The sequence below is a fragment of the Primulina tabacum genome, chromosome 11 (assembly GCF_025594145.1).
Source record: "Primulina tabacum isolate GXHZ01 chromosome 11, ASM2559414v2, whole genome shotgun sequence".
Taxonomy (NCBI): domain Eukaryota; kingdom Viridiplantae; phylum Streptophyta; class Magnoliopsida; order Lamiales; family Gesneriaceae; genus Primulina; species Primulina tabacum.
In genome coordinates, this window is record NC_134560.1 from 23,405,333 (window position 1) to 23,477,421 (window position 72,089).

General features: G+C 37.3%; 2 protein-coding genes, 1 long non-coding RNA gene and 1 other non-coding gene across 4 annotated transcripts; 3 read left to right on the plus strand and 1 right to left on the minus strand.

Moving 5' to 3' along the window:
* Positions 1–25,376: 25,376 nt before the first annotated feature.
* Positions 25,377–25,482, minus strand: LOC142519974 (small nucleolar RNA R71). Its single transcript, XR_012813856.1, has one exon. It is a non-coding gene; the product is annotated as a small nucleolar RNA R71 (small nucleolar RNA).
* Positions 25,483–29,204: 3,722 nt separating this feature from the next.
* On the plus strand, positions 29,205–30,018 carry LOC142519699 (uncharacterized). Its single transcript, XM_075622730.1, has 2 exons — positions 29,205–29,237; positions 29,581–30,018. Exons 1-2 carry the CDS (start codon positions 29,205–29,207, stop codon positions 30,016–30,018), a joined length of 471 nt encoding a protein of 156 aa, XP_075478845.1.
* Positions 30,019–32,823: 2,805 nt separating this feature from the next.
* LOC142519700 (uncharacterized) lies at positions 32,824–34,542 on the plus strand. Its single transcript, XM_075622731.1, has 3 exons — positions 32,824–33,382; positions 33,566–33,966; positions 34,084–34,542. Exons 1-3 carry the CDS (start codon positions 32,824–32,826, stop codon positions 34,540–34,542), a joined length of 1,419 nt encoding a protein of 472 aa, XP_075478846.1.
* Positions 34,543–44,626: 10,084 nt separating this feature from the next.
* LOC142518860 (uncharacterized) lies at positions 44,627–46,377 on the plus strand. The gene is made up of 2 exons (XR_012813663.1): positions 44,627–45,974; positions 46,142–46,377. It is a non-coding gene; the product is annotated as an uncharacterized LOC142518860 (long non-coding RNA).
* The last annotated feature ends 25,712 nt before the right edge of the window (positions 46,378–72,089 follow it).

The window sequence follows — 72,089 nt, forward strand, 5'->3', positions numbered from 1 at the left end:
CAAACTTCTACACGTCGCACACATGGTTTTATGCATAAATAACAACGCACGCATAATATGACATGATCGATGCATCAAGAACAGAATATACGTGCCTTTTGATATATAAAAATACCGAACGACGTCACCAAAGCGGAGATAGAAGCGAGGTTGATCAGGGATGATTGTGCAACAATTTTCTTGCCACAAAATACACGAAACTCGCTGGAAAATTAATGGAGAAGGGGGCGGCAGCTTTCTTCTCCATGAACCCTAGTTTTCTTTCTTTTAAAAATCTGAAAAATAAAAGTGTGTGTGTGTTGTGTGTTTTACGTGCAGTGTGTGTGTTTGGCTAGATTAGGGGATTAAAATTTGGCTTAATTAAATAATTAACATACTAATAAAATGCTAATTTAAATGCTAGTTAAAATGTTACTCAATTAACAAATTAAATAGTATACTATATCTACACCCTTTTTAAATATAATCCCCTAATTGGAATAAAACACACTAAATTTTAAACAAACTCTTAATTTAAAATAACACACACCAAAAGGCTAATTTTAAAATTTTTAAACTCTTAAACCACTACATACGTAAATTAGGCTTTAAAATGCTAAGCTAAATAACTTTATTTAAAATGCCCATCCACAACTTTAAATAAAATACCACATTTTTAAATTGCCAGAAATCGTCACCGGGTCTTTTCCTCAATCCCGCTTCGAATGAACGCCTGAAACATGAAACTCGAAAAATATTTTAACGTGCATCACATAAACATAAATAATTTAAAATAATGCATTCAAATAAATCATGCATGGCTTAAAACTCATTTTAAAAATTAATTAAATGATTTACTAATTAAATAAATGCATGGGTTATACGTGTACTGAATTTGGGCACTACAAAAACATTTGAGAAATACCAGAATCAGCAAGAATTGTTCTAGCAGCTTCTTTAAGGGTCCGAATTCTTCTCTCAGCTACACCATTTTGCTGAGGAGTTCTGGCTGCTGAGAGCTCATGCTTAATTCCAGCATTCTCTAGAAAATTTGAAAGAGTTTGATTGATGAATTCAGTTCCTCGATCTGATCTGATTCGATCAATTCCAACTGATTTTTCATTTAAAAGTCTTTTGAAGGGCTTTATCAGTTGTGAAGCAATATGGTCTTTAGATTTGAGAAAAATAACCCAAGTAAATCTTGAAAAATCATCGACGACTACCAAGGTGTATTTCATTCCCCCTAAGCTCATGACTGGTATAGGACCAAAGAGATCCATGTGCAACAGTTATAAGCATCGGGATGAAGTTTTACAACCCTTGTTTTTAAAAGAAGATCGTACTTGTTTACCATACTGACATGCTGAGCAAAGTTTTTCTTTTGAAAAGTCTATTTTGGGCAAACCAGTTACAAGTTCATGTTTACTCAGATAGACAATGGTTTTAAAGTTTAAATGGTTTAGTCTCCTATGCCACAACAAGTTTTTAGATGATTTGGAAGCAATAAAACAAACTGGTGCATAAGTTTGATCATTCCAACTGATTTTATATGTGTTTCCATAACGTTTGCCAGTTAGTACGATTTCATCAGTTGAAATTTTGACTGAACATGAGTTTTTGTCAAAATGTACTGAGAATCCACTGTCGCATAACTGACTGATGCTGATCAAGTTATACTTCAGGTTTTCTACTAATAGAACATCTTTAAAAGTAAAGTTACCATGGATAAGCTTACCCTTACCCACAGTTCTACCTTTGGAATTGTCCCCAAAACTGATATTTGGACCACTGTATTTGATTAGTTGAGATAGCACACTTGCATCTCCTGTCATATGTCGCAAACATCCACTGTCCAAATACCATATTGAGTTCTTGTTTGTACCTATTACCTGCAGTCACACACATAATATAATTTGGTACCCATATCTATTTGGGTCCTGAACTGATTAGTCCTTTAGGAACCTGTACTTGAATTAGTCTAACAGGCTTTCCAGTAGCTGTATTCCAAATGGTTTTTCCCGGCTTTTGTGTGCTTGTGTAGTGTACGAATGATACAATATGTGTTTTAGCTTTATTCAACTGATTGTTCAGTCTATATCTCTTCTGAACTGGCTTGCAGTTATAGTAATTGGAATAGCCATTCGAATAGTTTTTGTAAAATCTCTTTGATGACTGAATTTGTGAATCAGTTGAGAATTTTTGACTATAACCAATCCCATATCTTCTAGCCTTGTTCATATTCTCAATAGGTTGCTCAATCAGTTTACTGGGCTCAATTTGTTCTTGTACCACTGCTGATTTAACAAAGTGAATGTATTTCCCTTTGTCTATTGTTAGCTTTTGTAATAGCCAAGCCTGGTGAACGGTATGGTTTAAGTTTTCGTATGTTTATGGATTATTTGGTTTAGATGTTAAGAGTTGTGATTATGGGTCATATTATTGTTGGTTATTATTGTTTTGTGGCATTGTTGATATTAGTTGATGGTAGTTGTATTGTATCAGCGTTGCGATTCGATTTTAGTTGCATAAGAGTTTGTTTTGGCCGAGACCAGACCGCACCCGCGGTAATTTGAGCAGCGCCCCCATGGTTTTATTGCAGCATTTTTGGTGGATTGCCGAACAGACACCGCACCCGCGGTGTGATAGTTACCGCACCCGCGGTAAGTTTCGTACCGCACCCGCGGTCGTCAGTTTCAGAATTTTGGTTGTATTGCCGTAGGCACACCGCACCCGCGGTGCATGTTGGAGCGCACCTGCGGTCGATGAATAGTGAAAGCGTGTTTTCTAGATTTTAATGACATAAGGCATAGATTTGTTCACTTTTCCTCATTCTTTTCCCCTCATTCTCGATTCTTCTCCTCCAGTGAAGGCTAGGGATCCATTTCCTTTCACTTCATCTCTTTGATTCTTGCATCTTGTTGGAGTTTTGTGTTGAGAGCAAGGTTTACTTGTGTTCAAGGAAGCTAATGTAAGCTTTTGGTTTAGTTTATTCTTGGTTTTGGTGTTGGGAGAAATCATGGGTTTTGTGATTGTGTTTGTTTTATGGATTTATTGGTATGGGTTTGTGATTATTAAGTTATTAATGGTGCAATATATGGTTTATTGTTGTAGGATTTCAACCAAGGGATTATATTCAAGGTTTCTATTGGTTGTAAGTGGAATTTCATTCCTTGTGCTCACATGATAATATATGTATGGTATTTCAATGGTTTTAATGTGCTATTCCCTTCATTTGATTCGTGATATGTATTGATACACTTTGTTGTATATTATGGAAGCATTTTTATGTCTCAATTGTGAAAAAGGGAATACAAGATAAAAGAGTCTTCAAAGTGTTTGATTTAATGCCAAAGAGAGAGTTTAAATGATTTATTGGATTGATAGATACAAAGTCATAGATTGCATGCAATTAGTTGATCAACGACCATAGGAATATATCCCTCAGAGTTATCGATTTATGTCGATGGGATATAGGTACAGAGATAGAGTTACTATATAGATATCAATCCAACAGAGAAAAGAGAAATACCATCGTTATTGTTATTCATACTATGATATTCATGTTTTAGAGTTGATGGTATTTAATGTTTTCAAATCCATGTTTTACAGAGTATGATATATGTATCCAATGCTATGTAAGAGTTCCACTTGCTAAGTTTTATACTCATTTCAGTTATTTCATGTGATGCAGATAAAAGCGACGGGCCGGGACGTTGATTGTGGGCCGGAGTCATATGCATATAGAGAAGGAAGGAAGAAGTTATTTTGCTAGCTTTTTGACATGATCACAAAAATGATATTTTGTATTTTGTTGTATCATTTGATTGATCATGTATATACATTTGATTATACATTGACATGTATTTTAAATCCTTCTTTCTTTTTAGAAAATTTTAAATTACGCTGCTATTTTATTAAAGTGGTTCAGAGGGTGTTACATTTAGTGGTATCAGAGCTCCGTTCTTCGGACCAATACATATGACTTCGTCTACTTTCAACAGTCCGGGTATGTCTTCTTCTACATCTATTCATTGTCATCTATTGATATGTATTGAGTGAGGACATTGTAGGAGTTATGCCTCCTAAGAGGAAAGCTGCAGAGGGTGAGGATAGTTCTTCCTCTAGAGTTATCGATGAGTTTGGCAAGTTATTGAAAGAGTAAGCTAAGGTCCACAGTGAGCAGATCCAACAGTTACTATGTTTGCAAGGTACAGGTCAAGGTAGAGGTCAAGTGAGAGGCCAAGTGGCACAAGTAGTTGGTACTGATGGGATCTTTACTGCTTTCAAGAGGATGGATCCGCCTGAATTTGCAGGAAGCACTGATCCGTTGGTGGCAGTAGAGTGGATCAAGGCACTTGAGGCTATTTTTGATCATCTCAACTATACAGACAAAGACAGAGTTGGATGTGCAGTGTTCATGTTAGTCAAGGCTGCACGCATTTGGTGGAATGCTACCAAGGTTAGTGTGGATGTTCCGGCATTGAAGTGGTCAGAGTTCACTGATCTTTTCTATGACAAGTACTTCCCAGACGCACTTCATGCTAGGAAGGTGACTGAGTTCTTGGAGCTTCGACAGGGAGGTATGAATGTTGATGAGTACATTCTGAAATTCGAGGAGTGCTGTCTGTTTGCCCCGTATATTGCTTCCAATGACAAAGACAAAGGTGCTTGGCATGGATTGGCTATCAACGTATCGTGCAGTGATTGATTGCGTTGCTAAGACGGTGAAATTTGCAGATGATGGCAATAGGGAAGGTATGCTCGCCAGTGCAGGTACTTCGCTGGTCCTTCCTTTTATTTCATGTCTTGAGGCTAAGAAGTTGTTGTTTAGAGGTTGTGATGGGTTTTTGGCTTTGATTGTGGATGTGAATAGAATTGTGAAATTGAATATTGATGATATTGATGTGGTGAGAGAGTTCCCTGATGTTTTTGAGGATGATGTGCCGGGTTTGCCGCCGGACAGAGATGTGGAGTTTGTGATTGATCTAGTTCCAGGTACGGTTCCTATTTCTAAGGCTCCGTATAGAATGGCCCCAACACAGATGAAAGAGTTGAAGACGCAGTTGCAGGATCTTTTGGATAAAGGTTTCATTCGGCCGAGTTCTTCGCCTTGGGGAGCTTCGGTTCTATTTGTCAAGAAGAAAGATGGGTCTTTGCGGCTGTGTATTGATTACAGAGAGATCAACAAAGTGACTATCAAGAATAAATATCCGTTGCCACGGATAGATGATCTTTTTGACCAACTGCAAGGGGATACCGTGTTTTCGAAGATTGATCTGCGATCTGGCTATTATCAGTTGAAAGTTAGGGAGTCTGATATCCCTAAGACGGCGTTCTGGACCAGGTATGGTCATTATGAATTTCTTGTGATGTCTTTTGGTCTGACTAATGCTCCTTCAGTCTTCATGGATCTGATGAACCGAGTGTTCAAGCCGTATTTGGATAGCTTTGTCATTGTTTTCATCGATGACATATTTTTTATTCCAAGACCAGAGAGCTTCATTTAGAGCACCTCAGAGTTGTTCTTCAAATGTTGAGAGAGAAGCGGTTGTATGCTAAGTTGAAGAAATGTGAGTTCTGGTTGGAGCAGATTTCTTTCTTTGGCCATGTTGTCTCGAAGGATGGTATAGCGGTTGATCCAGTGAAAATCGAGGCGATTCAGAAATGGCCTATCCCTACCACTGTATCAGAGGTACACAGTTTTCTTGGTTTGGCGGGTTATTATCGTCGTTTTATTTCAGATTTCTCCAAGATTGCCCTGCCGTTAACCAATCTGACGAGGAAGACTGTGAAGTTTGAGTGGTCCAATGAATGCCAAAGTGGATTTCAAGAGTTGAAAGATAGATTGACGACAGCTCCGGTACTTGCATTGCCCAGTGGTTCAGAGGACTTTGTTGTTTATACTGACGCGACGAAGAAGGGCCTCGGTGCAGTGCTGATGCAACGTGAAAAGTTTATAGCTTATGCTTCTCGCCAGTTGAAGGACTACGAGAAAAATTATCCTACGCATGATCTGGAACTGGCAGCTGTGGTTTTCGCCCTGAAAATCTGGAGACATTAATTATATGGCGAAAAGTGTGAAATTTTCACGGACCACAAGAGTTTGAAGTATTTGTTTTCTCAGAAAGAACTCAATATGCGACAAAGACGGTGGTTAGAGCTTGTCAAAGATTATGATTTGACGATTAGTTATCACCCAGGGAAGGCAAATGTTGTAGCAGATGCTTTGAGCCGTAAGTCGAGTTTTTCTTTGAATTATTTGATTCATAAGCCATTGTTGTTAGATTTTCAGCGAGAAGAGATAGCTTTGGTTGTTCCGGGGACCATTGCTCGCTTTTCAGCATTGGTCATTCGGGCTACATTGACGGACATGATCCGTAGAGAGCAGGTCAATGATTTACAGTTGACAGAGTTGAGAGCCAGAGCAGAGGAGAGAGGTAATTCAGAGTTTGGATTGAATGGAGATTGTTTGGTGACTTTCAGAGGCCGTATATGTATTCCTGTTGGTGATGATATTCGGCGAGACATCTTGACAGAGGAACATACCGCGCCATACTCAATACATCCAGGCAGCACCAAGATGTATCAGGATCTTCGTAGACTCTATTGGTGGCCAGGTATGAAGAAGGATATTGCCATGTTTATTTCTCAGTGCCTAACTTGTCAGCAGGTGAAAATCGAATATCAGAGACCTGCTGGGACATTGCTGTCATTACCGATTCCTCAATGGAAATGGCAGCATATTACGATGGACTTCGTGACTGGTCTTCCAAGGACGCAGAAAGGTTTTAACTCTATTTGGGTTATTGTTGATCGGTTGACCAAGTCAGCGCATTTTCTTCCAGTCAAGACGACGTATTCTATGAACCAGTATGCCGAAGAGTACATAGCAGAGATTGTTAGACTTCATGTTGTTCCTGTGTCGATCGTGTCTGATCGTGACCCTAGATTTACTTCAGAGTTTTGGAAGAGTTTGCACAGAGCGATGGGTACACGGTTAGCATTCAGTACAGCATATCACCCCCAGAGTGACGGTCAATCAGAAAGAGTTATTCAGATTCTAGAGGATATGCTCAGAGCTTGTACTATTGATTATCCTGGTAGCTGGGATTCCAAATTGCCTCTTGTTGAGTTCACGTACAATAATAGCTACCAAGCGACGATTGGCATGGCACCATATGAAGCACTTTATGGCAGAAAGTGTAGATCGCTATTGTATTGGGATGAGATTGGTGAGAGGAAGATGTTGGGTCCAGAGTTGGTCCAACAGACAGCTGATGTTGTTGCTGTTATTCGAGAGAGGATGAAGACAGCACAGTCGAGACAGAAGAGTTATGCTGACATGCGTCGTAGGCCGTTGCAGTTTGAGGTGGGCAACCATGTGTTCTTGAAGATAGCACCTCTTAAGGGTGTGATGCGATTTTGCAAGAAGGGAAAGTTGAGTCCGAGATTTATTGGCCCATTTGAGATCTTGGATAGAGTTGGTGATCGAGCTTACAGGTTAGCCCTACCGCCAGATCTTGACAGAGTTCATAATGCTTTTCATGTCTCCAGGCTCAGGAAATATATTGCGAATCCTTCCCATGTTCTTCGCCACGAGCCATTGGATTTGACGCCGAATTTGACGTACCAAGAGATTCCAGTCCAGATTCTGGATCGCAAAGTTAGAGTAATGAGAAGCAAAGAGATCGGCATTGTTAAAGTCCTTTGGATGAATCATTTGATTGAAGAAGCCACGTGGGAACAAGAGGATGAGATGATAGAGAAGTATCCTGAGTTGTTTGCGCAGTGACGTCAATTTCGAGGACGAAATTCCCTTAAAGAGGGGAGATTGTAATAGCCAAGCCTGGTGAACGGTATGGTTTAAGTTTTCGTATGTTTATGGATTATTTGGTTTAGATGTTAAGAGTTGTGATTATGGGTCATATTATTGTTGGTTATTATTGTTTTGTGGCATTGTTGATATTAGTTGATGGTAGTTGTATTGTATCAGCGTTGCGATTCGATTTTAGTTGCATAAGAGTTTGTTTTGGCCGAGACCAGACCGCACCCGCGGTAATTTGAGCAGCGCCCCCGTGGTTTTATTGCAGCATTTTTGGTGGATTGCCGAACAGACACCGCACCCGCGGTGTAATAGTTACCGCACCCGCGGTGGAGGCACCGCACCCGCGGTAAGATTTGTACCGCACCCGCGGTCGTCAGTTTCAGAATTTTGGTTGTATTGCCGTAGGCACACTGCACCCGGTGCATGTTGGAGCGCACCTGCGGTCGATGAATAGTGAAAGAGTGTTTTCGAGATTTTAATGATATAAGGCATAGATTTGTTCACTTTTCCTCATTCTTTTCCCCTCATTCTCGATTCTTCTCCTTAGTGAAGGCTAGGGATCCATTTCCTTTCACTTCATCTCTTTGATTCTTGCATCTTGTTGGAGTTTTGTGTTGAGAGCAAGGTTTACTTGTGTTCAAGGAAGCTAATGTAAGCTTTTGGTTTAGTTTATTCTTGGTTTTGGTGTTGGGAGAAATCATGGGTTTTGTGATTGTGTTTGTTTTATGGATTTATTGGTATGGGTTTGTGATTATTAAGTTATTAATGGTGCAATATATGGTTTATTGTTGTAGGATTTCAACCAAGGGATTATATTCAAGGTTTCTATTGGTTGTAAGTGGAATTTCATTCCTTGTGCTCACATGATAATATATGTATGGTGTTTCAATGGTTTTAATGTGCTATTCTCTTCATTTGATTCGTGATATGTATTGATACACTTTGTTGTATATTATGGAGGCATTTTTATGTCTCAATTGTGAAAAAGGGAATACAAGAGAAAAGAGTCTTCAAAGTGTTTGATTTAATGCCAAAGAGAGAGTTTAAATGATTTATTGGATTGATAGATACATAGTCATAGATTGCATGCAATTAGTTGATCAACGACCATAGGCTTATATCCCACAGAGTTATCGATTTATGTCGATGGGATATAGATACAGAGATAGAGTTACTATATAGATATCAATCCAAAAGAAAAAAGAGAAATACCATCGTTATTGTTATTCATACTATGATATTCATGTTTCAGAGTTGATGGTATTTAATTTTTTCAAAGCCATGTTTTACAGAGTATGATATATTTATCCATTGCTATGTAAGAGTTCCATTTGCTGAGTTTTATACTCATTTCAGTTATTTCATGTGATGCAGATAAAAGCGACGGACCGGGACGTTGATTGTGGGCCGGAGTCATATGCATATAGAGAAGGAAGGAAGAAGTTATTTTGCTAGCATTTTGACATGATCACAAAAATGATATTTTGTATTTTGTTGTATCATTTGATTGATCATGTATATACTTTTGATTATACATTGACATGTATTTTAAATCCTTCTCTCTTTTTGGAAAATTTTAAATTCCGCTGCTATTTTATGAAAGTGGTTCAGAGGGTGTTACAGCTTTGGTTGAGTATCATTTGGATACATTTCTCCTTGAGTGTTGAATCCTAAACCAGTTTTATCCGAAACCGATTTTTGTGAAATCTGCATTTCATTTAGTGCAGTAGATGATTGTTCCAAGACTGAATAAGCTCAGTCTGTTTTGAGTTTTCAAGCATCAACTTCTATATTAATGACTGATTTTTGTTTCTTTCTGCTACTAACTCAGCAATTTCCCTTTTTAGACTCAACCCATCGACTGATTCATCAGCTTTGGTTTTATTGTCTGTGGGATCAGTTTGCTTTACTTTGATTTCTTCAAATGATGATGCAAGCTTTTGATAGTCATTTACCATGTCATGTAGTGTTAGAATGAGTTCTTCTCGTGTGAAATCAGTTGAGCTGAAATCAAATACCTGTTGGCTAGATGATTCTTCTGCTGCATCATTAGCCATCAAGCACTTTACTTCCTCATCATCACTAGAACTGCATGAGCTTTCTGGTTCCGACTCTTCACTATCAGTTTCTGCCCATTTAGATTTGTTTTCTTCAGCTAAGAGTACCTCATGTTTCTTTCTGAAGACCTTCTTATCTTCCATGGGTCTTCTTTTGCGTTCATATGATTTCTTTCTTCTGTCAGTTGAGCCTTGACTGTCCTTCTTGGGTTTAGGACAATCAGCAATGAAGTGACCTGATTTGCTACAGTTATAGCATGCATTTGGTTCATCTTTGGAATTGTTCCTTTTGTATGGCTTCTGGAAGTTCCCTTGATTCTTTCTCATGAATCTTCCGAATTTTTTGATGAATAATGACATAGCATCATTACTCAACTGATCAGCAGATTTTTCGACTGAACTGATTTGTTCAGTTCTGACAGCAGCTAGAGCAGTTGTGGCTGCAGAGGTAGATGGTTCTCCTTCTCTGGTCTGCAGCTCAAACTCATAAGCCTTTAAATCAGCAAACAAATCATGAAGTTCAATATTATTCAGATCTTTGGACTCCCTCATTGCCATGGTCTTGACATCCCATTCCTTGGGAAGACCTCTCATTACTTTTAGTGCAATTTCTTTATTGGTATACACTTTTCCAAGTGCATTTAACTCATTGATGATACTGCTCACTCTTTCATCATACTCGTGCATTGATTCTCCTGCTTTCATTTTGATGTTATCAAACTTTTGAACAACAACAGAAAGTTTATTTTATTTGGTTTGATCATTTCCTTCACACAGCTGGATCAGCTTTTCCCAAATTTCTTTGGCTGTTTTACACATTTTTATTTTGCTGAAAGTTACTTTGTCCAGCGTTTTGTACAGAATGTCTTTAGCCACATTGTCAAGATTTGCTTTTCTTTTGTCTTCAGTTTTCCATTCATCTCTGCTTTTCTATTCTTTGTGGTGCCCCTTCTGTTATGGCAACTGCTGTATTTGCTTTTAGAATCTTCATGGGTCCAGAAGTTATGACATACCACATGTCATCATCTTGTGCAGCCAAATAAGCCTGCATTCTAATTTTCCAATCATCAAATTCTTCTCTGGAGAACATGGAAATTTTGTTGAATGAAGTCATGCTGGCAAGTTTTTAGATCAAAAGTATTCAAGAACAAGATTCAACCGCTCTGATATCACTTGATAGGATCGATTAACGCATCAAGAGTGTTTAGAAGGGGGGTTGAATAAACACTCACAATTAAAACTGATCTTTTCGAATTTTGAGTTTTGTTTGGTGACAAATTGAATCTCGGAATCTTGTTGGTCAATGACAATTAGTTAAACTAAAGTAGTTGCGGAAAATAACTGACTGAAAGATAGAATACGAAACTGAAATAAAATAGGCAAGGGTTGTTTCTGGATGTTCGGAGATTTTAATTACTCCTAAGTCACCCCTTCTATCTCAAGGAGAGGATATCCACTAAATGACTTTGATCAAATACAAGAATTGTACTGACCCACTTCAGTTTGGATTTAACACTGCCAAAAACTGAAACTCTTAGTATTACAGAATGTTCTCAGTGCGTAACTGATCTTAGCACTATCGAATTTCAACGATTATTACAACTAGCTAATGAGTTAAATTGTAGCCTTAACTGCTACGAATATATCAAGTAAGATTGAGCTGAGATTTTGACAGAGTGACAGCAAGCTTTTTGAATAGTGTTGACTCTCTCTTTTCTTCAGCTTTTCTTCTGTCATATTTATAAGATTTTTTTCTCCAACGGTAACTTGAGATGAATTTGAATCTTTGTATCCGTTGATTTCTACTTGATTATTTCTTGGACATTGTTTGCTTCATTTATTGTGATACGTCTTAATTTCTTTCGCCGAAATGCGTTTTTCTAAGCTGTATTGATTGAAGTGCGGCGTTGCAATCTTCTATGTCTCTTGATAGTTGATTGTTCTTTCCCGAGATATGTTCAGTTGAAGGGTGCTTAGCATACGGCTGAATATATCAGTTGATCAGTTTCCAACTGATCAGTCAGTTGATTTTAGTTATTAAGTCCAGTTGCTGAGTTCAGTTTACTCGATCAGTTGATTCGTATTTTCAGTTGATTCATATTTTGTCAAACGCCGGAATTTAGTTTCCAACAGGCCTTGATGTTGTTGGGCCATTGGATGGCTAACATATTTGTGAATTTTAAATGGGCCAAAATGTTTTTGGTGAAAAATGAGTTTTTTGGGCCCTTAAGTTTAAAATTACAAAAGTTGCAAATATTTTCTCATAAAATAAATAATTGAAGTTAGACTTTAATTATTTATAGTAAATTGTGATTTACAAGAAATTCGGTTATAAATAAATTAATTGGAAAGTAGACAAAGGTGTTTGTATACTTTGTTAATTTAGTTTATAATCGTGACGGTTAGTGATTGGTTCAAGATATATAATATTGGATCAATTAATTATTGTGATAATTAATTGATGGTGTATAATATGTGATATTATGCATGAAGGATGATCAAAATCCCAAGCACAATTTGCTAGGTGTATGCTAGGATATTTTGTGTTGAATGATTGTAATAATTATCAAATTTAAAATGGGCTTGGTTTATGGCCCGTTCCCACATTCATGAGATGTATCCCTATTTTCCATGAATATTTATTTGTAAATATTAGTATAGTGGATGATCAAGATTGGAAGATGGTGGCCATGATGATTATGAAGATCGAAGGCATGTAAATATTGGAAGCTAATGTAATAGTTGCATTTGCATCCCTTGCATTACCCTAGGATTGGACCTAGGCCCGTGTTTAGCTCACACGGGCCATTAGTATTGGGGCGATTGATCATCCTTGTTTGTTTACTGTTTATAATATATGCATGATATGTTATAAATAATGAGTATGTGCGTTATTATTATGATAATAACAAAGTTGCATGAATCCGGCAAACATACGATCAAACATGGCGAGCTTTTAAATAAAATTAATGATGAGACCTTTCAAAATTAAAAAACCCTCATTTTGAATAAGATTCAAAATTAATATCAAGCCCGAAAAGGGGAATTATAAATTTGTTTATAATTTTCATGTCTTCCATCGACAATGGAAGCATGATGAACGCTACCCGTACTCGGGGCTCGGCTCATATTATTGGGGGGGCCCTGGGTTCCGGAAACTTGTGACATCCATTGACATGGTGATGTGAACTACGTGGAACTTCCATGATTTCGGCTCGTATTATTGGGGAACTCATGGCGACCGTCCATTAAGGTTCAACATCGATGGGTAAGGCTTGACACGTGAAGATAAACGACGTCATATTATTGGGTCTTAATCAAACGTGAGACAAAATTTTACGTAGAGGGTTGCATTGTGATGCAATTGGAAAATACCTTTTAGGGATTATGATTGGCTGATATTATTCGGGATCATAATTCGCTAATTGGACCTTATGTACCTACTGAGGAAAGGAGTTTCCCGTTTTCACTAGAGGGTAGTGAAAATGTCAAAACAGTGGGAGCGAAAATTTATAAAGTAAAAGTCCATACTTTATATCTTACTAAATATTTTAAAATAGTCATTAACATTTATCTGTTTTACTTTTCAGTACAAAATTTGACAATATCTTCAATTCGCAATCCGCTTTCTGCCATACTCGAAAAACACGTATTAACCGGACCTAATTACATCACTTGGCTAAGAAATCTGAAAATCGTCTTGAACTCGGAAAATATTGCATATACACTGACTGAGTCGCCCCCTGCTGAGGCTCCGACTAGCTGCACTCCTGAGGAATTGCAGAACTACAAGGATTGGTGTGACCATGACTTGAAGACCAGGTGTTATATGCAGGCTTCTATGAATGATGAGTTGCAGAGGCGTTTTGAGGATGCAAAGAGTGCTGCTGACATTCATTTGCACCTCAAGGAGCTCTTTGGAGAGCAAACACGTCCTCTTAGGCATGCTACCGTCAAGGAGTTGATCACTTTGCGCATACGATATGGGGCCTCGGTCCATGAGCATGGCCTAAAGATGATTGGGCTCGTGGACAAGCTCGTTGGCATGGATTTGATATTGCCTTCGGAGTTGACCACCGACGTGTTGCTGTTATCGCTGCCTAGCTCATTTGATCCTTTTGTGGTGAACTTCAACATGAACAAGATGGAGCCGACCCTTGAGGAGTTGGTGGACATGCTTGTGATCTTTGAGTCCACCATCAAGAAAGAGAAGCCGGTTCTTTTTGTGGGCTCTTCATCTGGTACGAAGACCTGTCCACCTGGGAAGGGAAAGAAGCGTTCTTTCCAACGTCCCAAGAAGAACGTGCCCTTGAAGAAGCAGACTCCGGGTCCCGTTGTGGCAGCCACACCAGTGAAGGCTGACAAGACTGTTGACATCTGTCATCACTGCAAGAAGCCTGGACATTGGAGGCGTAATTGCAGGGAATATCTGGCCCAGAAGAGTTCTGGAAACGGTATGTTCTATATAGAAGTAAACATTTCAATTAACTCTACTTCTTGGGTATTGAATTCCGGATGTCGCTCACATCTCTGTAATGATTTGCAGGCGATGTGAAGAAGTAGAAGGCTCAGGGAAGTTGAGACCTTCTTGAGGATGGGCAATGGAGCAAGGGTTGCTGCCAAGGCCGTAGGAGATGTTTGCTTGTATTTGAACAATGATTTTAAGTTATTTTTGAGAGATGTTTTGTTTGTACCAGACTTGGTGAAGAACATTATTTCCATTTCTATGCTAGATAAAGATGGATTTTCTTGTTTATTTAGCAAAGGTGTTTGCAATATTTACAAAAATGAATGTTTAATTGGTACTGGAGAACTTGAAAATGATCTCTACACCTTAAAATTGAAAGATATTTCACTTAAAAATGTCCAAGCTATAACAACAAACAAGCGCAAACAAGATACTCTAAATTCGGCACAATTATGGCATGCTCGATAAGGACATATTTCCCTAAGAAGGATGAACAAGCTAGTGAGAGTGGGCATGTTTGATATGTCTGATATTAATGCTCTCACGACTTGTGAATCCTGTCTAAAAGGAAAGATAACCAAAATTCCCTTTAAGGGCCATGTGGAGCGAGCCAAAGTGTTATTGGATTTGATCCATACCGATGTGTGCGGTCCGCTTAGCATCACCACTAAGCATGGACATGCCTACTTCATCACCTTTACCGATGACTTTTCGAGGTATGGGTATGTGTATTTGATGAAATACAAGTCTGAAGCCTTTGAAAGGTTCAAAGAATTCAGAAGTGAAGTAGAGAAGCAATTGGGACGAAGTATCAAGACACTTCGATCGGATCGAGGTTGTTAGTACTTGAGTGCCGAGTTCCAAGAGTATCTTAGGGAGAATGGGATTCTCTCGCAGTGGACTCCGCCCGCTACACCGCAGTTGAATGGTGTTTCGGAGCGTCGTAACCGGACTTTGATGGACATGGTTCGGTCTATGATGGGGTTCACGGAGTTGCCGCCATCCTTTTGGGGATATGCGCTTGAGACAGCGGCACTGTTGTTGAATAATGTCCATTCAAAGGCAGTTGACAAGACACCATATGAGATATGGATGGGTAAGCCACCCAAATATTCTTATCTTAGAATATGGGGGTGCCCTGCTTATGTGAAGCAGGTAGTGGGAGATAAATTGGATAGTAGATCCATTTTATGTTACTTCGTGGGATATCCAAAGAATTCGGTTGGATACTACTTCTATAATCCCAAAGAAACAAAGGTGTTTGTTTCTAGGAATGCAACCTTTTTGGAAAAGGAATTTCTATTGGATAGAAAAGGTGAGATGATAGAACTCGAAGAGGTTCGAGAGACACCCACCATTATAGAACCCACACCCGAAGAGCCAAGAGAGGAGATACAAGCTCCTAGAAGATCCGAGAGAGTCTCGAGACCACCTATGAGGTATGGTCTGCTTCTTGAAGAGGACCATGATGAGCCTAACCATGGATGTGATCCAAGGACCTTCAAGGAAGCGTTATCTGATGCCGATTCATCCAAGTGGCTTGAAGCGATGGAATCTAAAATGAATTCCATGCATTCGAAACAAGTGTGGAATCTCGTGGATCCACCTGAGGGAATTGTTCCCATAGGGTGTAAATGGATTTACAAGAGGAAACTTGGAGCGGATGGGAAGGTATTGACCTTCAAGGCGCGATTGGTGGCAAAAGGATATACTCAAAGACAAGGAGTTGACTTTGAGGAAACCTTTTCTCCAGTTGCAATGTTCAAGTCCATAAGGATTTTGCTAGCCATAGCTGCATGGTATGACTATGAGATATGGCAGATGGATATTAAGACAGCCTTTCTTAATGGGGATATTATAGAAGAGATTTACATGTCTCAACCTGAAGGGTTTACATCTATCGGAAGTGAGCATATGGTATGCAAACTTCAAAGATCTATTTATGGTCTAAAACAGGCATCTAGGAGTTGGAACCTCATATTCGATAGTACAATCAAAGAGTTTGGTTTTGCTAAGAATCCTGAGGAACCCTGTGTGTATAAGAAGGTTAGTGGGAGTGCTGTGACATTCCTTGTGCTTTATGTTGATGACATTCTACTCATTGGGAATGATGTAGGGATGTTGCAATCAACTAAGATATGGTTAGCGAGTAAGTTCTCGATGCAGGACTTGGGTGAAGCATCTTTTGTATTGGGAATACAGATCTATAGAGATTGCTTGGTCTCACCAGTCCACATACATTGATACCATCGTGAAGAGGTTCTCGATGGATGAGTCCAAGAGAGGACATCTACCAATGTGTCATGGCGTGTCCCTATCCAAGTCTATGTCTCCCAAGACTGATGCAGAGATAGCGGCGATGACAAGCATTCCTTATGCATCTGCGATTGGTAGCATCATGTATGGGATGATATCTACATGTCCTGACGTGGCTTTTCCACTAAGTGTAGTGAGTAGATATCAATCCAACCCTGGTCTTCCACACTGGAAAGCTGTAAAAGACATCCTCAAGTATTTGAGAAGGACCAATAAGTTGTTCTTGGTCTATGGGGTAAAGAACTTAAATTGGAAGGCTATACCGACTCTAGCTTCCAAAGCGATATCGATGACTCGAAGTCAACCTCTGGGTTCATATTCATGCTGAATGGTGCTGCTGTCTCTTGGAAGAGTTCCAAGCAAGACAGTACTGCGGATTCCACCACTGAGGCAGAATATATTGCTGCATCAGTTGCAGCAAAGGAGGCTGTTTGGATAAGGAATTTCGTCCAAGAGTTGGGCGTCATTCCTAATGGAGTTGCTCCTGTCCCGGTGTTTTGTGACAACACGGGAGCCATTGCTCAAGCAAAGGAGCCGAGGTCTCATCAGAAGTCCAACCACGTATTGAGAAAGTACCACATCCTCAGGGAGATCGTGGAAAGAGGAGATGTCACGATTGACAAAGTCAGCTCCGCAGATAATGTTGCTGATCCACTAACTAAGCCTTTACCTGGACCATTAGAGAAGCATCGCGAATCAATGGGTTTGAAGCATATGGGTAGTTGGCTCTAGTGCAAGTGGGAGATTGTTAGAGTAGGTGCCCGTCGAGCCAAGTGTTGGCCGAGTGTTCACAATGAAACTCTATGTATGAACAGTCTTTATTTTAATAATATTTGAAATTATTATTTTGGCAAATCTTTATCTGTATACCCATGCTAGTTGCATAGATAAAGCCCTTGAATATACAAATAGTAGAAAGAATATGAGATGCTCATATGATGAGTATCATGAAACTCATATTTGGAATACTGTATATTCTAAACAGTTCCTAGTCGATTCAGCCGCCACTAAGAAGGATATAGGCCGCTCGAGTTCGAGACTAGTATCTACGATGTGAGTACCATGTTTCATTGGTAGGGGACATTGTGATGTCCGAGCATGCAGATAGGTGCTCCTGGTAGAGTGCACTGAACAACCCTCCATAAAGGACTTTCCAAGTGGTTCTCACTTATCGAGTAGAAAAGTCCTACTTTATGGTTGTACACCATTAGTCCTTGTGACCCGGGACAACATTGAGACTCTATTTGCTAGAATTACACTTTGACTTGTTTACCGACTCTCATGGGGTCATCAGGTGGCAAGGTTTGGTGTTCTGTTGAAACATATAGGAGTCGATGCATTGTAGTCGGGGATTCACCGCTTACCTTCGGGTATGGATATCCTCTGTGTTCTCATGTGTATGTAGGTTGAAATCTCTGATCAGATTATGGTGGTAATTATGAAAGGGATTTCATAGATTACACCATCGATGCAACTACGACATGACACATAGTATCGATTCATTGACAACTCTCGATAAACCAATGGTTGTCGAATCTGTCGGGATATATGAGTTGAAGGGACCGTACTGTATGCTAACCATAATTGAATGGTTCTTGCAGGCACTATCATTTGATAACTAGGGAATCATGTAAGCGATGCTGTTAGGCGTTTAACATGGTTGGTTGGATACTATCAGACTTGAGTTCCGACGTTCTTGTTATCAAGGAGTTGATAAGTAAGAATGGAGCAATTAGGGTATGCTCATATAAGGACATGTTTAGTACGAATCACATGGAGATATGAACTCACGGCTAGTTGTATCAATGAACCATTGAGTGCCACACAAGTACTAGCTTTCTAGATCCCGTTGACAAGTAAAATAGTTCAATGTGTTGAACGGCTTATAAATGAGTTTATAAGCGTAAGGAAAAAATTAGAAGTATGACTTCTATAAAAGAAATATAACTTTTAATTTGTGAAAGTGTTCCTAGATTAAAAGTAGGCCAAGTGAATAATGTATTTGAAAATTGTGATTTTCATAAACATTATTATGGACTAAATTAAATTAATTCAAGTGTTGAATTAATTAAACACTAGTGGGCCTAGTAGAGTCCAAATAATTAAATTAGTTCAAGTGAAGTAAAGTTTAATTTGACTCAAATATATTTGAGACAATTAAATTAAAGTCCATGGGCCTTGTAATTGTTACAAGCCCACTCAAAAATGCATGCATGGGAGGTGAAGAGTTGGGAGACAACTTTTTGAATAACCAAGGCATGGCATGCACATGCTTAACTCAACTTTTTCAAGGACCAAGAAAAGTCTTCCAACCTCTTTCCCTCCCTCACTTTGGCCGAAAATTCCTCTCCTAATTCTCTCCATTTTTCTCTTCATTTTGGTTGAGGAATTCTTACACTTCTCAAAGAAAAAATCCTCATATTTTTCTAGTGCAAAATATGAGGGGATTTACCTAGTTAGTAGTGGGCTTGATTTTGAAGGAAGGACTCAATGACAAGGAGAGCTTGTAGATTTGTCTTGCCTTTGAAGAGCCAAGTTGTTTACAACTTGATTGGAGCCATCATCAACCTCAAGAGGACATATTTATTTAATTTGTACAATGTATTTCTCTCTTTCTTTCTTTTTTCTCCTTTTTTTATTTGTATTTTTATGAGAGATAAATAGGTCGCAGCATATAACTTAGAAATTACATAAATCTTCAAAATCTTTCTTTTTTTTTTAACTCAGGAAATATCAATTTTTTTTTTCAAAATAAGAACACAAGATCTAAACAATAGATAGCCTCTCTGATGATCAATAAAGGCTCGCAAAATGTTTTCTCAATCCTCTCCATTCACTCACAAAATATGTGTGAGTTTAAAAAAATTTAGGCAATCTTATCAGGTATATCTTGGGCCATATAATTTAATAACTGATTTTATCACAATGGTTAATCATTCAAAAAAATTTCATAAATCCATATTTTTATAGTGATCAAAATATTAAAATTGACTTTTTTTTTCAAATAAAAATTTTAACATCCTTAGATAGATTATTACAATTTCTAATCTAAACCTTTCAAACATGTAATGTATGATATTTTTGCAAAAATTACTAAGATACAAATAATAAACATGTTTTTATTTAAAAATAATTTTACATGTTTTTATTTTAAAATAATTTTTTTTAATTATTTTTTTTAATTTTAAATTTGTTCTTCCCCCAATCAGAATATGACATTGTCCCTAATGTCAAAATAACTATTAATAAAGAGTACATAAAGAAAGAGATATCACCTGAAATTTTATTGAAGATAACAAACTGAAACAAACGCAAACCAATTCACGATTTTTGAATCAATGATCCAACTTTCTTTTCTTACTGCTTGATTGCGACCAATTGATATTTGTTATCATCGGATCAGGCTTATGAACAAAATCTTCCAAATCATCAATTAATTGGTAGGCAGTCGAAGCACAGATGAGCATCCGTCGTGAATTTTTTGAAATGAAATTCTGTTTCACAGCTTTATCAAGAAATGTCAACAAACTGTCATAATAATTATTGATATTCAACAAGCTCACAGGTTTATTATGGATATTAAGTTGTGCCCAAGAAACAATGTGAAAAATTTCTTCTAATGTACCAAAACCACCTGGTAGTGCGATAAAAGCATCAGACTTTTCAATCATTTTGGTGATTCTTTCATATATAGAAGAAACTTTTAATTCCTCCCGAATCGTAACACCTGTAATATTTCCTTCAGCTAAAGCTGTAGGAATAATACCTAAAACCTGACTACCTCCAAGATGAGCAGATGTTGAAACAGATCCCATTAACCCAATATTACCTCCCCCATATACCAAGTGAATTTTTCTCTCAGCCAATATCTTTTTAAGATTATTCGCTGCTTCTACAAATACTTCATTTTTTCCAGAACTCGACCCACAAAATACACAAATATTTTTCAATGTTTGTGCAGAAGATCCAACCATGTTTTTACTTTCTTTTTGATATGCGAAAATAGAGAACAAGATGAGAGATTTTATAGGGGTAATATATTATCATGACAAAACTATGGGTCATAGCTGTAAGCAGAATAATCAGAATAAACAGTAAAAGTAATAATGACACACATGCATATAAACAGTAGTGTGATTGTGGCTCACAATTTTCCTCTGGTTTTACGTCCAGAAACGGCTTCAACGCCTTCTATGAGTCGAAGATATGCTTCCCATCCAATTTTCTTATAAATTGGCAAACAGGGTCTTTTTTAGTCGGATTTCTAAAACTATGACGCTCATCTTGAAATTGTTTCCATAAACGGAGAAGTTCAATTTGCACATGTCCATTAGAATACGTCTCAAGAGTCAATAAGATGTTATCTAAAGACTCCTTACTCAGCCCATTCTTAATGAAACCAATTTTATCTTCTCTGTTATCGGAAACACATCCAAAAGATCTGCATCGTTTGTGACAAGTACATCTTGCACACTTATGACAAACCCCTAACCTTTTGGCCCTTCGTTTTTTCGCATAAGTGCTTTTTCCTAATCCAGACAAATACCGAATGAGCAATGATTGTGGAACTTCTCCTCCTAATCGGACCTTAACTTCTATTACAAGACGAATATCTTCTAGAATTCCTTTTTGCATTAACAATTTCAATCTTTCACACCTACCTGCATAAATTTTTCTTAGAACATTTTCAGAAACAGAAGGAAAATATTTACAAATTTTTGAGAGATTTTCATCCATTTTGAAAAGAAAAGAAATGATTTTTTTTTATTTTTGTATCAGCAATTGTGGGAAACTGATTTAACCGACTATGAGAGTCACGGAGTACCGTTATCCGCCATTTAACCGGGAAAATAAAAAGATTAAAGAAACCTGAAATAAAAACAAACAAAATTAAATGCAACATAAAAATTTAAGGATCCGAAAGGGAAATAAACTCTTCCTGAAGGATTTCATTTTCCAAAAATATTTTAAGTCTTTGTCCATTAACTTTAAAAACATCACCATTTTTAGGATTTTCAATATCCACAGCTCCATAAGGATACACATGCTTTACAACATATGGGCCTGTCCATCTTGATCGTAATTTTCCTGGGAATAAGTGAAGTCGAGAATTATAAAGCAAAACTTTTTTACCAATTGCAAAAGATTTTCTAAGAATTGTTTTATCATGAAATGATTTTATTTTTGCTTTATAAATCTTTGAATTCTCATACGCATCATTTCTGAGTTCATCAAGTTCATTAAGTTGCAATTTGCGCAATTTGTTGCAATCATCCATGCTTGAATTAAAAGTTTTGATCGTCCAATAAGCTTTATGTTCCAATTCCACAAGCAATTGGCAATGTTTTCCGTAAAGGCTTTCATTTACCGATTTTCTTCTTCAGTGATTTGTCCCCTCAAATATCTTACTTTCCCCTCAAAATCGCTAATATCAATATTTCCCATTCCTCCTAGGACATCCCTATACTTACATATTTGTCTAATTTCCTCAATCACAATTCCTTATGTAACTCTTGATTATTAATTTACTTGCTGACTACATTCAAATAGACCCTTTTAGGTTTTAGAAAATTGCAACCTAAATCCCAGAGTTCTTGGATTATTCGATTAAGCTTAAATTATTGCATTCCTATCCTCTCAAACTATCGATTTTAAAGAAAAAAAGTTCACATAGCTTTAGAAAATTGCTAAAATGACCTCATAATTTTCTTAAAATTTGCAATCAAGACCCAAAATTCTCGAGTTCTCAAATTTAGCCCTAAAATTTTCGCATTTCAGCCCTCCAAGTTTTCGGATTCTGAGCACCTATATTTTCGAATTATAGCTAAATTTCCTCCAATATTTCCAAAAACTTGCAATTAAGTCCTACAAATTATTATAATTCAGTTCCTAAGTTCATGATTCTTAAAAATTCAACCCACAAGATAAAATTCGAAATTCTCTTCCTGACAATGTAGAATTCGAAACAAGCAGTCCTAAATCACCAAGTTCAATTCACCTCAAATTAATCTTAGGTAGTGCAAAATTCGAGATACACAAAACTAAATTCTTCTCACGGCTCTCCTCTTCACCATGTCTGTGAATAACATGTCTCGGAGACATAGTTTCACACCGTCAAAACCACGAAACCAACATGCATTTAATTTTTAAAAAATGCTACCTCTAAATTTCTATATGGTAAAAGATTAAAAAAAATTTCAGCATATAAAATTCAAAGCATTAAAAACTCACAGACTTGTGGTGTGACTTCTTGAGCTCGTCATCTAATTTTTAACTTTAATATCCTACTGATTTGTTTTTGTAAAATTAGAAACTTGCAATTTAAAATGCTCAACATTTTCGAAATCCAAAAATTAATTTACCCTTTAAAATCTCAAGTGCATAAAATCCCTAAATCGTCAATTAACAAAAATCCTACTTTAACCATTAACATGATCAAAATTAAACTTCAAAATAAAGTATAAAAATATCTAAATTTCTCAAAATCTTTATTTCAAAACTTTAACTATCAAGTTAATGCGGAAAATAATTGTCTCTCAGGAGTGTACTGTCGGACTAGATCCACTCAAGCGTCAGCGCCTACCTCAATATCATACTCACCTGCAACTATACAAACCTAACTCAATGACTCAGCACGTTCTAATCATATGTAACAAATAATATATATACAGGCACATACGCAAAATCATACCTTTATTTAAAATAAGCTTGTATTAATAAATTGATATAGGTGGATTTTACTTGTTTTTCATGTCATGTGATGTCCCATTGTATTGCATTTATCGTTTAGATTGCATGCATTTTGTGTTGTTTTGGCATAATTTATGTTTTCTTGTTGCTCATAAGGCTTTTGGTTGAAAATACAGGCAATTCGTGAATAAATTGAAAATAAGTGGGCAATTTTCTAGAGCTATCCACCCGGGTGCATATTTATACTCGCTCGGGCGCCTGCAAGGTGTGAATTGAAAAGACTTGCGCAATCTATCCGTTCGGGCGCGTCAAAGAAATTTTGTAATAGAACATTTGCGCAAGACATCCGCCCGGGCGCATTTGATTTTTTGGAAAGATTTCCTGCCGATCTTTTTCCTACTTTTCTGAAGAAGGCTGATATGGAAAGGGGAGGCACGAGATTTCAAACATTATTCAGCAGCCAAGGAGTTGGGAGAAGGAGAAAAAGCTGGGAGAAAATCTTGGAGCAAAGTTTGGGAGTTGAAGATTATCGAGATTCCAAGCATCGTTTTTCGCGTTTTTTGTCAAATCTAGTATTTATAATTTAGAATTTATTGTTTAAACATTGTTTTACTCCTTTTCACAATGAATTCTCGTAGCTAAAATTTTGTTTTTGTTGGGATTTAAGGGGATCTTACCCCCAAACCGATTTAGATAATTCATATTTCGATTTATGGTTTATTCTTGATTATGCTATTGTGTTATCGTGTTGTTAGAGCTTATCTAACTTTAATAATAAATTTTATACCGCAATTGAGTTCGAGAGAATAGCTTGTAAAAGGAACGAGTAGTATAGTCCGTGGATTTACAATTTACATAGAAATATGAAGTCAGATTCACGCCGATAGTCATAGTCTTGAGGGGCGAAAGCTAGGGGATTTCATAGATCGGCATGTGATTCACCTTGATAAATAATTATTGAAATTTAATTACTTTACTTAGTAGAATTGGTTTGGCATAGCTCGAAAGAGCGTGTTCTATTGAATAGGAAATCATGTCGGATCCGTAGACCACTATCGAACGGATTAAATAAATAAAGAGGGGTAGGTGAACTGAAATTCCCAACAAATTTATTTTTCATTGAATTTTAATTAACCATTCTAGATTATATATCTCATTATTTAATTCTTATCTTTGAGTTTTTATTTAATTGTAGTAGTAGAAAACAATCATCCAAATTTCGTTGCTAAAGATTTGATAACTGAAAATAATAATTGTAAAATACAGTCTTCAGTGGAACGATACTCGTACTCTCGTACATCATACTATTACTTGACATCGTGCACTTGCGATTATTTCGAGCTTAAACATTATTAATTTTGACCAAGAATTTTACAGTGCAAGTTTAGCTCGGTCAAGTTTTTGGCGCCGTTGCCGGAGATTGTTAATTCACAATTTTATTTTTAGTTATTTTCTTTAGCATTGTTTAATTTTTCTTGAGCTAACACTCCATATTTTATTCCAGATATCTTTTCCAATGCATGCCAAAGTCACTTGATGTGGAGCTTGAGCAATTTGACCCTGAAATTGAAAGAACTTTCCGCAGAAGAAGACAGCAGTAGAGACTGAAGGAACTGATGGAGAGGCACGAGCACGAGCATGAGGAGGAACACCATGAAGATAGACACGTTGAGGTGCCACGCTGCATACCGATGCTAGAGTATGCCCAGCCTTCTTTGGATGGTGCACGCCACAGAATTGTGAGGCCTATTGTGCGGGGAAATCACTTCGAAATCATGCTAGCTATAATTCAGATGGTCCAGAATACGGTCCAGTTTGGGGGATCTACGTTAGATGACCCAAACACGATTTTTTGAAATTTGCGATACTTTTAAATTTAATGGAGTTTCTGATGATGTTGTTAGATTGCGTTTATTTCCTTTATACTTACATGACAAAGCTAAAGCCCGGTTAAATTGTTTGCCTGTAGGTTCGATCACCACATGGGAAGACATGGGGAAAGCATTTCTCATTAAATACTTTCCCTCATCTAAGACCACGAAGCTGCGGGCAGACATCACCACATTTGCTCAATTCGAGCAGGAGTCTTTATATGAGGCATGGGAGCACTTCAAAGATTTATTACAGAGATTCCCACATCACGAACTACCAATTGGTTTAGTCGTTCAAAAATTTTATTATGGCTTGCTTACTCCTAATCGTACTACGATAGATGTTGTTGCCTGTGAAAACCTATTGAGAAAAACTGCTGAGGAAGGATATGACTTATTGGAGGAGATGGCGGCTAGCAGCTATCATCCTCATTCTGAAAGGAAAACCAGCAGAGAAGTGCAGGAGTTCACCAGGTAACTGACATTTCAACTATTACTACGCAACTTGATATATTGAACAGGAAATTGGATGGCTTGAATATGGGTGGCACTGCTATGCGTCTTCAAAAGATATTCTGTGATAAGTGTGGAGGTGAACACTTTGCGAAGGACTGTCAAGATGGCAATCCTTTCTATGTGCAAAACGAAGCACCGGTGAATCAAGTAAGAGTCCAAAAACGTCCAAGGAATGATCTATGTTCAAACACATATAATCATGGATAAAGGCAACATCCCAGCTTCTCATCGGGAGGTCAAAACAGTCAGAATAGACCACAGGGAGGACAATCGTATGGAAAACAACCGATGTACATATCTGACCCTCCTAGAGAAGAAAAGTCCAATTTGGAGCAGATGATATCTAAGTTCATCTCATCCACCGAAACTAGACTCCAAAACCAAGATGCATCGATAAAGGGGCTAGAGAATCAGATTGGACAATTAGCTAAGATGATAGCAAGTAGAGAGCCGGGCACCTTGCCAAGTAACACAGAGACCAATCAAAAGGAGCAAGTGAAGGACATCGAGTTGAGGAGGGAAAATTTTAGTCCCGAAAAAAAGAAAATAGTCAATTGTCGGATGCACAGGCTGAGACATCAAAAGGTAAGTCTTCTAACTCTACACCAGCACCCAATGCACCATCCAAAATTGTTATAACTCCTCCTTTCCCAGCAGCATTGAAAAAAGCAAAACTGGATGCGCAATTCGGTTAGTTTCTTGAGGTATTTAAAAAAGTGCACATCAATATTCCTTTTGTCGATGCTTTGATGCAAATGTCTAGCAATGCAAAATTTCTGAAGGACATCTTAGCAAAAAAGAGAAAGTTGGAGGATCACATGACGGTGAATTTAACTTAAAATTGCTCTGCTTTGGTGCAAAACAAGATCCCACCGTAACTTAAGGACCCAGAGAGTTTTTCTATTCTCTGCATGATTGGTGATGTTTTTCATAAAGCATTATGTGATCTTTGTGCAGGTATTAACCTCATGCCGTTATCTGTGTTTAGGAAACTAAGGTTGGGAGAACCTAAGCCAACAAGAATGTCTTTACAGCTAACAGACAGATCTATCAAATATCCAAGAGAAGTTATTGAGGATGTGCTAGTGAAAGTGGACAAATTTAGTTTTCCGGTAGATTTTGTGGTGCTCGACATGGAGGATGACATGGAAATACCGTTGATATTAGGGAGGCCGTTCCTTGCAACTAGCAAGGCCCTAATTGATGTGCAGGAAGGGAAGTTGAGATTGAGAGTGGGGGAGGAGGAGATGACTTTTGATGTCTTTAATGCACTTAAGCACACATTGAATTTTGATAATTGTTTTAGAATTGATGCTTTTGACTCTCTTATGTGTAACTATGTGCAGGATGCTATTAAGGACCCTTTAGCAGCCACTCTCACTATTGAATTGAGAGAAGACGAATTGGATGAAGCGAAAGCTGAGCCATACCTTAATATCAATCATCCATGGAAGTGGCCAATAAGGATGATATTAGGGGACTTGGGGGATCGGAGAGACTTGACACCTCAGAAGTCAAGCATAGAGGAGCCACCAACTCTTGAGCTCAAGCCATTACCTCCACATCTGAAATACATCTATCTAGGTGGCGGATATCAAGGAGCCACCAACTCTTGAGCTCAAGCCATAATAAACTTCCTGTGATTATTTCTTCTTATTTCACGGACGTGATGGAGGACAAACTGCTGAAAGTTTTGAAAGTGCTCAAGAGTGCATTTGCGTGGAAGGTGGCAGATATCAAGGAAATCAATCCATCAGTCTGCATGCACAAGATATTGATGGAAGACGAATACTCACCTCTTGTGCAACCTCAAAGAAGATTGAATCCAAAGATGCAAGAAGTATTAAAAGCAAAACTATCATACTCCTTGATACAGGTATTATCTATCCTATATCTGATAGTGCATGGGTGAGCCCTGTTCAATGTGTGCGAAAAAAAAGGTGGGCTTTCTGTTATGACAAATGAACAAAATGAATTAATACCCACTAGGACAGTTACGAGATGTCGTGTGTGCATTGATTATAGGAAATTAAATGATGTCACCCGTAAAGATCACTTTCCACTTCCCTTCATTGATAAAATGCTTGAGAGGTTAGTGGGTCATGAGTTTTATTGCTTTTTGGATGGGTATTCAGGGTATAACCAAATCATGATTGCGCCTGAGGACCAAGAGAAAACCACTCTCACTTGTCCTTATGGCACCTTTGCTTTTGGACGGATGTCTTTTGGTTTTTGTAATGCCCCTACCACGTTTCAACGATGTATGACCGCGATATTTCATGACATGATAGAAACTTTCCTTGAATATTTATGTATGACTTCTCAATATTTGGCTCTTCTTTTAATGACTGTTTGCAGAATTTGAAGGTGGTATGGATGAGATGTGAGGAGACAAATTTGGTGCTGAATTGGGAAAAGTGCCATTTTATGGTACAAGAAGGCATAGTATTGGGGCACAAAATATCAGAGAATTGAATAGAGCTGGATAAGGCAAAATTAGAAGTTATCAAAAACTTACCACCTCCGACATCCATAAAAGGGAGATAGAAGTTTTCTAGGCCACGCGGGTTTTTATCGGCGTTTTATTAAAGATTTTTCTAAAATTTCCAAACCTCTATCTTCTTTACTTATGAAAGATGTGCCATTTGATTTTAATTCCACTTGTCTACAGGCATACGAGGATTGAAAGTAGCGCTTGGTGTCGGCTCCTGTTTTGGTGGCACCGGATTGGGATCTACCCTTCGAGGTCATGTGCGATGCCAGTGATACTGCGGTTGGTGTTGTTCTTGGCCAGCAGAAAACAAGGTATTTTCATACAGTTTACTACGCAAGTAAAACCTTAAATGCGGCTCAATTGAATTATGCAACCACTGAAAAGGAACTACTTGCAATAGTATTCGCGTTTGGCAAATTTCATTCATATCTTGTTTTGTCCAAGGTCACTGTTTACACAGACCACCCTGCACTGAAAAATTTACTTGCTAAGAAAGATGAAAAGCCACGCCTACTTAGGTGTATTTTATTGTTACAAGAATTTGATTTAGAAATAAAGGATAAGAATGGTGTTGATAATGTGGTAGAGGATCACTTGTCTAGATTGGAGCTGATTAGTAATGACTGTGTAGATCATGCCATTAATGACTAGTTTTCTGATGAGCAGCTATTTGAGGTGAAACATTGTCCTTGTTATGCAAACTTTGCTAACTTTCTTGTCACAGGCACACCACCACCCAATCTATCATTTTACCAATGAAAGAAATTCTTTTCTGACGTGAAGCATTATTTTTGGGAGAAACCATTTTTTTTTAAGATTTGTGCAGATTCTATGATAAGAAGGTGTGTTGCGGAGGAAGAGTTTGGTCAAATTCTAGACCATTGCCATGACCGTGAGGTAGGTGGTCTTTTTGGACCAACAAGGACGGCATCTAAGGTACTTGAACGTGGCTTCTATTGGTCAACTCTATTTAAAGCTGCTCATTCTTATGTGCTTGCCTGTGATAAATGCCAGCGGACAGGTAACATCTCTAACTGTCATGAAATGCCGTTAAACAATTTCATTGATTGTGTGGTTTTTGATGTGTGGGGGATAGAATTCATGGGACCGTTTCCCAGTTCGTTCACGAAAAAATATATTTTGGTTGCGGTTGATTATGTTTCTAAGTAGGTAGAGGTAGAAGCATACGCCACTAATGATGCTCAAGTGGTTTTGAAATTTTTAAAGAAAAATATTTTTAATATATTTGGAACACCATGAGTAATCATTAGTGATGGTAGCACCCATTTTTGCAACAAACTCTTTAAAAAACTTTTGAGCAAATATGGTGTCACGCATAAGAAATCTACCACCTATCACCCCAGACGAGTGGTCAAGTTGAAGTGTCTAACCGAGAGATCAAGCGGATTCTGGAAAAAGTGGCTGGTGTCAGTCGGAAAGACTGGTCTGTAAGGTTAGATGATGCTCTTTGGGCATATATGACTGCTTTGAAAACACCTATAAGCACTACACCATATAGGCTGCTGTTTGGTAAAGCATGTCATTTACTTGTAAAGTTAGAGCATCGGGCATACTGGGCAACAAAAGCACTAAACTTTAAATTTGCTGATGCAGGTGAACGACGTCAGCTTCAATTGGATCAGTTGGAAAAATTCCGGAATCTTGCATATGATCTCGTATTATCATACAAGGAGAAGATAAAGAGGGCTCATGACAGGCGAATCATCGAAAGGGAATTCAAAGTTAAGGCAAAAATGTCCTACTCTACTAATCTCGGTTGCGACAGTTTCCCGGAAAATTGAAGTCATGATGGTCTGGTCCATTCGTGATTTCTTAAGTTTACCCATCGGGAGCTGAAGAACTGCAAGATGGAATGGATGGGACATTTACGATCAATGCCCAGCGACTGAAGCACTACATGGGTGGCACAATTGAGCCACAACTTGGAATCACCTGGTTCCAAGACAATCAAAACAAAAACTGAACGACATTAAATCTCTCTACTATAAATTGAGAACTACCTCTCTTCCCCTAATCTTGTACTTAAGTCGATTTTGTTATTTTGGTTCCTTTATTTTACTTTGAAAAAAAAGTGACAGTGCACGAGGTCTAACGCCCAGACATTCGTATGCATATAATGTAAGGTAATGATTATGATTAAGTATGGTCATTATTCCTTTTATGGTTTATTATGATGATTGTTTGGGATGTGTTATGTAATGGTGATGGTTTATGGCTTCAAGATATGATATGATTGGTATTGAATGATATTGAATGAAGCAGAGAATGTATGGATGGAATAGAAAGTGATCTTTAGCCAAATAAGTAATGAAAGTGCTAAAACGGTATGAAACTGTGGCAGTAGTTGTGATTTTTAGCATAATATTTTGTATATTGATCCAAATGATTTGAGGTTACTTCCATTAGAAATATAAGACATAAGGCTATAACTTTCATGTTTTGAGTTTTGTTCAAATCACTGTGGAAGACAAGCCAAAAGCGCCCCGAAGTGTGTCGTGTGTATCGTTGTTCCTCAAGTGACACATGTTGGGAGATTGAGCATAACTCTTTACTCAGACCTTCAAATGACATGAGGCCAATTTGAGATTCAAGCCAAGACATAGAGCTAAAACTTTCATGCCTACCACTTTTCCAAATTATGAGGGGAAGAGGCGTTTTGGAGGCGATCTTTGAGGCGGCTGTGAGCAGAGCGGTGCCCGAGCGGTAAGAAATGACCGCCCGAGCGCCACTGCTTCTGGAATTTCGGGATTTGGACAGTAACGTCCGCGCTATGGCGGTAATTTATGACCGCCCGAGCGCCTACATAGTAAAAAAACGTGTTTTGGGTATATTAAGGCATAAAATCGAATGAGACTCTCATTTTCTTCATTTCCCTTCTCCTTGTTTCTCTTCTCCATTGATTCTTAGCTAGGGTTCTTCATCATCTTCTTCTTTTCTTATTCAATCAAGCAATTAATCTTCAATCCTGAGTTGGAACTTCATCTTTTTAGTGAAAGGGACAAAGGTAAGTTGTTTTTCTTCTTGTTCTTGAGTTATTGAAGATGGTGGGTTTAGGGCATGATAGTTGTGATTGATGTATTGGATTAAATGGTCATCTAATGTTTTTATTTGAGTGTTGATGGTTAGTTATTGGGTTTATTATTGTAGGATCATCATCAAGGTTTAGGAAACCAAGTGCTCCAAGTGTTGTAAGTGGAATCATTTCTTAAATGCATCACATGATCCTATATGTATGTGATTTGATGATTTTATGATGTTAACTCCTTTCAAATTCCATTCATGATATATATATATATATATGTATATCTGGTAGTGCAATTATATGCATTTTGGATGAAAGGAGTTAAACTTTACAAGATGCCTATAATGTGTTTGATAAAATGCTTGAATGAAGTTTTATATGATTGAATGATTGGATTGATAGTGATAGTAGAGGTGTTGGCTCTGGCAATTCTAAATCCGCAATGTAATTGGCCAATTAACGATGAAAACATGTGCTCTCTTATAAGATGCATTTTATGCAGAGGTACGTGTCCCTCCTGTAAGATTCGTTTTTACGAAGAGGGTTAGCAATAAATGAACTATCTTATAAGAACTATCAATTCTTCAGTTAATCAATGAAATGAATATCATCCCTATTTATTGTTGTATTATGATTCTTGACAGATGATATTAATGATGATTCGACGTTTATGAAATGAAATGGATAATGTTTTCAAGAAAATGTAATTGAGGCTATTCATTTTATGTTTTACAATAAAATATATATATGTATCTTGTTAGTATTGATTCCATTTGCTGAGTTTTATACTCATTCCAGTTATGTTCATGTGATGCAGGCACAGGTAAGAAAGACTGATCATCCCTGAGTTGTCGAAGCGAGAGAAAGAAATATGCCAAACTTTGGAGATAGTTGTTGGATGCTATTTTGATATGTTAAGCTTTTGGTTATTTTGGGAAACATTGAAAACCTTGTTTTGGTATTTGAATTAGAAATATGTGTAGATATTATATTAAATGGTATCTGATGAATATGAAAATATTTTGTATGTATTTTATGTGTTGCTTGAGATAGGTGGCATGTCCTATTTGTGGGGAGATGCTGCCCAATTTTTTTTTTTTTAAATTTACACCTTTTCTCCAAATTATATCTTTAAGATTCCGCACTAATTATGCATTTTATTCATGAGTGTTAAATTTAGTGGTATCAGAGTCGAGATTTTCGGACCAATGATTTGGCATATGACTTCCTCTGCTGTCGACATTTCGGTATGTATGTACCTGCATCATTTGATATAATATGAATGTGTAGCCTCAATAATTATGATATGTTATGTATGGAAATGGTTTTAAACTAATATGTATCATAGGATCATGCCGCCTAAGCGTAAAGCACCAGAAGGGGAGGATAGTTCATCATCTAGAGTGGTTGGTGAATTTAGAAAGTTACTGAAAGAACAGGCCAAGGTACATGGTGAGCAAATTCAGGAGCTCTTACGGATGCAAAATGCAGGGCGAGGGAGAGAGAGAGAGAGCAAGTGAGGCCCGAGCCCGGTAGTGAAGGCGCATACGAAAGATTTCGTAAGATGAAGCCACCAGAATTTGATGGTAGCACTGATCCCATGGTCGCCTTGGAATGGTTCAAAGCTGTGGAGGCTATTTATGATTATCTGCAGTTTGAAGATATATATCAAGTCAGCTGTGCCATTTTTCTATTGACCAAGACGGCGAGGACTTGGTGGGACGCGACCAAGGTATCAGTTAATGTCTCGGCACTCAAGTGGCAGGAGTTTAAAGATTTATTCTATGACAAATATTTTCCTCGAGATGTTGAAATTCAGAAAGTGAAGGAATTTCTAGAACTGAAGCAAGGAAGTATGTCAATGCAAGATTATATTCTCAAATTCGAAGAGGGGTGTCAGTTTGCCCCATATCTGTCCAGCAATGACATCGAAAAGGGCGTGCATTTTTTTAGAGGTGTCCGGGCTGAAATTAAAAGAGACGTTCGAATGTCTAAAGCTGCTTCATATAAAGAGATTGTTGAAAAAGCAAGGATGACCGTGCAGGTCGAGAAGGAAATTGAAAGAGAAAGACAGTTGAAGCGCCAAGATTTTTCTACTAAAGGCCAAGGATCCGGATGGAAAGGTAAGGGCAAGTTCAAAGGCAAAGAAAAAGAGGAGCATTGACCCAAAGCTCGTATGCCACCGCCTACATATGATCGACCTGTATGTCCAAAATGTGGCAAAATGCATACAGGTGAGTGCTTGGTTGGAAGTAATCGATGCTTTCGTTGTGGAGGTGTTTGACATGTTATCAAAAATTGTCCAGTGAAGGGTGAGAAAGGGAAGGATAGGGTTCAAGGCAGAATCTTCACAATGACTAAAGAAGGCGCAAATCCTGATTCTTCTGTTATATCAGGTACTATCTTAATTTTAAGAAAGGCCGCTATTACATTGATTGACACTGGTGATACGCATTCCTTTATATCTGAAATTTTCTTGCGCTCTTTGAATGTTGTTCCATCTTTTGAACCCCTCCACTATAGTATTTTGTTGCCATCGAGAGACGAAATATGGCCTTCTAGTATTCTTAAAGGTTGTACAGTGCAAGTTAATGAGAAAATCTATTTTACTGATCTTATTATTATTCCCATGGTGGCGTTTGATGTTATTTTGGGAATGGACTGGCTATCGTCATATCGTGCCGTTATTGACTACGTGGCTAAAATGGTGCGATTTCCTGCAAAAGATGATGATAGTAGAATTTTCTAGAGTTCAGGTATTTCGCTTGACACTCCTTATATTTCTTGTCTCAAAGCTCATGAAATGTTATCAAATGGGTGTCAGGGGTTTTTAGCTGCTGTAATAGATGTGAATACTGAGATGACGAGGAAGTTGAATGAGATTGAGGTAGTTCGGGATTTTCCTGACGTATTTGCAGATGATGTGCCTGGATTGCCACCTGACCATGAAGTTGAGTTTGTGATTGACGTGGTTCCAGGTACTGCTCCGATTTCGAAAGCTCCTTACCGAATGGCCCCGACTGAAATGAAGGAACTGAAGAATCAGTTGAAGGATCTATTAGACAAAGGCTTTATTCGTCCGAGTTCTTCTCCGTGGGGAGCTCCAGTTTTATTTGCCAAAAAGAAATATGGATCTTTGCGGTTGTGCATTGATTACAGAGATATCAACAAAGCCACGATCAATAATAAATATCCATTGCTGAGGTTGACGATATCTTTGATCAACTACAGGGAGCGACAGTGTTTTCAAAGATTGACCTGCGTTCTGGTTATTATCAGCTGAAAGTTAGGGAAGCCGACGTCCCTAAAACTGCATTCAGAACTAGGTATGGCCATTATGAGTTCTAAGTCATGTCATTCGGGTTGACGAACGCTCCATCTGTCTTCATGGATCTAATGAACCGGGTCTTCAAGCCATATCTGGATAGCTTTGTTATCGTTTTCATTGATGATATCCTGATTTATTACAAGACTCGAGAACTCCATGCCGAGCATCTCAGAACTGTATTGCAGTTATACGCAAAGTTGAAAAAGTGTGAATTTTGGTGAGAGCAAGTATCATTTCTGGGCCATATCGTTTCGAGAGACGGCATTGCAATGGATCCCATGAAGATTGAAGCGATTAAACAATGGCCTAATCCTATGACAGTCTCCGAGGTGCGTAGTTTTCTTGGTTTGGCAGGTTATTTTCGATGTTTTATTGCCAATTTCCCCAAAATATCCCTAAACCAATCTAACGAGGAAAGTGTTGAAGTTTGAGTGGACAAACGAGTGCCAACACGAATTTCAAGTGTTGAAAGACAAGTTGACATCAGCCTCTATCCTAGCACTTCCGTGTGGAACTGAAGATTTTATTGTTTACACTGATGCGTCAAAGATGGGACTTGGAGCCGTACTGATGCAGCATGGGAAAGTAATCGCTTATGCTTCTCACCAGTTGAAAGACTACGAGAAGAATTATTCCACCCACGATCTTGAGTTGGCTGCAGTGGTCTTCGCATTGAAAATATGGAGCATTATCTGTATGGAGAGAAATGTTAAGTTTTCACGGATCATAAGAGCTTGAAATATCTATTCTCACCGAAGGAACTCAATATGCGGCAGAGGAGGTGGTTAGAACTTGTTAAAGATTATGATGTGACCATTAGCTACGACCCAGGTAAAGCAAACGTCGTTGCAGATGCTTTGAGCCGTAAGTCAGTTTCTTCTTTGAGTTCATTGATTCAGAAGCCGTTGTTATTGGATCTTCAGAGGAGCGAGATCGCTATGGTAGAGCAAGGGACCATCGCTAGACTTTCAGCTTTAGTTATTCGACCTATGTTGACAGATAGGATACGACGGGAGCAATCTAATGACAATCAGTTGATGAAATTGCGATCTAAAGCCGATGAGAAAGGAAATACAGAGTTTGCGATGAACACTGATGATTGGTTAACGTTTAAAGGTCGGATATGTGTTCCCATTGGTGATGACATTCGACGGCATGTTTTGACAAAGGCTCATACCGCGCCATACTCGATACATCCAGGTAGCACCAAGATGTATCAGGATCTCCGACGTCTCTACTGTTGGCTAGGTATGAAAAGTGATATCGCAAAGTTCATATCCGAATGTCTAACATGTTAGCAGGTAAAGATTGAGCATCAAAGGCCTGCTGGAACTTTGCAATCCCTCCCAATAGCTCAGTGGAAGTGGGAGCACATCACTATGGACTTCGTCACGGGACTTCCAAGAACACCAAAGGGTTACAACTCCATCTGGGCGATTGTTGACAGGTTAACCAAGTTGGCTCATTTCTTCCGGTCAAGACAACGTTTACAATGAACCAGTATGCTGAAATCTATGTAGCTGAGATTGTGAGACTTCATGGTATCCCTGTGTCAATTGTGTCTGATCGTGACCCAAGGTTTACTTCTGAATTCTTGAAGAGCTTACAAAGAGCCTTGGGCACCAGGTTGGCTTTTAGCAAAGCTTATCATCCTCAGAGTGACGGGCAGTCAGAGAGGGTGATTCAGATTCTTTAAGATATGCTGCAAGGCTGCACGATTGACTTTCCTGGTTGCTAGGATTCTAAATTGCCACTTGCAGAATTTACATATAACAATAGTTATCAGGCGACGATTGGCATGGCACCATACGAGGCATTGTATGGCAGGAAATGTAGGTCACCGTTGAACTGGGATGAAGTCTGTAAAAGAAAGTTGTTAGGACCATAATTGGTCCAACAGACAGCTGATGTGATTACTTTAATCCAGGACAGAATGAAGACGGCCCAAACCGGACAGAAAAGTTATGCCGATAACCGAAGGAGGCCTTTGAAGTTTGAAGTTGGAGATCATGTTTTTATCAAAATTTCTCCACTCAAAGGCATTATGAGACTTGGCAGGAAAGGAAAGCTGAGCCCAAGATTTATCGGCCCATTTGAAATTCTAGACAAGATAGGAGAAAGAGCATATCGTCTAGCCTTACCGTCGAAGTTGGATAGAGTCCACAATGTATTTCACGTCTCAATGCTCAGGAAGTACATCTCTAAACCTTCCCATGTTCTCAAACATGAAGCATTGGATCTGATGCCGAACTTGACTTATCAAGAAGTACCAATCCAGATTTTAGATCGCAAGGTTAAAGTACTAAGGAATAAGGAGATCGGCATTATCAAAGATTCTTTGGCGTAATAAGTTTGTTGAAGAAGCAATGTGGGAACCAGAGGAGGAAATGAAGCAGCGATATCCTGAGTTATTCGCACAGTAATGGTAATTTCGGGGACGAAATTTCTTAAGGAGGGGAGAATTGTAACGCCCAAACATTCGTATGCATATGATGTAAGGTAATGATTATGATTAAGTATGGTCATTATTCCTTTTATGATTTATTATGATGATCGTTTGGGATGTGTGATGTAATTGTAACGTTCCGAGAATTTGAAGGGTCACGTAAACCACATGCATGCAAGTCTTAAATTTCTTTGGTCTTTTATTAATTTGTTTTAAAACATTAAATGTATGTTTATTTTATTAAATTGTGTTTAATTATTTTTATGCATAATTCATGTATAATAGAATTTATTTCACGAAATTTTAAAGGTTCATGCATAATGATTTTTTAAGTTGCACTTCGCGCTCGAACGAGGAACGGAGACTAGGGAAATTTTCAAGAAAATTATTTTATTACATGATTTGTTTTTAAATATTAATTTAAGATGTTTTAAAGATATTTTTCAAGAATTGGGATTTATTGGGTATTTTTAACCGCAAGATTTTAATTTTTATCGGTACGTAAATTTTATCGAATCGGGAGACTTTTTGGGGGTTCGGCTAATATTTTCAAAATCTTTCCAACACGAAATATTTTTCGGGAGTGTGTTTGGATTTAATGGACCTACTTTTAAGCTTGTTGGGCTTAAAATAAATTTTTAACTTTTAATTAGTAAATTAAGGCTCATTATCTAATTGTTAACTACTTAATTACTACTTAATTAATCCTAAACCTATCATTCCCCACCCCCACCAACCGACACCCTCACTCCCACCAGCCTTTATTCTCGAAAAAACACCAACCGACACTTCCCCTCAGCTATTTATCTCGGCTTCTTCCCCCAGCAGCTGAATTGTATCGGTTTTGGCTCGTTCTTGCATCCAAGGCTCTCCGGCGTTCCTCTCTTCATTCTTCTCGAGTTCTTACATCTTAAGGCACGCATTGTACTTTCGTTTCTGCATCTCTCACGCTGTATACATGCTGTATGATGTCTGCTGATATGTGTGTCATTCATGTATTGCTCGGCTCATGCATAGTTTTTACGGGTATGCTTCGGTTGGTGCATGAAATTTGTATTTTCTTTACATCCAACTCACGTTTTTGTGGTCCTTGTGTAAAGGGGGCTGTCCTGGGGTGCGTTGAGGTTTGGAATTATCAAGAAGCAGATGAACAGTAGGCTGGAACCGAAGGCTGCTTGTGATAAGAGGACCGAGATGTGTAGCGGCTATGGTTTTCTCGTTTTCTTTGTCTAGATCGGTGGGTAGGTGAAGACCAGTGGTGCAAGGGCGACTCCAGACCTTGGACCAGACTCTGGTGGGTCTTAACCATGGTCTGGAAATCAGCAAACGCTGCTGGTTCTGTCCTAGAAGCCGCAAGGGAGAGTTGGGCGAGGTTGGTTCGACTTGTGTGTTTTCGGGAGAGTAGCGAGCATGCGCGTCTTGTAGGTTGCATGAGGCTGTGACCACGGCTCAAGAGGCTCCAGTAGGGTCTGGTCTAGGTGTAGGACAAGCTGGTTAGTGACCGGTACCGTCGGCTGTAGGCTAGCATCAAAATTCTTGGATGGTGGCCACACTAGAGGTCGAGTAAGGAGATGTGCTGATTTCCAGCAACTTGTAAGGTTTTTTCGTAATGTTTAAGGGACGGGTATAGGTGTTTTAAGGGCTGTAAATGTGTATATTAGGTGTGGACAAAAGTTGGGAGAAATTTGGTTAAGTGTTGACTCGATTCGGGTTAAAACCGGGACACTGGTTTAAGTTTTAAAACAATTCGGTTGAGTTATGAAATGGGCTCAAGTTTATGTTTAGGAATGATTATAAATAAGTTTTGGGATGTTTTAAGGAGTTTGGTAAGTTTCGGATCAAAATAATGAGTTTTGGAATTATCCGGGATTTAATCACCGCACGACACGTAATTTAAAGAATTAATTGAAACGCTTAGATTTAAGCTTGATAAAATTATGGAAAATTATATTTAAGCTCAAATAATTATTAGAAGTCTATGTGTTTAATTTGGGAATTTTATGTTAAGGTTTGATTTAATTCGGGATTAAAGCGCATTATTATGTTATAATTAAGGATTAATTTAAAGGTCATCGATTTAAGCCAAAAAAAAATATGGGAAAATTCTTATAGGTTTAAATAAATATTTGGGACACGTTAGAGTCATTGGAATTAAGAAAATGTCACAAACGTGAAATTTTACGTCTAGGGGTGAAACGATAATTTTTGGGTTTCCAGGGGCAAAATGGTCATTTTGCACCCGGAGTGAGATTTTGGACCTGGCAGCGCCCTGAGCACAAAATTATGATATTTTAAATGTTTATACATCATGTTTACGATTTTTACGTAATTATGATAAATACGTTGCATGCTTGGTTTAAAGAAAAAATTATGTATATGCATGCTTTTATTAAGTGATGATGAATATGATGACATGTTTTGAAGGAAGTGATTTAGTTGTGACTAACACGATGATATGATTGGAGATATCGTGAGGGAAAAGGCCCTAGAGGGAGCCCGTTTACGGGAGAAGGCCCCAGAGGGAGCCCGACGATCGTATTTCCATTGACATGATATGATAGGCCCGGGCTCAGTGGGCGGGTAATGCCGTCGCTGATGACCCTCGCCGCCGGAAACCGCGGTTACACGTAGATGGATCCATCGACTGACATGATGACATGATGATACGAAAGTCACAGCTAATGAACGGAATTAAAATTAAAATTTTAACACGTATATGTTGATACGATGATACATGCTATGATTATTATCATGTTTTGAAAGGATACGACATGTTTACGTATACGATGACATGAGATGACATGCTTTAATACGATATGATTTTACACGACACGTTTACGTATATGATAACATGAGATGACATGTTTTGACACGTATATGATGATTTGACACGACATGATTTGACACGACATGATTTTATACGACATGTTTATGTTCATGTTTTAAAGTTCATGAAAGGTATGTTGGCATTATGATTTTACACAACACGTTTACGTTATGCTTTTAAGTTCATGAAAGATATGTTGAGTATGATATTTTTCACTGCTATGTGCTATGTATATGTACTTGTTATTCCTGGTACAGGCGTGTTGAGTCTTTAGACTCATTAGGCGTTGGTGATGCAGGTGAGCTAAATGGTGAGGAGACTGGAGGTGTCGAACTCTGAGTAGCAGACTTGGTGGGGTGACACGACCCGAAGACCACATGTTTTCCGCATTTCGATTTATGAGATTGAGAGGAGATGAATATTTTCATACGTTGATGATTTTAAGAATTTTATACGTTTATGTTCACGTATGATTTTGGATTATGATAGTTATTTTAAACTACATTAATTTTATTGCCAATTCAAAAGATTATTTTAAATGTTATTTTTAAATGAGAGTTTTATAAAAATATATATATATATATATATATTTCCGCGATATTTCGCAGACGTTTCAGTTTGTATCAGAGCAAGGGTCCTGTATAGGGTTGTGCCACCGTCAGCTTCTGCCTCTCAGTCTTCAAGCCTCAAGTCTGTAAGCTTTTATGATTTAAATGTTTTAAATGATTTACTCTTATCACCTACATGTTAACATGATTTTCGCTTTATGACGATCTACGGTATATGTTTAACTGCTTTTATGATTTAAGGATTTTCTGTTTAAAAAAAAAAAAAAAGATTAAATTGCATGTTGGTTACGTTTCGAATTGGACGTGTCTAAGAATTTGAATATTGGGCTTTAGGAGAAGTTGATAATGATTTGACTATATTGATTTTTAGGTCAGTAGTACTGATGTCTTCCTTATTGGTCGTAAGTTAATCTTGAAAATTACGAATGCTTTTGAGACTCGTAGAATTTCTAAGAAATTACTGATGGTTCGTGGTTGCTAGTTGAATTGATTTTTGAGGATTCCATGTAAGGATTAATGATTCGAAGACTACGACGATCTTTGGAAGTATAAAACGTAGAATTTATTTAGGATGCATGCTCTACCTAGTGAGACCTAAGAATTGAATTGCATGGATTGAGAATATTAAGGACCTAATTGTAATAACCAATAATTTGAAGACCCAAGTGCAAAAATAAAATCTAAGGGACTATTTACGAATTTACCAAACTTTGGGATTAAATTTTTAGTTTCGAGAATTTTAAGGTTTAATGAGGCTAAGTCAAAATTTTATGAGGACAAAAATGCAAATTTCGAAGAGTTATAGGACCAAAATTGTAATCTTCGAGAATTTTAAGGACCAAATTGAAAATTTTGAGTATTAAAGTTTAAATTTTGAGGAACACTGGTTAAAATCAGTAATTTTAAAGGTTATGAGAATTGATCTTGGGTTTAATAAGCTTAAAATTATTGAAATTTATGTCACGAAAAAATTATAAAATGGAATTAGGAACGCCAAGAAATTTTGGGTAATTGTGAAATTTTCGAAATTAAGGACAAATTGGGTAATATTTGAGAAAACTAAGAATTGATGTTGCAATTGATAAGAAATTTGGGGACTAGTTTAACAGTAAGTGAGAATCGAATGGTTTAAAAGATATAAATTTTCGATGATTTAGGCTTGAAGAGCTATTTAGAATCTTGAAATATCTGGGTTATAATATTATAAAAAATGGTAATCAACAACATTGTAGGATGAATCAATTATGGGATTTAAAATTTAAGTGTTAGTGAAATAATGATGTGGGAAATTAAGAATTTAAAGTGATGACAATTTAAGATGAAGTTGATCAATTAATTAAGTTATAAGAGTAGATATGGAGCTAAAAAAATTTTGGGAACTTAAGTTTGTTGTATCATAATTTTTAATCGTGATCTTAAGAGTTAAAATTATACATTAGTTGGAATTTAAATTTTGTAGAAAATTAGGTATGATTGATGGTTAGGTTACTTGATATATGCATGTAAGAATTGAGGTAGACATCTTTTCTTGAGGAATTCTTGGAAGTCATTAAGAAACTTAGGAACAAGCGAATATGTGTGTGAGAATTATGTTATCTATTATCATTCGGGAAGCGTAAGTTTGAATTTCAAGTTTAGGAGATAGATGTTCATACGAAAATTTTGGGTAAAATAAAAATAAAAGGGAATTAGTTGTGTCAACATATAGGTTACCGATAGACGAATATTAAGGCTTTTATCGAGTAAGAAATATAACATCTTGACATGGGGATTCTACAACTCTATGGTTCATAAGTGAAGTTTATTTACTAGAGTTAGTCTAAAGCTACCATGGGATAACTTATTAAGCTTTATACGCTAGTACTAATTAAGCATTGAGGATATGTAAGAATGTGACATTCGTTTCAAGGAGGAAAGTTCAAGGGTCTTACGCATCAACTAAATTGTAATTGGGAAGAAAATAGTTTAAGCTTGTGATTGACGCTAGAAGGATTTTATTATTTAGGTAGAAGATCGGTATCTTATATTTTGGGTTTTATGGTTTAACACTACTTGAATTTAAGATTTGCAACAGCGTTATATTGGGATGTACTTCTAAATAGTTAAGTTATGTAAGTTTAGTGTGGTAAAATAAAGATTCGATTCAAGGATCTTAGGCTAATATTATTATGGGGTTGAGATAAGATTTAACTTTTAAGTGTTCTACCAAGATAGAAGTCGATTAGAAAATTTTGGTGTTAAGATCTCCTAAGTCGAATTGCATAAATGCCAATACTTGAATTTGAACCTTTAACATATCTTGAGTTCAATAAATTTAAGAAAGGGTGCTGTTAAGATTTCAATATTAAAATATAATAGGTCAATGAACATCTTGGGTATATTATAAGGAAAATAATATGCGATAAGTTCGGAGCGTTATTTCTAATATTGGGAATTTTAAGAAAAGTAGAAATTTGAGGTTATAAAAAAAAAACAAAACTATGTTACCATGGGTCGTTATAAGTCGAGTTAGCAAACGATGATTTAGAAAATAGAGTTTATTAAGATTGAATAGACATAAATACATCTTAAAATTATTATTTTATCAGAGTAGCGCCGCGGAAGCATAAACTATTGGGATACTAGAGCTAAGTCTAAAATTTTTGATTATCAAGGATAAGCGAATTTTGGGGACGAAATTCAATTTAAGGGCGGAAGATTGTAACGTTCCGAGAATTTGAAGGGTCACGTAAACCACATGCATGCAAGTCTTAAATTTCTTTGGTCTTTTATTAATTTGTTTTAAAACATTAAATGTATGTTTATCTTATTAAATTGTGTTTAATTATTTTTATGCATAATTCATGTATGATAGAATTTATTTCACGAAATTTTAAAGGTTCATGCATTAAAGAATTTTTAAGTTGCATTTCGCGCTCGAACGAGGAACGGAGACTTGGGAAATTTTCAAGAAAATTATTTTATTACATGATTTGTTTTTAAATATTAATTTAAGATGTTTTAAAGGTATTTTCCAAGAATTGGTATTTATTGGGTATTTTTAACCGCAAGATTTTAATTTTTATCGGTACGTAAATTTTATCGAATCGGGAGACTTTTTGGGGGTTCGGCTAATATTTTCAAAATCTTTCCAACAAGAAATATTTTTCGGGAGTGTGTTTGGATTTAATGGACCTACTTTTAAACTTGTTGGGCTTAAAATAAATTTTTAACTTTTAATTAGTAAATTAAGGCTCATTATCTAATTGTTAACTACTTAATTACTACTTAATTAATCCTAAACCTATCATTCCCCACCCCCACCAACCGACACCCTCACTCCCACCAGCCTTTATTCTCGAAAAAACACCAACCGACACTTCCCCTCAGCTATTTATCTCGGCTTCTTCCCCCAGCAGCTGAATTGTATCGGTTTTGGCTCGTTCTTGCATCCAAGGCTCTCCGGCGTTCCTCTCTTCATTCTTCTCGAGTTCTTACATCTTAAGGCACGCATTGTACTTTCGTTTCTGCATCTCTCACGCTGTATACATGCTGTATGATGTCTGCTGATATGTGTGTCATTCATGTATTGCTCGGCTCATGCATAGTTTTTACGGGTATGCTTCGGTTGGTGCATGAAATTTGTATTTTCTTTACATCCAACTCACGTTTTTGTGGTCCTTGTGTAAAGGGGGCTGTCCTGGGGTGCGTTGAGGTTTGGAATTATCAAGAAGCAGATGAACAGTAGGCTGGAACCGAAGGCTGCTTGTGATAAGAGGACCGAGATGTGTAGCGGCTATGGTTTTCTCGTTTTCTTTGTCTAGATCGGTGGGTAGGTGAAGACCAGTGGTGCAAGGGCGACTCCAGACCTTGGACCAGACTCTGGTGGGTCTTAACCATGGTCTGGAAATCTGCAAACGCTGCTGGTTCTGTCCTAGAAGCCGCAAGGGAGAGTTGGGCGAGGTTGGTTCGACTTGTGTGTTTTCGGGAGAGTAGCGAGCGTGCGCGTCTTGTAGGTTGCATGAGGCTGTGACCACGGCTCAAGAGGCTCCAGTAGGGTCTGGTCTAGGTGTAGGACAAGCTGGTTAGTGACCGGTACCGTCGGCTGTAGGCTAGCATCAAAATTCTTGGATGGTGGCCACACTAGAGGTCGAGTAAGGAGATGTGCTGATTTCCAGCAACTTGTAAGGTTTTTTCGTAATGTTTAAGGGACGGGTATAGGTGTTTTAGGGCTGTAAATGTGTATATTAGGTGTGGACAAAAGTTGGGAGAAATTTGTTTAAGTGTTGACTCGATTCGGGTTAAAACCAGGGCATCGGTTTAAACCGGGACACCGGTTTAAGTTTTAAAACAATTCGGTTGAGTTATGAAATGGGCTCAAGTTTATGTTTAGGAATGATTATAAATAAGTTTTGGGATGTTTTAAGGAGTTTGGTAAGTTTCGGATCAAAATAATGAGTTTTGGAATTATCCGGGATTTAATCACCGTACGACACGTAATTTAAAGAATTAATTGAAACGCTTAGATTTAAGCTTGATAAAATTATGGAAAATTATATTTAAGTTCAAATAATTATTAGAAGTCTAAGTTTTTAATTTGGGAATTTTATGTTAAGGTTTGATTTAATTCGGGATTAAAGCTCATTATTATGTTATAATTAAGAATTAATTTAAAGGTCATCGATTTAAGCCAAATAAAAATATGGAAAAATTCTTGTAGGTTTAAATAAATATTTGGGACACGTTAGAGTCATTGGAATTAAGAAAAGGTCACAAACGTGAAATTTTTCGTCTAGGGGTGAAACGATAATTTTTGGGTTTCCAAGGGCAAAATGATCATTTTGCACCCGGGGTGAGATTTTGGACCTGGCAGCGCCCTGAGCACAAAATTATGATATTTTAAATGTTTATGCATCATGTTTACGATTTTTACGTAATTATGATAAATACGTTGCATGCTTGGTTTAAAGGAAAAATTATGTATATGCATGCTTTTATTAAGTGATGATGAATATGATGACATGTTTTGAAGGAAGTGATTTAGTTGTGACTAACACGATGATATGATTGGAGATATCGTGAGGGAAAAGGCCCTAGAGAGAGCCCGTTTACTGGAGAAGGCCCCAGAGGGAGTCCGACGATCGTATTTCCATTGACATGATATGATAGGCCCGGGCTCAGTGGGCGGGTAATGCCGTCGCTGATGACCCTCGCCGCCGGGAACCGCGGTTACACGTAGATGGATCAATCGACTGACATGATGACATGATGATACGAAAGTCACAGCTAATGAACGGAATTCAAATTAAAATTTTAACACGTATATGTTGATACGATGATACATGCTATGATTATTATCATGTTTTGAAAGGATACGACATGTTTACGTATACGATGACATGAGATGACATGCTTTAATACGATATGATTTTACATGACACGTTTACGTATATGATAACATGAGATGACATGTTTTGACAGGTATATGATGATATGAGATGACATGATTTGACACGACATGATTTTATACGACATGTTTATGTTCATGTTTTAAAGTTCATGAAAGGTATGTTGGCATTATGATTTTACACAACACGTTTACGTTATGCTTTTAAGTTAATGAAAGATATGTTAAGTATGATATTTTTCACTGCTGTGTGCTATGTATATGTATTTGTTATTCCTGGTACAGGCGTGTTTAGTCTTTAGACTCACTAGGCGTGGGTGATGCAGGTGAGCTAAATGGTGAGGAGACTGGAGGTGTCGAACTCTGAGTAGGCTGACTTGGTGGGGTGACACGACCCGAAGACCACATGTTTTCCGCATTTCGATTTATGAGATTGAGAGGAGATGAATATTTTCATACATTGATGATTTTAAGAATTTTATACGTTTATGTTCACGTATGATTTTGGATGATGGTAGTTATTTTAAATTACATTAATTTTATTGCCAATTAAAAAGATTAATTTAAATGTTATTTTTAAATGCGAGTTTTATAAAAAATATATATATATATATATTTCCGCGATATTTCGCAGACGTTTCAGTAATGGTGATGGTTTATGGCTTCAAGATATTATATGAATGGTATTGAATGATATAGAATGAAGCAGAGAATTTATGGGTGGAATAAAAAGTTGATATTTAGCCAAATAAGTAATGGAAGTGCTAAAACGGTATGAAACTGTGGCAGTAGTTGTGGTTTTTAGCATAATATTTTGTATATTGATCCAAATGATGTGATGCCACTTTCATTAGAAAGATAAGACATAAGGCTATAACTTTCATGTTTTGAGTTTCGTTCAAATCACTATGGAAGACAAGCCATAAGCGTCCCGAAATGTGTCGTGTGTATCGTTGTTCCTCAAGTGACACATGTTGGGAGATTGAGCATAACTCTTTACTCAGGCCTTCAAATGACATGAGGCTAATTGGAGATTCAAGCCAAGACATTGAGCTAGAATTTTCATGTTTACCACTTTTCCAAATGATGACGAGAAAAGGCGTTTCGGAGGCGATCTTTGAGGCGGCTGTGCGTAGAGCAACGCCCGAGCGGTAAGAAATGACTGCCCGAGCGCCACTGCTTCTGGAATTTTAGGTTTTGGACAGTAACGTCCGTGCTAGGGCGGTAATTTATGACTGCCCGAGCGCCCAACACAGTACAAAAACGTGTTTTGGGTATATTAAGGCATAAAATCGAATGAAACTCTCATTTTCTTCATTTCGCTTCTACTCCTTTCTCTTCTCCATCGATTCTTAGCTAGGGTTCTTCATGATCTTCTTCTTTTCTTATTCAATCAAGCAATTAATCTTCAATCCGGAGTGGGAACTTCATCTTTTTAATGAAAGGGACAAAGGTAAGTGGTTTTTCTTCTTGTTCTTGAGTTATTGAAGATGGTGGGGTTAGGGCATGATAGTTGTTATAATGTATTGGATTAAATGGTCATCTAATGTTGTTATTTGAGAGTTGATGGTTAGTTATTGGGTTTATTATTGTAGGATCACCATCAAGGTTTAGGAAACAAAGTGCTCCAAGTGTTGTAAGTGGAATCATTTCTTAAATACATCACATGATCCTATATGTATGTGTATTGATGATTTTATGATGTTAACTCCTTTCAAATTCCATTCATGTTATATATATGTAAATATGTATATATGGTAGTGCAATTATATGCATTTTGGATGAAAGGAGTTAAACTTTACAAGATGCCTCTAATGTGTTTGATAAAATGCTTGAATGAAGTTTTATATGATTGAATGATTGGATTAATAGTGATAGTAGCGGTGTTGCCTCTGGCAATTCTAAATCCGCAATGTAATTGGCCAATTAACGATGAAAACATGTGCTCTCTTATAAGATGCACTTTATGCATAGGTACGTGTCCCTCCTATAAGATTCGTTTTTACGAAGAGGGTTAGCAATGAACGAACTATCTTATAAGAACTATCAATTCTTCAGTTAATCAATGAAATGAATATCATCCCTATGTATTATTGCATTATGATTCTTGACGGATGATATTAATGATGATTCGGTGTTTATGAAATGAAATGGATAAAGTTTTCAAGAAAGTGAAATTGAGGCTATTCATTTTATGTTTTACAATAAAATATATATATGTATCTTGTTAGTATTGATTTCATTTGCTGAGTTTTATACTCATTCCAGTTATGTAATGTGATGCAGGCACAGGTAAGAAAGACTGATCATCCCTGAGTTGTCGAAGCGAGAGAAAGAAATATGCCAAACTTTGGAGATAGTTGTTGGATGCTATTTTGATATGTTAAGATTTTGGTTATTTTGGGAAACATTGAAAACCTTGTTTTGGTATTTGAATTAGAAATATGTGTAGATACTATATTAAATGGTATCTGATGAATATGAAAATCTTTTGTATGTATTTTATGTGTTGCTTGAGACAGGTGGCATGTCCTATTTGTAGGGAGATGCTGCCCAATTTTTTTAAAAAAATTTACACCTTTTCTCCAAATTATATTTTAAAGCTTCCGCACTAATTATGCATTTTAGTCATAAGTGTTACACTAGGTCTGCCTGGGCGAACTGGGCGGAAAGATTTTTGGTTTTAAAGTCGTGCAACTTCTGCCCGGGCGCACATCAATATCTGCCCGGGCGCGCCCCTTTTTAAAATGAACGCCGCAAGCCATCAGCGAAAATTTATGTCCGCCCGGTGGGTCGCGGAAATTTTAAAATCGCAGACTCCTTTTCTTCTTCCCCATTCGAACCCTACCCTTTTTCCTCTCAAATTTCCGCCGCTTCCTCTCTCAATCTTAATAAAGGGACCCATTTTGTGTCGTTTTTGGGTCAAATCTCGTGTCACCACCTTCACCAACCATCAAGGAGTTATTTTTCCAACCGCCACTGAATTCTCCGGCCACCACTACAAACTTCCGGCCGCCACTGACGATTTTCCGACCGCCACTGAGTTCTGGCGACGTCGACTCCCTCAACTCTCTTCCAGCTTTGGCCTTGCTCTAGTTTCCTCGAGCACAAGCTTCTCCGACTCTTCCCATCCCGGATTCTGACAAGTCATTGTTCCTACTACAAATCTCCTACTCCTGGATTCTTTTTCTTCACAAATCATCAACAATGCCGCCAAATAAAGCTCGGGTAAGTCATGATGCTTCTTCGTCATCATCTCACAATTCCCATTCGTTTGTGAATAATGCCACTAAAGAACGCTATAAACATGCAAAAATACATCGATCTCCGATTCTTGAGCGTGGTTTTCAGCTTGTGCAACAAATCTTCATTCTAAATCAAATTTCAAATAGAGGATGCGTAAAATTTTGTGCCCAACCGCAAGCCGCGGTGGCACCGGTAGTGTGAGAATTTTATGATAATGCGGTAGAGCGGATCGACGATAAATCATTTGTGAGGGGGAAGCTGGTGGAATATAGTTATATAGAAATTAATAGGTTGCTTGAAACACCGGTTGTGGATTATTCGGTTTATATGCCATGGGCAGCAAACCCCAATTTAGCCTTGATGATGCGTAGAATTTGCTATCCGGGGTCTCCGTCGAAGACACCTGGATCCTACACTAGTTTCGCTCAGAAATATTTGTTAGTCCCGGCAGCGATGTAGTATGCTTTTTTGGCCACACGATTAATGCAAGTCGGGCACACTAGCGACGTACAGAAGGAGAGATGGTGTTTCTTTATGCACTGATGACCCATATGCCAATCAATGTGGGAAAGATTATCTATTCACATATCTAGCTGAGCATTCACAATCCGAATGTGGCATTATTCTTTCCCCACATTATCACCGAGCTGTGTGCGGGCGCCGGGGTAGTTTTTCAGGATGATGATGAATGGTTTCCACCGACCAAGGCCCTTGATGATGCTAGCTAACTACAAAAGACCGCGGTAAGGAGGAAGGCTTTCCCTCAGTTTGGCCCTATATAGGATGGCTTGACTTTTGATCCACTGCCACTGCAGCCCCCACCACCAGCCCCACGACCTCGACGTCGCCTTCTTCAGGATCGGATGAACGAATTTGCCGGATTTGCTGACCATCAGTTACAGTGACAAGATGTGAGCCAGACATATCAGACCGCTACTGATGCCATGCTGCGTTTATCCCTGAGCCACAGTGGTATTGATCCGGCCCTTATGTCGCCACCTATGCCAGCTTTCCCGCCGCCGTTTCAGTTTCACTACGTCTCGCACCATAGCCGGGAGATGGCTTCATTCAACCGGAGGCACACAAGGAAGAGGATGATTGATAGGGAAGTCACTTCTATCCCTTATTTTTTTCTTGCACTTCTTTTCGTTCATTTTATTTATTTCTGTTTCTGTTGCATGACTAGGTTATATTGCGTCCTTTTTGTTGTGAACCATCTTTTTTTTTTCTATCGTCTGTTGCATTGGGGACACTGCTTGACTTAGTATTAGGGGGTGGATGGGTGTTGTTTTGTGTGTTCCTTTTTGTTGCTTTCTTGGTTTTATTCGTTGGCATTTAGTATTAGTCATTTTTCATTGATTGTGTGCCAGCCGAGAGTGTTCAAAATAGTTACTTGTTAGCCAAGGATGTTTATGAGGTGATGAGACATGCCCTGTCTATCATGTACTCGCATTTTCTTAGCACATACTGTGGTAGAGACATGAAGTTTTATTTAAATTATTGAATTTTCTTTGCACGACTCTTGTAACTAGAATCATGCATGATCATAGGGTGAAAATTTTAAACTAGAGTGGGGAACGGAGATGTTTGAAAGTGTGAATTGAGCTTGACTATATTTTCTTGAATCGAGGTATCTATCAGCAGCGTAAAAAAAAAAGAAAAAAAAAAGAGAGTGGGATGGAGATTTAAGGTGTGGAGGAGCCGAATAAAGGAATGAAATCCTATTCCTGGCTAACGATGTGGATGTAAGGTGTTGGGGAGCCGAATAAAATATTGAAATCATATTCCTGGCTATAAATGCAGAACACATGGATTTGAATCTGAAACGAAAGGTTCTGATGTATTCCTTTTATTACTGTATTCCAATTCAGGAAATATATATATGACAATGGTTGAGAGTGGATATATATTGGCTGCTGGTGGTTACTGAGTGCAGAGGAATAGAGGAGAGTAAGATTTACACTAACAGGCTGATTTAAATCTATGACAATGATTAAGAGTGGATCTCTCTGTCATATATGATGCTAGGACTAACGACACATTCATACACATTCATGTTTTATTTGAAACAATGTCTAAACCAAGGAAATTACAAAGAGTTGTACTTTTGCATTGATCGACATAGGAATACGTTGAGTTTCGCTGAGGCTAACTGGAACCATGAACTCAATGTCGAGATAATTTGTGTCATGTTCCGTTTTGTTATGTCACCTGTTTAGCTCGAGGGCGAGCAAAAGGTTAGTATTGGGGTTTGATATAGGTGGATTTTACTTGTTTTTCATGTCATGTGATGTCCCATTGTGTTGCATTTATCATTTAGATTGCATGCATTTTGTGTTGTTTTGGCATAATTTATTTTTTCTTGTTGCTCATAAGGCTCTTGGTTGAAAATCCAGGCAATTCGTGAATAAACTGAAAATAAGTGGGCGATTTTCGAGAGCTATCCGCCCGGCGCCTGCAAGGTGTGAATTGAAAAGACTTGCGCAAGCTATCCGCCCGGGAGCACATTTTTGTCTGTCTGGGCGCGTCAAAGAAAAATTGTAATAGAAGATTTGCGCAAGACATCCGCCCGGGCGCATTTGATTTTTTGGAAAGATTTGCTGCTGATCTTTTTCCTAATTTTCTGAAGAAGGCTGATATGGAAAGAGGAGGCATGAGATTTCATACATTATTCAGCCGCCAAGGAGTTAGGAGAAGGAGAAAAAGCTGGGAGAAAATCTTGGAGCAAAGTTTGGGAGTTGAAGATTATCGAGATTCCAAGCATCAGTTCTTTGCGTTTTTCATCAAATCTAGTATTTCTTATTTAGAATTTATTGTTTAAACATTGTTTTACTCCTTTTCACAATGAATTCTCGTAGCTAAACTTTCATCTTTATTGGGATTTAAGGGGATCCTACCCCGAAACCGATTTATGTAATTCATATTTCGATTTTCGGTTTATTCTTGATTATGCTATTGTGTTATCGTGTTGTTAAAGCGTAGCTAACTTTAATAACAAATTTTATATCGCAAGTGAGTTTGAGAGAATAGCTTGTGATAGGAACGAGTAGTATAGTCCGTGGATTTACAATTTACATAGAAATATGAAGTCGGATGCGCGCTGATAGTCATAGTCCTAAGGGGCGAAAGCTAGGGAATTTTGTAGATCAGCATGTTATTCACTTTTGATAAATAATTAAAGAAATGTAGTTACTTCACTGAGTAGAATTAGTTTGGCATAGCTCGAGAGGGCGTGTTCAATTGAATAGGAAATCCTATCGGAAGGTAGACCATTATCGAACGAATTAAGTAAATAATGAAGGATTTGTAAACTGAAATTCCCAACAAATTTATTTTTCATTGAGTTTTAATCAACCATTCTAGATTATATATCTCATCATTTAATTCTTGAATTTTATCTTTGAGTTTTTAATTAATTGTAGTAGTAGAAAACAATCATCCAAATTTCGTTGCTAAAGATTTGATAACTGAAAATAATAATTGTAAAATACAGTCTCCAGTGGAACGATACTCGTACATCATATTATTACTTGACATCGTGCACTTGCGATTATTTCGAGCTTATACATTATTAATTTTGACCAAGAGTTTTACAATGCAAGTTTAGCTCGATCATAAATCATTTAATCGTAAAGCTTTCCATCATCATATATCATTTTGGGTGAAGTTTGATCCATGAAAGTTACTAGCTGTAATCGTATCATGTGGTCGACTGATCAGTCTTAGCTCACCATTGTGCATGGGGACGAGCACTAGGTATCGGGGTAAATGGAAATACGATCGTCGGGCTCAATTTGGGCCTTCTCCTGTAAATGGGTTCCCTCCGAGGCTTTTTCCCGCATGTGTGCTGCCTCTGGGGAGTTCTCCCATAGACAGGCTCCCTCTGGACCTTCTCCCTCACGGTGTAAGGTCTAGGAAATTTGAGCTACGTAACCTGACTATATGCAATATAAGGTTTTACTAAAATATGTGTTTAATTATTTTATTGCATGATTATTGCATGATATGTGGTTTAGCTCATGATTTATTTAAAATTTCATGCATTAGGGCTTTAATTTGCATTTCGCGCTTGAAAGAGGAACGGAGACCGGAGATAATTAGGAAAAATATTTTTTATTAAATAATTATTTGTAATATTTTAATTTATGGTGTAATTAAGTGTGATTTTCAAAAATGGGCCTTGGTTGAGTATTTTTACTCACCGGGTCATATTTTTAACTAGTACGAAAAATTTTAGCGAGTCGGAGGACCTTTTGAGGGTTCGGGCAATATTTTCAAAAACGTACAAAACAAAATATTTTCGGGAGTGGTTTTGGATTTTTTGGGCCTCCTTTAATTTATATTGGGCCTAAACTCCTTCAAATCCTTATTATTTTAATTAATGGGCCCAATTGTAATGCCCGAGAATTTAATCCTAGTAATCTGTAATTATTGATTTATAATTTGATATGATTATGAGAGGATTAATCAGGACACGATTTGATTCAGCATGAAAAGATGTATGTGCAAGGACAGTGCTTATCGCGCACATGCGCGAAACGGGCAGAGGGTCTCGCGCATATGCGCGGTGGGTGTGCGCGCATATGCGCGAGCTGTGCGAGGGTTCAAAGTCAACTCCAGAGAAGTGGGCGCACATGCGCGACGGGGAGCGCGCACATGCGCGAGATGTCCAGTAGCCAAAAATTGATTTCCAGAACGTCGCGCACATGCGCGGAGGTTGCACGCGCATATGCGCGAGCTGCCGAGGAAATCACATGTTGCAACAGTAGGTCACGCGCATATGCGCGAGGCTAAGACGCGCATATGCGCGAGGCATGCAGAAGGGAAAATCGACACTTGGCCTATTGTGCAACGTAGGTACATATATATATATATATATATATATAGGCATACGAAAATTATAGAAAATTTAAAAGGAAAACCGAGAGCTTCGAAGGAGATTTCCTATTCATGATTTTAGAATTCAGTTTGTGAGAAATGCGTTCGATCAATTTTGAATCCGACTTCAGTACTGCGTTCCTACCGACGCAGGCTACAAATGGACGTAAGTTTTACTGAGTTCTATCATCACTTGAAAATATGATGTTGTAGGAATTTGATATTATTCATATATGATGTTCTTGACATGTTAGACATCGTAGAATCGAAGTCAGATTGAGAAACAGACTGATTATGGAATTGTTATGAGTTTCTGATTATATTGATTTGAAATCGGATAGATTTGGATTATGAATGAATTACAGATTGTATCGGATATGAGTTATGATTTGTAATTGATGTCTATTGATTTGGTATTGACGGGGATACTGAGATTGTGCCATTATGCTGTTGATTTGACTTAAATCCATATTAATCAGATTCAATATTGAATTGAGAATAGAACATTGATATTATGATTCTCGATATGTCATTTCAGATTTACAGAGACAGTCTTGAGTTCAGAACTGATATTGCTTCAGACCGAGACTACTAACGAAAGGTATAAGTCAATGTGGTATTGGGAGATCGACTCAAGTAGGATATACTTGAGTTTCCTTAAATCACATACTTATTATTATGATTGTGTTTATTGATTTGATTTCATATGCTTGTTCTATTGATTTATAGGAAGCATGTATTATACGAGTATTAGACGAGTGATCTTGTGACAGAAGTGCCTGATAGTGGTGGGATCGCCACGGGCACATTGCACGATGTCAAAAGATAGGAAATTGGTGATAACGCCAAAGTCTGTGAGGGTTAGGTCAAGACACTGGATGTTTGGTTATATTGATGTGGATAGAATTGGAGTTTCTTCTATTACTGGTGATCGATACCATATCGATGTGGATAGAATTGGAGTTTCTTCTATTACTGGTGATCGATATGGAATGCCAACGTCTGGAAACCGGGATCCCTAGACTAGGATTGAGTCTAGTCTGAAACGTGGAGTCACGAGTCTGATTGGCGATTTTATATTGATTATGTTTCTGATTTTGTTACATGTTACTGATATTTGTTACATGTTTTACATGCTTTTACATTGTTGATATAATTGCATGTTTCGTTGATTTATACTGGGATTTATTTCTCACCGGAGTTATCCGGCTGTTGTCGTGTTTGTATGTGTGCATGACAACAGGTGGGACAGGTTCAGGGTCGAGGAGATGAAGAGAGATCGTGATTAGAGTGGAGACTACGGACTTTGATCTGAGATAGGGTTTGGAGTACTTGATATGTAGTTATTAAACCTTAGCTCGAATGATTGTATATAGTACCAGACTTGTACTTTTAATATACTGATATGTATATTTGCATGTATTCCATTACGTTCCGCAAGTTAAAAAAAAAAATTTAGACTTTGTTTATTATAATTGATTAAATTGTCCTAATGATGATTAAGAACATGATTAGCGTCCGGGTCCCCACACCAATATACATCTATATTATAACTTAAAACCCTACATCTAAACCCTAAACCTAATTCTCCATATTCGGCCGCCCCTCTCCATCGTTCAACAGCTTTTTGAAATTTTCCAGCAGCTTTTTGTCAACCTTTTTACAAGAAAACTTAATAGAAACATTCCCCCGTCCCCCGACGTTCGTCCCTCACTTCATTTGTCATCGTTCGGCATAAGTTTTTGCATTAAGGCACGTCCTATACCCTCTTTTTCTCATCAATCACACTATGGTCTGTATGATGAACTTTTTTGCATGATATTCTATCGACCTATCGTTATGCATCGAATTTACATGGCTTTACATGAAAATTGTTTGTTTACTTCACTTGCTTGTCACGGTTTTTGCTTGGTTCTAAGGTGAAACGTCTGCTAATCGTTTTACTTAAAAAGTACTAGAATTTTTTCTTAAAACATACTAATTTTCGGCCGATTACACATACATATATAAAATATTTTTTTGCACTATTTTTAAAAGTCAGTTGGTTGGGTTATTTTAAAGTTGCGTCAAAAATACTTTAATTCTTTTATGCAAGTGTTCAGCCCATGCTAGTAAGGGTTTAAAAAAATAAAAAAAAATTCTAGCACGTTTTAAGAAAATGAGTAGCAGACGTTTCACCTTTGAACCAAGCAAAATCATGACAAGCAAGTGTGGAAATTAGGTTGCATGCTCTACCCTAGTTAGAAATTAAGATATGATTTTAGAAACCATAGAAATGGTATTTGATTTTGAGCGTTATTTTATGCGAAGGATGAAATAATTGAAACGTCTGCCCTTTTTATTGCTTTAAAAGTACTAGAATTTTTTTTTCTATCCCTTTTTTTTTTCCCGGCCATCACATAAAAATATTTTCTCCTTTGAAATATAACATCACCCAACTAGCCTTTTAAAAATCAAGTGAAATAGTCGTTAAAATTGAAATCGTCTACTGTTTTACCAAACCTAGAAAAGCAATAATTTGAAGAGTATAGCCCATACTAAACCTATCAAAAATCCCTCAAAAGCATAAATAAATAGTCTAAAAATCTTTAACTGAAGTCATAATCATAAAACGTAATGCGGAAAAATAGAAGCGCTGGTCCTCGGGTTGTGTGCACCGATAGTCCAGCAAAATCACCCATCAAGTCCTCCCTCCAAACCCCCTGCATCCATCACACCTAGTGAGTCTAAAGACTCAACACACCATAATCTTAATAACGAATAATACGTAATACAGTCAACATATAACAGTGAAAAATACTTGTACTTAAAATATCGTTTTCATGAGGATGCATAAACTTCAAATAGAAACATTTTCATAATGATGCATCAACTTTAAGCATAAACATTTTCATGACATGCATAACATAAACCTTAACATTTTCCTTTTTCCTCTACAAGACATGACATAAAACATTTTTCATGATCATAAACATTTTTCCTTTTACTTTTTGTTGAATTCAGATCGTTAATTGTGACTTTCTTGACATGACATGAACATGAAAAATCGATGGATCCATCTACATGAAACCACAGTACTGGGCGGCGGGGACATCAGCAACACTCTCACTGGTCAACTGAGCCTTGGCCTATCATAATTCGAATAGAAATACGATCGTCAGGCTCCTACTGGGACCGTCACCCTCACGACATCTCCAACATTAACGAATTAGTCACAATTACTTCACTTCCTTCAATATTTAACATTCTCATCACTTAAAAATCATGCATAACATAACATTTTGTTTTTGAAACCAAGCATGCAACGTTTCTTTTAAATGTCAACCTTAAATCATAAAAATTCATGGACATTTAAATAAATCATAATTAATCATGAACATCTCATAAACATTCAAAAATAGTCATAATATCATAAAATAGCATTAAGGGCACTGCCATGACGTTTACTAATTTTAGATGTAAAAAGACCGTTTTACCCCTGGACTTGACATTTTACGCTTTTGACTTTTTTCATAATTTCTTGACTCTAGCATGTCCCAAATAATTATTTAAGCCTAAATTAATTTTTCCATAATTTTATTTAGCCTAAATATTAAACTTTTTCATTTATCTTTAATTAATTGTTTTGAAAGTGTTTTAATCCTGAAAAATCCAAAACTTTATTATAAAATTCCTTAACTTTAAACTTAGACTTATAATAATTATTTAAGCTTAAATATAATTTTTCATAATTTTATAAAGCTTAAAACTAGACGTTTCAATTAACTCGTTAATTAGCGTTTCGTGCGGCGATTAAATCCCGATTAAATCCAAAACTCATTGTTTTGATCCCAAAATTTAAACATAAAATTTTTAAGATTTATTCTACCCTTCCAAGTCATGAGCCACCCCCGTGGACCCATGGATTCGTTTTAGCTTTATTATTTTTGTTTTTGACACCTTATCGAATACACCGAGCCATCTCCTAATTTTCCCGAGCCACGTTCGAGCCACCTTGAGCCAAAACCTAGACAACCCACCTAGGGACCAACCTGACCAAGCCCAGCTCGAAATACCATTCATGGCCCGCTCAAAATCCTCCTGAACAGAAGGCCCATTTGCATGTGTGTGTGCGTGTAGGGTGCTCTTTATGTATTGGGTTCCCTAGTTGCTTAGGACTCTACCAGCCATCTAACCACCAACCACCCTTGACCTTAAACTTCCCTGGACCATGCCCAGACCAAGCTTAGACCAACCCAAGCCCCTAAACCCGAGCTGCGAACTCCTAAAGCTTTGACAGCAACCTCCCGCTACACCTTGGTGCCATTGCACCTTCCTCACGTTTTTTTGATGCTAGGCCTCTACCCATCGAGCCACCCCTTGAACAAGTCCGTCAAGCACCCTCCTAGGACCCTAAGGACCTAACCTAGCCCAGCCCAGACCCCCTGGCCGAGCCTCTCTCTTCCCTGCACCACAGCAACAACCTGCGCTTTTCCTTGTGCTTCTCGGGTGGGAGTCCTTGCTTGCTAGGACTCCTCCCCAGCCCTTCTGACTTGAGTCCTAGCCACACCTCTCTCTTCCCTGCACCACAGCAACAACCTGCGCTTTTCCTTGTGCTTCTCGGGTGGGCGTCCTTGCTTGCTAGGACTCCTCCCCAGCCCTTCTGACTTGAGTCCTAGCGTGGCTAGGACTCTTTCCTCGACTGAACCATCCCCTGACAGAGCCCTAGCCCAAGCCATGAACCTCCAGCCCCCTACCACAAGGAACCCGATCTCCCCATGTGCATGACAGAACCTTTTCCTAAACCAGCTTGCTACGTTTGTTTTCCCAGCGTAAACGGTGGTGTTATAGGGCTTTAACTTATGTAAAAACATACTTTGATCATAGCCTAGTCACGCAGCCTCTATAGAACACAATAAACATGATTTTTGGCTCAAAACTTAAAAGCTTAATGCATGTAGGTGCAATAATACGAAAATAAACATGAGAACTTGGTGCTTTTCATGCATACGTAATTAAAAATAATAATACGATGTGATAGACGAGAAAAGGAGATATATGGAGTGCCTTTGCGTTTTAAACGCACGAATAAACGTTGACGACGAAGAACGACGGCTTGAAAACTCTATAAAACTTGATGCTTTTTCCTTCAACTTTTGATGTGTGTGCCGTGTGTTTATGCTGGCAGGGGAGAGTTTTAATTGTGAAGGAGAGTGGGGCGTGAGTTTGCTTGAGATTATGGGGTAGGTTTATGTTGGATCTCGGTTTTCTACGTGCCCAAACGCAGCGGAAGATTTAAAATTTTTTATTTATTTTGACAATCAAAATATATTTTGCTTTGGACGCTCGTATGATTTAAATATAAACATTCATAGGGTGTTGAAATGTTATACCTTTGTGAATTATATCACGTGGCTCCAACTAATCCGGTATAAACGGATTAGCTCTTGATGAATCCCTACGAACTTTCTTCAAGAGACTCCTTTCTTGTAATTAGGTCCACGACTAGATGATTTGTTCCTCTTCCAAATAGCACTAGAATATTTGGAAGAACTTTTAACGTTGTAGAAAAAAATATTTTGAGAGATGACTCAAATCTCTTTTCTTGAAGAGTGGCCAAAATATTTGAAGGATTTTTGAAAGTCTCGTAAATCCCAATTGGAAGACATGAAAGTTTATTTAAAACTTGCCAAAAGATTTTGGAATGCCCTTCACGAAAACAAGGAGCAAATCCTTATGATTGTGTCTAATCTTTAATTTACCTAATTAATTAGATAATTAAATCAATTAAAGATTCTACAAATATTTTCATGCCAAATCATGAAACTCTTGGATGCAAGTTTCTAAATAAGAATCAAGGTGGTGGAGGCTAGGGGTTTTCAAAATTGTTAATGAATTGTATTTAACCCTAAGCTTAATACACACATATATAAGCTTAGGGACCATTAATTAAATTAAATACTTAATGAGATTAATCAATTAATTATTCTAGTCCAACTAGTTTAATTAATTAATCTTTTAAAGTCCAATTAAGAACCTTAATAATATGTATGTTGGTCTTGTACTCCTACAAGCTATTACACATATACTCATTACATTTAATTTAAATCCCTTATAAATTCAACATTTGAATTTAATATTTAAATTATAAATTCGACTACTTGAATTTATTATTTCCAAAATTTAATATTTAATAAACTCAACTTTTGAGCTTAATAAATTAAATACATTATAAATTCAACATTTGAATTTATCATTTAAATTATAAATTCAACTCCTTGAATTTTATCACCTCCAAATTTTAATATTTAATAAACCCAACTTTTGAGTTTAATAAATTAAATTATCAAATTTTATAAATTCAACTCCTTGAATTTATTCTCTCCAAATTTCATAAATTCAACTTCTTGAATTTACTATATTATAAATGCAACTCCTTGAATTTATTTTCTCAAAATTTAGTTATCATAAATTCAACTCTTTTGAATATACTATATAAATCCAACTCCTTGAATTTTACTCTCTCAACGGGAACAAACAATCCAGTACTTGTGTGACCCTCAATGGTTCAGGGATACAGCTAGCCGTGGGTTCACAACTCTTTGTGATTCAGGACATAATCCTTTATTCGGGCTTACCCTAGTTAGCCCCATTCTTTTTATCCACACCTTGATCAAGAATGTCAGAACTCATTTCTGATTGCACCCATCGGATCATGGTAAGAGCGTCTAGTAGCATCGCCCCATGATCCCCTAGGTATCACTGATAGTACCTGCAAGAACCAGTCGATTATGATTAACGTACACTACGGTCGCTTCATCTCATATATCCCGATCGAATCTGCAACCATTGGTTCATCGAGGGTTGCATATTAATTCGATAACTATGTGATAACTATAATAGTGGCATCGCGTGTACTATTTGAGAACTCCTTCTCTAACGTACATCTCATACTCTGGCCAGAGATTCCATGCACTATTATTTCATCAGATCACATAGGATATCCACACCCGTAGGTGAGCGGTGAATCCCCGACTACAATGCACTGGCTCCTATATGTGTCACAACTGTACCCAACCTCGCCACCTGATGACTCTCCTGGAGCCGGTAAACGAGTCAAAGCACAACCCTAGCATATAGAGCCTTAGTGTTGTCCCGGGTCGTAAGGACTAATGGTGTACAATCATAACCACGGATTTATCCTCTCGATGAATGATAACCACTTGGAAAGTGCGAAGGAGGGTTGTTCGGTATAATCATCATATGACTACCCATCTGCATGTTTGGACATCTCCATGCCCTTACCAAGAAACGCAGTACACAATATCACAGATGCTAGTCTCGAGCTCAAGCGACCTTTATCCCTGTTTTAGGCGGCTGAATCGACTAGGAACGAATTTAGAATATGCAGTGTTTACAAATGAGTTTCAACATCGAATTACGATTCATTTGTATTAAAGCATAATCAAGGACTTTATCTATGCTGTTTGCATGGGTATACAGATAAAGTATAACAATACCATAAAAAGTTAAATTATATTAAAATAAAGATTGCTTATTTCACTTGAGTCAATAAATTTACTAGCCAACCGTTGGCTTGCAGGGCATCTACTCTAACAATCTCCCACTTGCCCTAGAGCCAACTACCCTTAATCCCATTGCTTCGCGATGCTTTTCAAACAATGGTCCTGGCAAGGGCTTTGTAAGTGGATCAGCAACATTATCTGCAGAGGGGACTCTTTCGACCGATATGTCTCCTAATCCCACAATCTCTCGTATGATGTGGAACTTCCTCAGTACATGTTCGGATCGCTGATGAGACCTTGGTTCCTTTGCTTGCACAACGGCACCAGTGTTGTCGCAGTACGACGGGACTGGATCAACTCCATTAGGAATAACGCCCAACTCTTGGACAAAATTCCTCATCCAAACTGCCTCTTTGGCTGCATCAGATGCAACAATGTATTCAGCTTCCGTGGTGGAATCCGCAACGATGTCTTGCTTGGAACCTTTCCGAGAGACAGCCGCACCATATAGAATGAATACAAAGCTAGAGGCCGATTTCGAATCATCTATGTCACATTGGAAGATATAATCAGTGTAGCCTTCCAATTTCAATTCTCCACCCCATAGACCATGAACAAATTCTTAGTCCTTCTCAAGTACTTAAGAATATCTTTCACGGCCTTCCAACGCGTTGGACCAGGATTCGCCTGATATATGCTTGTAATACTCAGAGCGTAAGAAACATCAGGATGTGTCGATATCATACCATACATGATACTACCAATAGCTGACGCATATGAAATATGTGTCATCATCTCTATCTATTCATCAGTATTGAGGAACATTGCATTAGATAGAGTAACACCATGACACATTGGTAAGTATCCTCTCTTGGACTCTTCCATAGAGAATCGCTTCAGAATGGTATCGATATAAGTGACTTGGGTGAGTCCTATCATCCTTTTTGATCTATCTCTATAGATTTGTATTCCCAATACATAGAATGCTTCACCCATGTTTTTCATGGAGAATTTACTTGCTAACCATACTTTAGTTGATTGCAATAATCCTACATCATTCCCAATGAGCAGGATATCATCAACATAAAGTACTAGGAATGTCACTACACTCCCACAAACCTTCTTGCACACGCACGGTTCCTCAGGATTCTTAGCAAAACCAAACTCTTTGATAGTGCTATCAAACTTGAGGTTCTAACTCCTTGACTCCTTCTTGAGACCATATATTGATCTCTGAAGTTTGCATACCTTATGCTCACTTCCTACTGATGTGTATCCCTTAGGTTGAGACATATAAATTTCTACTTTGATGTCTCCATTGAGGAATGCAGTCTTTACATTCATTTGTCATATCTCATAGTCATACCATGATGCTATGGCTAGTAGTATTCTAATGGACTTAAACATAGCAACTGGTGAAAAAGTTTCCTCATAGTCAACTCCTTGCCTTTGAGTATAATCTTTTGCAACCAGTCTTGCTTTGAAGGTCACTACCATCCCATTCGCCCCATGCTTTCTTTTGTAGATCCATTTGCACCCTATGGGAACGATTCCCTCAGGTTGATCCACCAATGTCCAGACTTGGTTTGAATACATAGAGTCCATTTATGACTGCATGGCTTCAAGCCATTTGGTTGAATCAATATCAAATATTACTTATTTAAAGTTCATTGGATCACATCCAACACAAGGCTCATCATGACCTTGTTCATGAAGAAGTGTATATCTTGCAGGTGGTCTAATAACCCTATCAGACCTCCTAGGAGCTTGTACTTTAACTACTGGTTGTTAGAGATTAGGTTCAACCACCATAGTTGAGGGAGTATCTTGAATTTCTTCAAGTTCTATCATCATGTCTTTTTCTATCTAATAGAAATTCCCTTTCCATAAAGGTGACATTTCTTGAAACAAACAATTTTGCTTCATTAGGAAGATAGAAATAAAATCCAATAGAATTTTTTGGATATTCTACAAAGTAGCACAAAGTGGATCCACTATCCAATTTTTCTCCTACTGTCTGCTTCACGTAAGCAAGACATCTCCATATTCTCATATAAAAATATTTGGGAGTTTTCCCATCCATATCTCATATGGTGTTTTATCCACTGCTTTATTATAGACATTATTCAACAATATTGCCGCAGTTTCAAGCGCAAAGCCCCAAAACGATATAGGCAATTCAGTAAATCCCATCATATATCGAACCATGTCCAACAAGGTTTGATTACGACGTTCAGAAACACCATTCAATTGTGGTGTTGCTGGTGGAGTCCACTGTGATGGAATCTCATTCTCTTTTAGATAACCAAAAATTCAGCACTTAAGTATTATCCACATCGATCAGATCGAAGTGCCTTAATACTTCTTTCCAGCTAATTTTCTACTTCAGATCTGAAGTCTTTTAACTTTTCAAATGCTTCAGATTTGTGTTTCATAAACATACTCATACCTCAAATGGTCATCAGTAAAGGTAATGAAGTAGGAATGCCCAAATTTTGTGCTAACACTTAGCGGGCCACAAACGTCTGTGTGGATCAAATCCAGTAGACCATGTGCACGTTCCACGTTTCCATTGAATGGAGTCTTAGTCATTTTTCCTTTTAGACAGGACTTACAAGCATGTAGAGAATTTATGTCTGACAAGTCAAACATGCCTTCTCCCACTAGCTTGTGCATCCTTCTTTGGGAAATATGACCTAGTCTAGCGTGCCATATTTGTGTAGGATTTGGATCATCTAACTTTCTTTTGTTTGTTGTTGAAATCATGTTTACTCGGACATTCACTTATCATTTCCAGAACATTTCTGGCACATATAATTTCTTATGTCCGGACTTCTTGCAGTGAAATAAATATGTTCCAACTTATCGGGATTTGTAGGCCTTTTAAGTGTCTTTCAGAGTTTGCCTCTTATTGGGATTGTTTTTCTTGTGAGGGGTAGAAATTTCTTTCCCTTACCTTGTGGGCCATTTTCGTCTAACGAGAGGCCCATTAGAAAAACAACGATTTTTCTTATTTTATGGTGATCTCATAAGTTATAAGCATATTGACTAGCTCTTCAAGGCTATCAAATATCTTATTAAACTTGAAGTTCACCATAACCCCGTTAAAAGAGGAAGATAAACACAACAAATTGATGTTATCAATTAACTCGTTAGGAATCACATATTCCAGGCCCACCATATTTTCAATAAGCACAATCATATGTACACCACGCTCATGGGCCAGAGGCCCATCTTGCATGCATGTAGTCATGAGTTCCTTGAAAGTGGTGTGCATAGTTTCATGCACCATGCAACTCTTGCACGTGCATTCGAATATCAGCAGCATTCAAAATTTCCTCAAACTGTCCCTACAGTTCATTTGACATAGAAGCGAGCACATCACACTTTAGCTTGCATACTATGGTCCTACCATCTTGCATGCATTTTCAGTTCAACAAGACTGACATTAGTGTGTATGTCATTTTCTCTGAATTCAGAACAATTTTCCCAACCAGTCTTGAAAATTAGATTCGATTAGCTTGTTAATAATAAAAATTTATTACGTGACGAAATCGAAAAATATACTGATATGCAAACAGAATAATGGTTGCTGATTATTTTAAAATAAATTTAAGATATAAAATATGGATTTTATTTTATAAATCTCCCTCCCACTATTTTGACATTTCCACCACCCTCTGATGAAAAAAAGGGAAATCGTATTTCTTTAGTGGGCACGTAGAGTCCAATTAGCCAATTATAATCACGAATAATATCAGCCAATTATAATTTCTAAAATGTAGAATCCAATTGCATCCCTATGCAACCTCCGCGTGTTTTGCCTCACGTTTAATAAGGACCCAATAATATGACGCCGTTTATTTTCGCGTGTCAAACTGACCCATCAATATTGAATTGTAGTAGACGGTCGCCATGAGTTCCCCCAATAATATGAGCCGAAGTCATGGGAGTTCCACTTAATTCACATCATATGTCCGGTGGAAGTCACAGCTTTCCGGCGTACAGGCCTCCCCAATAATATGAGCCAGACATTGTCCGCGGGTAGCGATCAACATGCAACCACGGTTGATGGAAGGCAAGAAAAAATTAAACTCTTTTAATTTTTACTTTTTCGGTTTGATATAAATTTTGAATCATATTCAAAATGAGGGATTTTAATTTTAAAATTGTCTCATCATTTTAATTTAAAAATCGCGTGCCACGAGTTTGTATGTTTGCCGGATTCATGCAACTATATTATCTTATAATATACATACATGCATACTACTATATATCGCATATATCATAATATGACATTCAACAATAAATAAGGATGATCGATTGCCAACACTATTAGATCCATGTGAGCCATACATGGATCCAGGTCTAAAACCTAGGTGAATGCAGGGATGCAAATGCAACTATTACAAGAGCTTCCAATATTTTACATGTCTTCATCTCGTTCATCGGGCCCACCATCTTTCAGTCTTGATCTCCCACTATTTCTAATAATTACATTTAAATAGCCATGACACATAAGGGATATATCTCATGGGGTGGGAACGGGCCATAAACTAGGCCCACTTTAATAATATCAAATATTAAAAAAAAAACGAATAAAACAGTAAAATATCCTAACATACACCTAACATATTGGTCAAGGTTCTCGATCATCCTTCATGCATTTAATATCAAATATTAACATCAATTAATTAAAAAAATTTAATTAAGTGATCAATCATATATCTAATAATTTATCACTAACCACCACAATTATTAAAGAATTTAATAAATTAAATAAACCCCTTTATTTAATTTCCAATTAAATCAATAATAATTGATTTCTTGTAAAACTCATTTTTACCATAAATAATTAAAATCATATTCTAATTATTTATTTCACAAGAAAATTATTAATTTTTCAAAAACTAAATTTCCAAAATAAAAATTGAACAAATTTTCAAAAATATCAATTTTACCCAAAAATTTGAAAAATTAGAAAATCGCACCCTAGGCCCAAACAATTCAAGCCCATTATTCAGCGTGCTTTCCGAGACACTCCCGGGCAGCCGCCCGCCCACTGCCCGAACGTTTCGGGCAGCGGCTGCGGCCCTGTGCGCGCTCGCGCCGACGCCGCGCGCAAGCGTCTCACGCTTGCGCTAGCACAGGGCGCACTGGCGTTCGACGCCTGCGCTAGCGCGGTGCGCGTAGGCGACCGGCGCCTGCGCGCGCGCGGCCCTGCACGCACAGACTGCCCGGAAGAGTTCCGGGCAGATTTAATTTTTTTTTATTTCGAAAATCTGGAAAAATTAATTTTCGTGATGCTAAATTTTCTGAAAAATTTTCTTGTGTGGTTAGAAATAAATTATTCAATATCAAAATCATACGATTTAGAAAAACCTTGGCTCTGACACCACTGTTGGATCTCGGTTTTCTACGTGCCCAAACGCTGCGGAAGATTTAAAATTTTTTATTTATTTTGACAATCAAAATATATTTTGCTTTGGACGCTCGTATGATTTAAATATAAACATTCATAGGGTGTTGAAATGTTATACCTTTGTGAATTATATCACGTGGCTCCAACTAATCCGGTATAAACGGATTAACTCTTGATGAATCCCTACGAATTTTCTTCAAGAGACTCCTTTCTTCTAATCAGGTCCACGACTAGATGATTTGTTCCTTTTCCAAATAGCACTAGAATATTTGGAAGAACTTTTAACGTTGTAGAAAAAAAATATTTTGAGAGATGACTCAAATCTCTTTTCTTGAAGAGTGGCCAAAATATTTGAAGGATTTTTGAAAGTCTCGTAAATCCCAATTGGAAGACACGAAAGTTTATTTAAAACTTGCCAAAAGATTTTGGAATGCCCTTCACGTAAAACAAGGAGCAAATCCTTATGATTGTGTCTAATCTTTAATTTACCTAATTAATTAGATAATTAAATCAATTAAAGATTCTACAAATATTTTCATGCCAAATCATGAAACTCTTGGATGCAAGTTTCTAAATAAGAATCCAGGTGGTGGAGGCTAGGGGTTTTCAAAATTATTAATGAATTGTATTTAACCCTAAGCTTAATACACACATATATAAGCTTAGGGATCATTAATTAAATTAAATACTTAATGAGATTAATCAATTAATTATTCTAGTCCAACTAGTTTAATTAATTAATCTTTTAAAGTCCAATTAAGAACCTTAATAATATGTATGTTGGTCTTGTACTCCTACAAGCTATTACACATATACTCATTACATTTAATTTAAATCCCTTATAAATTCAACATTTGAATTTAATATTTAAATTATAAATTCAACTACTTGAATTTATTATTTCCAAAATTTAATATTTAATAAACTCAACTTTTGAGCTTAATAAATTAAATACATTATAAATTCAACATTTGAATTTATCATTTAAATTATAAATTCAACTCCTTGAATTTTATCACCTCCAAATTTTAATATTTAATAAACCCAACTTTTGAGTTTAATAAATTAAATTATCAAATTTTATAAATTCAACTCCTTGAATTTATTCTCTCCAAATTTCATAAATTCAACTTCTTGAATTTACTATATTATAAATTCAACTCCTTGAATTTATTTTCTCAAAATTTAGTTATCATAAATTCAACTCTTTTGAATTTACTATATAAATCCAACTCTTTGAATTTTACTCTCTCAACGGGAACAAACAATCCAGTACTTGTGTGACCCTCAATGGTTCAGGGATACAGCTAGCCGTGGGTTCACAACTCTTTGTGATTCAGGACATAATCCTTTATTCGGGCTTACCCTAGTTAGCCCCATTCTTTTTATCCACACCTTGATCAAGAATGTCAGAACTCATTTCTGATTGCACCCATCGGATCATGGTAAGAGCGTCTAGTAGCATCGCCCCATGATCCCCTTGGTATCACTTATAGTGCCTGCAAGAACCAGTCGATTATGATTAACGTACACTACGGTCCCTTCATCTCATATATCCCGATCGAATCTGCAACCATTGGTTCATCGAGGGTTGCATATTAATTCGATAACTATGTGATAACTATAATAGTGGCATCGCGTGTACTATTTGAGAACTCCTTCTCTAACGTACATCTCATACTCTGGCCAGAGATTCCATGCACTATTATTTCATCAGATCACATATGATATCCACACCCGTAGGTGAGCGGTGAATCCCCGACTACAATGCACTGGCTCCTATATGTGTCACAACTGTACCCAACCTCGCCACCTGATGACTCTCCTAGAGCCGGTAAACGAGTCAAAGCACAGCCCTAGCATATAGAGCCTTAGTGTTGTCCCGGGTCGTAAGGACTAATGGTGTACAATCATAACCACGGACTTATCCTCTCGATGAATGATAACCACTTGGAAAGTCCGAGGGAGGGTTGTTCGGTATAATCATCATATGACTACCCATCTGCATGCTTGGACATCTCCATGCCCTTACCAAGAAACGCAGTACACAACATCACATATGCTAGTCTCGAGCTCAAGCGACCTTTATCCTTGTTTTAGGCGGCTGAATCGACTAGGAACGAATTTAGAATATGCAGTGTTTACAAATGAGTTTCAACATCGAATTACGATTCATTTGTATTAAAGCATAATCAAGGACTTTATCTATGCTGTTTGCATGGGTATACAGATAAAGTATAACAATACCATAAAAAGTTAAATTATATTAAAATAAAGATTGCTTATTTCACTTGAGTCAAAAAATTTCCTAGCCAACCGTTGGCATTTGGGTGAGGATCATTATTTTTTCTACTAACGTTTTCTTGCAGGTACAAATTTGAAATTAAATGGAGAGGGAGGTAGGAGATAGTTCGAACCCGGGGTTGTCTAAGGTTTAAATGGAGGCGTTGTTTGGGTATTTTAGTAGGATGATGAGAAATGAATTAGAGCCCTTACATGAGAGGTTGGATAAACTTGATTCAAAAGATCGGGACAACAATGATTCTTTGTTCGTTAATGAATTGAGGGCGCGATTCGATTTTAATCGTGTTTGCTATTCGTTCGTACAAAGTTTCATATCACACACACACCAAATTTTTAAGACGAAAAATTCGAAAAGCTTCAAGGGTTTCAAGCCAAGGTCCCGTCATCATCGTTCTTCTCGATCGTCAACGTACATTCGTGCGTAAATTACGCAAAGGCACGCATAATTCTTTCCTTCAAACATCTAACACACCATAGTAATAGTTTAAGAATATTTTTTAAAGGAAAACATGGCACACAAGTTAAATTTTGGTAACTACATACATATATGTTCTAAACTTGTGTTTTTGATTTCCAAATTCATGCTGTTGTGTGTTTAAGAGGGCTGCCATGATTAGGACTTAATCAAGGAATGTTTTACACGCGTATAGGGTCCTAGAACATCATCAAACATGCTGCACACACGAAACATTCAAGCTAGAATCAACTTCATGTCATGGGGTTAAAGGGCTTGGTTTTTGGGTCATGTTGGCTCGGCTTGACTTAGGCTGGGTCCAGGGGTTAGCCAAGGGCTGTGAAGTGTCAAGGGAAGAGTCCTAGCCATGCTAGCACTCCCACCTGAGAGGAGCACGCATCACGCAGGGTTGTGCAGGTTTGCAGGTGGTTAAGGGGCTCAGCCAGAGGGCTTTGGCTGGGCTAGGTCAAGTGGTTAGGGTCCTAGAAGGGTGCTGGAAGGGCTGGTTCAAGGGATGGCTCGGTAGGCTAGAGTCCTTTGCGTGAAACGTGGAGTCCAAGTTTGGTAGGAGTCTCGGCTAGGGCTTGTTCTGAAGGTAGGATCTCGGTTTTCAACTTTGGGTTGGTTCCTAAGGGTTCTAAGGGTCCAATAGGGTCTAGACAAGGGTTGGCTTGATGTTGGCTCATGGTTCGAGCATCGCTCGAACAAAAATGGAGAAGGCTCGAGGGTGGCTCGTTCGAAGGTCCTAGGGTTTTTAATGAACAAATAAATCGAAACATGGCTCACGGGGATCGATTCGTGGTTCATGAGGGTTAAAATAATATAAAAAGTCTAAGTTTTGAATTTAGGAATTTATATTAAAGTTTGGAATTTTCGGGATTAAAACGTCTTCAAAACGACTAATTACGAATTAAATAAAAAGCCTAGTATTTAAGCTAAATAAAATTATAGAAATTTTAATTTAGGATTAATAATTATTTGGGACATGTTAGAGTCAACGAAATTAAGAAAATGTCAAAAACATGAAATTTTACGTCTAGAGGTAAAACGGTTATTTTACACCCAAAAATTAGTAAACGTCATGGCAGTGTCCTGAATGCTGTTTTATGTGCTAATATGATTATTTTCAATGGTTATGGATGTTTATGAAATTTTATATGTTAAAATATGCATTTTGATTGTTTATGGATTTAATATGTTAAAAATGTTTATTTTAAACATGTTTATGGATCATTGTATGTTCAAACGTATTTTAAAATGTTTATGAGTATTTATATGTTAGCATGTCAATTTTAAATGTTTATAGATTTTTATGATTTTAATATGTTTATTTTTGATGTATATGGATTTTTAATATGTTTAAATGTTATATTAAATATTTATGATTTAATATGTCAAAACGTTTATTTTAAATGTTTATGATTTAAATGTTTATTTTAAATGTTTATGATGTTAAAATCTTTAATCTAAATATTTAAGGATTTTTATATATTAAAACGTTTATTTTAAATGTTTATGAATTTTTATGATTTAACATTGTTATTTAAAAGATATGTTACATGCTTGGTTTAAAAGAAAAAGGATATTATATGCATTTTTTATTAAGTGACGAGAAAACGAAATGTTGAAGGACGTGAAGGGATTGTGACTAATATGATGACATGTTGGAGATAACGTGAGGGTTATGGTTCTTAGTGGGAGCCCGACGATCTTGTTTCAATGGATACGAATACGAATACATTAATATGTTAATATGTTGGCCAAGACCCAGTTTACCGGTGAGAGTGTTGCTGGTGTCCCTGCCGTCCCGTAGTGTGATTTTTATCGATGGATCCATCGCCCAATACGAATACGAATACGAGTCACAATCACGATCTGAATTTAACAAAAACGTATATGAATATGAATATGAATACGAATATGTTGATGTGGATATGGATATGGATATGGATACGAATACGATGAATAAGAATATGTTTATGTTGATATGAAAATGTTTTGAAAACATTTATGGAAAATGTTTATGAAAATGTTAATGAAAACGTTTATGAAAATGGTTATGTTTAAAGATGATGTATCATTATGAAAATGTTTTTGTTTAAAGTTTATGCATCATTATGAAATGTTTGAGAAAATGTTTTTATTTAAAATTAATGCATCATTAAAATGTTTACGAAAATGTTCATATTTAAAGTTTATGTATCTTCATAAAAACGATATTTTAAATACAAGTATTTTCATTGTTTTATGCTATCTGTATATGTAGTACTTGTTATCAAGATTATGGTGTGTTGAGCTTTAGACTCACTAGGTGTGATTGGTACAGGTTATTATGATAATAATGTTAATGGAGGTCTTGATGGTTGAGTTTGCTGGACAGAAGGTGCACATAACCCGAGGACCGGCGCTAGTTTTCCGCACTAGTTATGATTTATGATTTTAAGTTATGTCAAAAGAATTTACAA

Excerpts from the sequence above, each read along its gene's own strand:
- LOC142519699 (XM_075622730.1), top strand. The coding sequence starts at position 29,205 with ATGTGCTTGCCTGTGATAAATGCCAGCGGACAG. Across the intron at positions 29,238-29,580 it reads TGATAAATGCCAGCGGACAG|ACGAGTGGTCAAGTTGAAGT; the intron begins GTAACATCTCTA and ends CTATCACCCCAG.
- LOC142519700 (XM_075622731.1), top strand. The coding sequence starts at position 32,824 with ATGAAGCCACCAGAATTTGATGGTAGCACTGATCCCATGGTCGCCTTG. Across the intron at positions 33,383-33,565 it reads CCAAGGATCCGGATGGAAAG|TGAAGGGTGAGAAAGGGAAG; the intron begins GTAAGGGCAAGT and ends AAAATTGTCCAG. Across the intron at positions 33,967-34,083 it reads TTGACTACGTGGCTAAAATG|GGGTTTTTAGCTGCTGTAAT; the intron begins GTGCGATTTCCT and ends AATGGGTGTCAG.